Below are 72,089 nucleotides of genomic sequence, written 5' to 3'. Positions count from 1 at the left end.
ACGCTATAGAATACAAATTTTTTAATTTTTCACAAAAAAGTCAGGGTCCATTTAACCCGCTAAATATTGACCGATCTTTATCAAAACAGCCATGCTAATTCTTCTTCATTTAAAAATTCGCTATGTTTGGGCCATAATTGTGGTCTCTGGAGCGACCAGAAAATCAGACAAAAAAAATTTTTGGTCCATTTCATCCCCTAAATATTAACCGATCTTTCCAAAAACAATAGGTGACTTCATTGGTCAGAACCCATCCTATATGCAAAAGTTCGTGAAGATTGGTCCATAACTGTAGCCTGTATCGTGTTTACAAATTATAATGGACAGACGGACGGACACACATGTCTACATCGGCTCAGCTAGTTGAGATATGACGATCGGTATACTTAAAGGTGGGTCTAAGACCAATATTTCGCGGCGTTACAAACTCTTGGGGCTGCACAAAACTATAATACCCTGACAACATAGTTGTGTAGGGTATAAAAAAATGGAAAAATGTGTCCAAAATTCTCAATATACGGACATGGGTCAGTATTAATAATTAATTTTAGTGAGAAGATGTGGTGGTACCTTATGAGGACATAAAATACCAATTTGATTGAAAAACTTGTCAAAAATCTCCATTTTGGGTGTACCATATTGTGAGGGCTACCCTTAAACGTGGTTCAATATTAATAACTTTTGGTACGGAGATGTGCGATACAATGAGAATTTGATTGGAAAACGTGTCCAAAATCCCTTTAAGGCCGTTATATGGGGGCTACCCTTAAACTTGGGTCAATATTCAAATCAAAAATATCAAAATCAAATTTGGGCAATTTGGGCCAATTTTAATAATTATTGTTATGGATATGTGCTATGCAATGAAAATCCAAAATACCAAATTACGGCAAATTCGGTTGGAAAATGTGTCCAAAATCCTCAAAATACCGATTATTGGGGATACACCAAAACGTGGACAGATATATCCCAAAACCAAACAACCTAGGAGTACTAGCAATGTTTGTGCAATATCTTAAATATTGCGATCTCTATCGTGATTACAACAGACAAATACGCACAATTCGGCATAGAATTTTATTCTGATCAAGAATATATAGTTATGGGGCCTCTGGTGAATTTTAAGGTGTTGCAATCTGAATGACAAATTTAATATACACTCCACCTTGTGGTGGAGGGTAAAAAAATAATTTCTTCACTGTAGCAGTGTAGCAAAAGAAAATGCAATAGCTATTCGAATGCAACTGCCATTGAGTTGCAATTGAAATGAAAGGTTTCATTGTGACATTATTCTACTTAATACAGTTTTATGTTGTATTGCCACAAACGTTAATGAAGGATTATATCCGTAGCGGCAGTTGGTTTAAGCAACCGTATTCTAAATTGTAGGAACTTTTAGGTGGAAGAGCATTAAGTGCACAAAAAAACGTAGGGTTTTATGGTTTTACGTTAAGTAAAAATAGGATTTACAGTGGCAGGTATGAACGTTAGAAAACAGATTTGTTGAGATTATTTTATTGCGAAAGCTACTGCAATTCAAAACATGTCTGTATGTTTTGCCTGAAAAATAATGCAAGGGAATAATTTTATAAAAGAAATACTAAGATATTGCCAGAGTTCTTCTGCGTTATATGTTCAAATAAAATATACTAGCCGAATCCTTATTGAGTTAGCAATATTTCAAACTGGATGTTTGTCATTGAAAGGGGTGTTATCTGAATTGATTGGTTTTCTTTTTCTTTGCTTTTTTCAGAGTAGGTTGGGTTTTCCGAGCGCTTCAATCCATTTTTTTATAGTTCTTATGGGTGAACTCGCGGCACATATTAGCTCACTATTTCATCGGATGATGAAAATAGCTCCCCAGGTGGCACCACTGGGAGGTCATTGTCCACAATTGAGATGAAAGAGGGACCAAGATATAAAAGTGAACCAGCTGATGGTTCCCGCAGAAGGGGAAAGTCAAGAATACGATGGAAAGATCAAGTCGAAGACAACATTGCCGAAAATGGTCTTTTAAATTGGAAAAACTGCGCAAAAGACCGACGCTATATGAAACTCTGGACCTATATTAAAAGATTTTGTGTGAGATGATCAAAATATCATTATATGCAGTCCATTCGAAAGTTCGGCTTCACAATAGCCAGCTAAATACATAACTTTTCTCTGAATTGATTACAAATTGACTGCATGTAACGATATATCGATATTTTTGAATATATTTTTTTAAAATAAAGTATATGTATAGGCCCACAGTTGTGTATGAAACTGTGGAGTTGGATGCAGTCCATTTGGAATTGATTCGACCGGTTCCATATATAGCGGAACCGGTCGCTTTTAAATACATAACTTTTCTTTCTGGAATTTCAGACTGTCCATTGATAGATCTCGCTGTAATTGGCTGTAATTCATCCACGTTGATGGTACATTTCCCGATATAGGCTACTATTGTAATACAAGTTTCGAAGATAAGGAAATGTGCTGAGGCAAGTGTTGAAACCAAATATGCTGCCCTGTCAAATAATTGTAAGCGTTGTCAAATATGTTTAATTGCATCTAAAATATTATGTATGTTATACACATCAAACATTTAAGATTGGCTTTGCTTAATTTTAGTTTGCTACAAAGAATAAAAAAAATAAATTGGCATTAAGTTCGGACGAGCCAAACTTGTAATATTTTAAAAATCATGATGTTTAAAAATCATGAGCTTTGATGAAACGCTTTGTAAAAACTGTGATCCTGAAAGAAATTATCCTGTGTGAAACCCGAATATTAAATTGCTGAATGGCACATAACAAGTTCGAAAATTTGACCCCAGATATTCAGTATTTTGGGTATGTGCAACAAATACCCAACCGAAGATGTTGTAGTTTAGTACTTTGAGTTCCCATTTTGTTGCATATACCCTTACAAAAAATATCGGACCGGCTTTGAGGATAGCCCTATATAACGATACACCCCATTATTCGGTATTAAAATGAATTTCTGGCAGGATTTTCAACCTAATTGCCTTCAATTTGGTATTTTGAGTTTCTATTCTCTAACAAAAAATTATCTATCCACTTTTTATGATTATGAAATTATCGGTATCTGACCACTTTTTATGAATCTGAAGAAAATTTATGTGAAATTGAACGATTAAACAATAATTTACTCTAAAATTTGCGTAGATACAAACATATTTTCATAGTGCCACAAACATTTTCTCCAAAGTTTTTTTTTTTTTGTTTTTGCACAAAAGCAAAAGAAAATAACTCTAAAAATTGGGTCAAATTCAATGTGCATAATACTGAGAAAACAACAAACAAATATGCAAGCATACAACCAAATGGTTATAACAAGGAAAAAAAGGGACGGAAGGAAGAGAAGAATTGTGTAAAAAAACACACAACAATTTTAGTGGAGAATGTATGTTGTTGAAATGAAAAAAAAAACAGCATGAGCTACAACTATTTAACATGCGTTGCCACAAATGCATCATGTCCTGCTACATACATTTTTGTGGAAAGGAACTAGGCATAGTATCAACAAATAAAAACGTCGTTAAGTTCCAGCAAGATTCGAATATTTTACCAACACCACCTTGAGAAAACTAAAAAAACGAATACAAATCTTGAGCCCCGAATTTTTCCCTGGCCATAGAACGATTTTATGTGCACGGATTTAATGCAACTATTCTAAATAGGATATGAACAAAGTTTGAATTGGGTACATCCTTGCATTCGGAAGATACAGTACAATCTTTCTGAAAAATAAAGCTCCAATATCTAGATAAACAAATGCTATATCGACGAAAAAATCATTTTTAATTATTATCTATACACAAATCGGTGGAGTGGTTTTTGCGCTCTTTTTGTATTTGAAAACACATAACTTGACAAAAAAATTTTAATTTTTCGGATTTTTCTTTTGATATATGTCCTCTATAATTAGATCTTGGCATATGTAGTCTAAGATATATATATATATATATATTCACTAGACGCGTATTATATATTAGCTCTAAAACATTTTGTTGCCTGTGGGCAACATTGGGCCACAAAGAATTAAGTTTGCCCGGGCCAAACTTTTTCTACCCACCATGAGGTGAGTAGTCAAAATATCTACTGTAATAAAGTAAGTAAAGTTTAATCTCTCCAAAAAAACGAATGAGGGTCATCCTATGTGTTATTCAATGACAACCCAAAATACTGAATAGCAGCCAGTTGGGTTAGAAAACGTTTTCAAAATCCCCAAAATATTGAATATTGGGGGCACCCTTAAATGGGGGGCTATCCAGTAACTTGGGTCAATGTTAATAATTTTTGGTTCCGGTATGTGATTTTCAATAAGAACCCAAAATACCAAATTTCAGCCGATTCGGTAAAACATAAGTTGTCCAAAATCCCAAGAACTGGTATATGACATTTGCAATACCGAACATCCTAGGAGTACTGGTAATGTCTGCGCAAATTTCAGACCTCTATCATAAATAGTGCGATCTCTATAGGGATTTCCACAGTGGACATAGCGTAAACCAACATAGAAATTTATTCTCATTAAGACAATATATACTATATGGGGTCTTCGGTGAATATTTCGAGGAGTGGCAAACGGAATGGCAAATTTAATATAAACTCCACCTTATAGTGTATAAGGGGACTTTTTGGTTGTTATATTTTTTGGCAACAGTAGTTTGAAAAGTTCAGGCACGTTTTGTGTTTTTTCTCCTATCAAACATCTTTAGTTAGGTCTATAATTTAACTATAGACCGTCTTGCAAATTGAACCCGATTTGTATTATCAAAATGTGTTAATGATGACCATCAATTATCGATTTATTACCGTTCGCATCACATCGGGCTCTGTTGTTCAAGAACGTGGTAATTTTTTTCAAAAGGATTTGAAACAAACGATTCAAAATAAAATTTCATGCATTTTTCTAAATCAATATCTTAACTTTCCTTTATCTCTTAAAAATCACAGTTTATATTACAACAGTGTAGAAGAAGTTGTAGGTGTGTGTCTTTATCAAACAAATTATCACATTCTTTGTTTTCGGAAATTTACGCTGCTTTTCTTTAGCAGAAATTTACATAAAAATAAAGTTCCTTTCAATTCTCTATTTTCTTACTTTTTATATTAGCTGCGATACGAAATGAACAAACAACTATTATTTTGATCAGACACCGTTGGCGTTGAAGCTGCATACTCGCTGTAATGGTAGTATGTGTATAAGGAAACACAAACTTTTAAGTCCCGAAAACAATTTGACAAGAAGGATTTTACTCCGGTATAAAATCTATAAGATGTTACAAACCTAAATCAATAACATTGTTACGAAATAACACCTTGTTTGGTTTACTGACTTAAAACCAATCGAAGTTGTGTTTGATAGAAATATTTTTTATGTCAAAGGTCGTCTTGGAAATGAATTATCAGACAAACAATGTTTTCATCTGCCAGACAAACATCAGCATTTTTAAATACGATTGCAAGTTACTTCTGTTGCTGATGTGAAGGATGCTCCTCAACAAAAAGTTGTGCTTCAATACTTTTTTTCGTTTTACATTTCTATTGTTGTTCTTATGCTTGTTACACTGACAACTGTGTTAACTTAGATTGGGGACTGATCCTGGTATTTGTTTTTTGCTGTGTTTACTGCTTTCGTTTTTTACCTATACTGCGATACATTGGTTCGTACTTCCTTGCCCGAAGTTTTAACTTCGTACCAAAAGTGTAAAAGTTTTTCGATTAAAACTGTTATTGTGTAGTATTTGTTCAAGATTTCCATTGAAATGAAGAAGAGCAGACACTGAAAAATATATATTTCAAGGAAATTAAATGAAAAATTTTGCGAAAATCGCACAATGGAAATGCATTAAGGTTTACAATATGCGGCTATATTGCAATTGTTCCCAAAAATGTTTTTTTTTTTTTGTTGGAAACAATTGTACCGCCCGAACCTATTGAAATTGGGAAAATTCGGTTCAGATTTAGATATATCTCTCATATATATATATATATATATATATTCGTCTGATTTTGTGTAAATGGTGCACCTATATATACTTCGATTTGCACGAAAAAGCAACTCTATATTTGATCAGCCCCGTCCGACTTTACTGCTTCCTTATTGGTTTTAATTTTTTCCGTTAATTTATTAACATACAAACATTTTACGACCGTTATTTTAAAAACTTTTAAAAACAATTTGTTTATTCATCAATAAGTATCTTGTCCCTTTTAAACTAAATCACATTTGATTGACTTTGACTCGCCTACTCTTAGAGGATGCTAAATTGGATACCCTGATTTTCGGATTTCTTTATTTATTTTTTGTTTTTCTTCCGCAAATATAGACATTGAGAAAATCATTTTCGGATTGTTGTATATACTGTTTCACAATAATCCACATCTTAAATTTCATTGTTTTTTATACCCTTCACCACACTGTGGTACAGGGTATTATGTCTTTGTGCATATGTTTGTAACAGGCAAAAGGAATCGATATAGACATATGGTTCCTTTTAAGAATATGCATAGAATCACTTTCTGAGTCGATATATGTATGTCCGTCCGTCCGTCCATGTATTTTTGTGAGCAAAGTACAGGTCGCATTTATGATTCGATTTGGATGAAATTTGGTACATGTCACTTATATAGCTCCCATGTACAGTTTTGCGATTTTATATAAATGGTGCACCAAACACCCAATATTAGTTCGATTGAGACAAAATTTTGCAAAGGGTACTGAATTAGATCTAGATTGATTTTGCCAATATTGGTTTAAACCGGTTCAGATTTAGATATAGCTCTCATATATAACTTTGTCCGATTTTAGTTAAATTGTGCACCAAACTCGCAAAATTTGTCCGATTGGGACAAAATTTTGCAAAGAGTATTGAATTAGAAATAGATTGATATATGTCAAGTTTTTGAAATCGGTTCAGATTTAGATATAGCTCCCATATATAGTTTCGTCCGATTTTTTTTTGTAAATTGAGCACCATGCTGCCAATATTTGTCCGATTGAAACAAAATTTTACACAGAATACTGGATTAGGTCCACCAAACTCCCAATATTAGTCCGCATAGCGAATGTAATTGAGGAAAAAATTATGTGTGATAAGGTTTGTTGAAATCGGTTCAGATTTTGATATAGGTCTTATAAGAGGGCTTTTCGGAAAGTTCTTAGCCTGGCACGAAAACCGCGGTATAAAGAGAAAGAAGTTAATTGTTTGGGAAACTTGCATCTCTGTTATGAACACATCATTCTTCAAAAAAAAAAAAAACGCATCCGCCAACGAGACGCATACAACGAGAGCACGCATTTCTATTTCTTCAATTGCAAAAAATGTGGATGCGTCTTTTTTGAAAACCTGTTTCTAAACGAAGTATTTTACAGACCCAAACAAAATTTAACATGCGTTCATAATAGAGATGGACGTTTCCAAAACACTTAACTTTTTCTGTTTATACCGCGTGCTAGGCTAAGAACTGTCCTCGTATTTATTTTGGTTTTGACCTATGTTTGTTCGATTTACACGAAATGTAGCAGAGGGTATTAAATTGAATTTAGAGTGATAACAAAAAACAAATTGTGTGTGCAACGGTTGCTCTATTAGGTCCATCTGTTTATATATAGCTCCCATGCATAATTTTACTCGATTTCATACAAATGGTACGCCAAAGAATCCAAGTCTGCCCGTTTGACATGCAATTTTTTATGTATGGTATGTGTATGGGGTTCAGTTGGTCCAATATTTATCTAGATTGCACATTTTATTTTACCCGATTCCATCTCAATAGTCCTCCAACGATTCTATGTCTTTTCTATCGACAGGATATTGTAGATATTAACATCTCTTGTATGTACCCAAAGTGGTGAGGGGTATCCTATAGTCGGCCCCGTCCGACTTTTGATCTTTTCTTACTGTTTATACCCTTCACCACACTGTGGTACAGGGTATTATGTCTTTGTGAATATGTTTGTAACAGGCAAAAGGAATCGCGATAGACCCTTGGTTCCTTTTATTCCTTATTCTTATTAATATGCATAGAATCACTTTCTGAGTCGATTTATGCATGTCCGTCCATCCGTCTGTCTGTCTGTCCGTCCGTCTGTTGATGTTAAATTGTACACAAAGTACAGGTCGCATTTATAATCCGATTTGGCTGAAATTTGGTACTGCTCATTTATTTGGTTCAAGGACGAACCCTATTGAAATTGGGAAAAATCGGTTCAGATTTAGATATAGCTCCCATATATATTTCTGTCCGATTTACGGACTTTAGTCCATGCAAATCACTCGATTTGCACGAATTTTTGCATAACGTATTGAATTAAATCTAAAATGATATGTGCCAAATTTCGTGAAAATCGCTCCAGATTTAGATATAGCTCCCATATATAGTTTCCCGCCCGATTTTAGGTAAATGGTGCACCAAAGTCCCTGAAAATTGTTTGATTTGTACGAATTTTGGTGTAGCGTACTGAATTAAGTCTAGAAGGACGTGTGCTAAGTTTTGTGAAAATCGGTTCAGATTTAGATATAGCTCCTATATATATATATTTTCGCCCTGAAATTAATCTCTGATAAGTTTCCTTGAAATCGGTTCAGATATAGATATGTCATAGCTTCCATATATAATTTCGACTTATTCATGTTAATTGTACACCAAATAATCAATGAGTGTCTGATTGAGATTAAACCATAAACAGTGCAGCATACCGAATAGCGTGTGTCAAGTATGCTTTAAATCGGTTTACAAAATTTACCATAGGTTGCAGAATGACATGTGTAGGGATTTATGTTAGTAGTCATATAGTCGGCCCAGTCCGACTTTACTACTTTCCTTACTGTTTTTTTTTTTTTTTTTTTAATTTTGTGTTATATTTTTTATTATGTATAGTTAGAATTCAAGTTTGTGTTATATTTTTTATTATGTATTGTTAGAAATCAAGTTAATAGTAAAAATACATCCAATCCCCCAAAAAGACGACAAAAAATCAATAAAATTAAATCACCTGTAGCAATGTAACAAGTTATTTGGGAAAAAATCCACACCTGTATCCTTGAATTCGTTCATATGCCAAAAATCAAATGTTAGTATACCGACAAACTAGCTAAATGAAATATTAAAAAGATACAGAAAATGAATTTCATGGCGAGAAATCCAGCCTTTCGATATGAAAACAGTTCGTCCGTATAAATGTTGCCTTAGGGCGTTGGGTACTTTTATTTATTCATGTTTTTTTTTCTTTCATTTAACCTAGCTACTAGTGCCAATGGTTCTCGAACAAACCAATACTTTCACACATAATAAAATGAATCGGTTCGGTATAGGAAGTCTAGTTGTGGATGCAAAGTAAACATATGTTCATATAACAGCCCTGAAATAAAACCAGATCGAAATGTTTTTTTTTTTTTTTTTGCCAATTTTATTTTACATTGCTTTTAGAGCAAATATAGAAAGTTTGCATTTCGGATTGTTGACTTACATTAAATTCTTCTTCTTTTTTTGTCAGCTACACAAAATATTAAAACCAAAACATAAGCACACTGAGGATTTCAGTTATTATCATTGTAGCCTTGGGTAAGTCAGACAGTTAGTAGAGTAGTTCGTTATTTTATGCGTAGGTATTGGTAATAGATATTAATAATGCGAGGGTATGTTCGTTTATACAACATAATTACTGAGAAAAATATGTTCTCAATGAGTGCATTGGTACTATGTTCAAAGTTTTGATGTGTTGAGCTAACAAATATTCACATTCATATGTTTTCGAAATGGCAATTTTAATGAGCTATTTAATGTTCAAGTATTCTTGTTTAATGATTATTATGCCTCCTCATTATAAGTAGTTGTAAAAAAACTAAATATTTTTCAATTACAACATTTAACATTGCTCCAGATAACATTCAGGTCGGAAAAACGGAACATTTTGAACAATGAATACATATTCTGTATACAAACTCTGATCTACAAAAGCCCACATTACAAAATCACACTTTCTTCAAAATACCGAAAATGGATTGTTACCGTTGTATGCGAGCTACAACAAACGTGAACCGATTGTTGGCGAAAAATGTTCTTCCACCAACTGATAATAATAATTATTACTATATGTATTAATAGTTATTAATAATTTTTTCACATTTTTATGTTACAAAATACTTTTATTATTAACATTTCTAAATCATATTTGAGCCACTGTCTCTCCAGCGTAAATTTACATTTCATTCCTTTTTACATTCGGTTCTTAAAATCAGATACAAAATTTGCATATCATTTCTGTTAATTTGAGAGAATGGTCAAATAAAATAGAAAGAGAATCAGCAAAAATGTGAACACTCCAGAATAATTCCAGTATTCTATTTTTATGAGTATGAGCACATTAATAACCACAGCTTAATGTGTTGTTAAGCTGTTTGTTGTTGTTGCCGTCGGTAGGGCTTAACTGCAAGTGCATTGTGCCAGTTACACTGATGTCTGCATGTACACAACGATGTTTGCGGTCAAACATTAAACAATAATAAATGGATACATTTAAGTTTACTGTATGTTGTACATGCAGACCGAAGTGTACTCTGGTTGAGATGTTAATAACTGGAATTCTGAAGTGAGTTGTAAAATTTTTTTGGAATAACTAAAAGGTTCGTGGTAGTTTAAATCTAAATTCTCTTTCTATTCTGTTTGAACATTCACCAGAGACACTTGTCGATAAGTATAAACTGATCTAACATTTACTGTTGCTTTTTTTTCTTTACATGCTCTGTTGGCATATGTTTAACATATAGCATTTTTTTGTGAAATTCTTTGCTTTAATAAAATTCTTTTTTTTTGATCCTTTCGATAGAAAAGATATAAACATTTTTTTTTATATTTTTTTTTCTGAAAAATTGTTTTTTGAAACTTTACGTACATAAATTGGTGCCGAAACCCGGGAAATCTCGTGAAACTTTAACAAAAATTTCTTTGTGGTACAATACAGTGTGGCAGAATTTAGTGAATCATTGCATAACCAAGTGAACTTGTGGTATCATCTTTTAATAAAACTTGTGAAAAATGAACTCTATGGATCAATTAATTCAATTGCAACGAGATTCATTGTCAACGTTGTTAAAATATCAAACCCGTTTTTTATCCAAAAATATTTCGGAAATCGTAACCCCTGGTTATTTGCATACAATTGGGCAACGGGTTGATGATATATTTAACAACTTTGAAGGGCAACATAATGACATATTGCAAAAGATCCACGATGAAGACATAGATGGCCGCGATGTTCCATACATAAGTGATGAGTGCTACTTCGAATTTTCCGAAATTTATTTTACTTTTAAAGGGAAAATTATGGACGCTCTATCACAACATTCTCTTGCATATTCCCCTTTTTCAAGCACATTTGTTGCACCCAATGGCCGTGCTGATACCACAATTGGAGTCGATACAAAGCTCCCAAAAATTTCTCTTCCAAAGTTTACAGGCGATTACATGGAGTGGATACCCTTCCGTGATATTTATTTGTCGCTTGTCCACAACAATGAATCACTAAACAAAATTCAGAAATTTTATTATCTGAAAGGTACACTCGCTGGCGAAGCCGCGAGTCTTATAAAAACAATTTCAGCCACAGAGGCTAACTATGATTCCGCTTGGAAAACATTGGAATGTAGGTACCACAATAAAAGGATGATCGTGGGTCACTTAATCAGCAAATTGTTTAGTATAGATAAGTCAAATGGAGAATTTCGGACAATAAAAACTTTGCTTGACTCCACAAAGGAGTGTTTATCATCTCTTCAAAACTTGGGAATTGATACAAGTAGTTGGGACCCAATTTTGATTCACCTCATAGCCCAAAAGTTAGACCTTCACACAAGGAAAGATTGGGAAAAGTCTTTAAAATCTTCGACTGAGATTCCAACCCGGTCTGAAATTTTCGAATTTCTCGAACGAACATTCAGAACTCTTGAATCCATTCACGATGATTTTCCATCTTTTAGTAGACAGAAATCACACAAAACTAATAAATATAATTCACCAGTCAAGAAAACTACGGTTCATACTGGTAAATTTTCTAAATCGAATACAAAATGTGCTTATTGTGATAAGCCACATTCACTTTCCAAGTGCTTTAAGTTCTTAGCGTTGTCATTACCTGAGAAAAATGAGTTTGTGCTGAACAAAAGAGCTTGTAGGAATTGCCTTTCAATTGGTCATAGCTCTGATCACTGTTCCTCACCTTTCCGTTGCATCATATGCAAACAATTGCACCATACTGTTCTTCATTCGGACGGACGTCCAGAACAAGTAACTTCGAACAACAACTCTACTTTATCTACGGAATCTAATTCAGTAACATCTAACAATGCCAATACCTTCACATCTGTACTTCTTTATACCATTCGTCTGTACATTCGTACAGATTCCGGATTTTATCCCTTGAGAGCTCTTCTAGATCCAGGATCACAAGGAACTTTAATTTCCGAATCTGTTGTACAGCTCATTGGTCTTAAAAAGCAAGGGTCACACTGCAATGTTATAGGGATTGGTGAGGGTCATGCTAACTTATCGAAATATTCTGTAAATCTTGATCTTTTTTCTCATTCAAAACAACATGTTTTGTCTTGTAGCGCGTTAGTATTGTCCAATTTGTCTGCCTACACACCACAGCCTTCTTCTAAGCATATATCTATGCCCGATTTATCAACAGATAGTTTAGCAGACCCATTTTTCTACAAATCTGATAAAATTGACATAATACTTGGATCTGATATTTGCTCTAGTATTAAGATCCCAACCGAATCCTTTGTGTTTAAGAATCTTTTCTTTCAAAACACATACTTTGGTTGGGTGTTTTCTGGCTCGACAAGCCACAACGTATCAAATAGAATTCACGTTCATACTTCCAACTTGGAAAATATTCTTCGCTCGTTTTGGGAGCAAGAAGAAATTTCTCTCGAAAGAAATTTCTCCGATGAAGAGTCAAGGTGTGAGGCATTTTTTAAAGCAACTACAAAGCATTCTGAATCTGGAAGATACGAAGTACAACTACCATTTAAATCTTTAATACAAAATAATACTCTTCCAGAAACAGATAATAATGTCGTAAATGCTCTCAAAAGACTCAGACAACTTGAAATTTCTTTCTCTAAGCGACCTGATTTTGCCCAAAACTACATATCATTCATGTCAGAATACGAAAATTTAGGACATATGTCTAAAATTGGAACGTATCCAAAAGATATTCGTACTAATTCCTATTTCCTACCACATCATGGGGTCTTCAAAAATGATAGCACAACGACCAAATTGAGAGTTGTTTTCGACGGTAGTAGTCATGCCAAGGACAAGCCCTCATTAAACGAAACGTTATGTTCTGGTCCTGCTCTACAAAATGAATTGCCAACCATAATGTCGCGTTGGAGAAGACATAAATATGCCTTTAGCGCAGACATCGAGAAAATGTTTCGCCAAATCGATATTTTTCCTGAGCAACGTAGGTTTCAACAAATCCTTTGGCGATATAATCCGTTAGATGAAATATCAATATATGAGTTAAACACGGTTACCTATGGTACCACATCAGCTCCATATCTCTCCATACGTGTTCTCCATGAAATAGCTCATGATTTTAGATCTGAATTCCCTGAGCCTTCTCAAATCCTGTTAACAGACTCATACGTTGATGACATTTTATCAGGATCAGATTCCTTGGAACAAACCATTTCCTTATACAAAGGTTTATCTTCACTTTTAAAGAAGGGCGGTTGTTATCTACGTAAGTGGATATCAAATTCTAAAGACGTTTTGGACGTTATTCCTATAGAAGATAGAGACCCTTCCTTAACCTTGGATTTCAATGGTGGGAATACTGTGAAAACCTTAGGAATACAGTGGAATACGTATGATGACTGTTTTTCTTTTCGAATAAACTTATCTGATAGCAAATGTGTCACCAAACGGTCTATTCTTTCCGAATCAGCTAGTCTGTACGATCCTTTGGGTTGGCTGACTCCATCCACATTACTGGCAAAAACTATATTTAAAAGCTTATGGGAACATGGACTTGATTGGGATACTGCAGTACCAAATTTTATAAAAACCAAATGGTTAAAGTATCGCACTTCTTTGCCAACACTTTCCTCCATAAAAATCCCTAGATGGTTACATAGTTCACCTAGTTCAAAAATGCAATTGCACTGTTTTTGTGATGCATCAACAGCAGCATATGCAGCTGTTGTGTATTCTAGAATTGAGTGTGATGATGACGTATTTGTCTCCTTACTACAAGCCAAGTCAAAAGTATCGCCAATAAAAACTGTCACCATTCCCAGGCTAGAGTTGTGTGCTGCTGCACTTTTGGTCAGGTTAACAGAAAAAGTTAAAACATCCTTGAACGACTTTGAAATAGACAGTATTTTTTATTGGAGTGACAGTTCAACCGTCTTGAGTTGGATACGAAAATCTCCTACACATTGGAACGTTTACGTAGGCAACAGAGTTGCTGAAATACAACGTTTGAGTAACCCCCTTGATTGGAGGTACGTTCCGTCAGGTTTGAATCCGGCAGATTGTGCATCTAGAGGCATTTTTCCACAAGATCTAGTTGAAAATGATACTTGGTGGCAAGGACCTACATTTTTGTACCAATCTCCACAAAATTGGCCCAATAATTTAGAAAACTTGTCGACAATGGAAGAACAAAGGAAAACCAAACTGTCTTCCAACATTTCTACTCTCAAAGACTACCCTATAGTTCTGTCTCAATTCTCGAAATTACAGGTCCTTCTAAGGTTTTCTGCGTATCTTATTCGATACATTAAAGTACACAAAAATCCAGATAAAAAACAAACTGGTCCTCTAGTCTATGCGGAAATATTCAATTCATTAATGAATTTTGTAAAAATGGTTCAAGCTATAGATTTTGCTGAAGAAATCAAAACTCTATCCAAAAATGGTATATTAAAAAATCGCCACATTTTAAAACTAATGCCATTTTTGGATAGCAATGGTATTATCAGGGTCGGCGGTCGTCTTGAAAACTCTACATTTCCGTTTGAGTTTAAACACCCTATTTTGCTCACAAAATCTAACCCTTTATCACGGTTAATCGTCCTGGATGCCCATGAAAAAACACTTCATGGTGGTATTACATTGACTATGTCTTATGTTAATAGAAAATATTGGATCATTTCAGGAAACCAGCTAGCCAAATCCTTAATTCATAAGTGTGTCACATGTTTTAAATACGCTGCTAAAACTTCACGGCAAATAATGGGTAATTTGCCAAATGTACGGTTGAATATCACGAGGCCATTCAGACATAGTGGAGTTGACTACGCTGGTCCAATCACATTAAAATCTTCAACTTTACGATCAGCAAAAACATCTAAAGGATACATATGTCTGTTTGTATGTATGGTGACGAAGGCCATACATTTAGAAGCCGTCACTGACCTTACCACTAACGCTTTCCTCGCCGCCTTCCGTCGTTTTATATCCAGGAGAGGAGCTTGCACCGATTTGTACTCCGATTGTGGTACTAATTTTGTAGGGGCTTCGAAAGAATTGCAAGTTCTTTACAATAAGGCACAAAATTCACTACCGGAAGAGCTGCTACAGGCGCTAAGTTTAAATGGAACGGATTGGCACTTTATCCCCCCAGCTTACCCAAATTTTGGTGGCCTCTGGGAAGCTGGAGTTAAGTCCACGAAATACCACCTCAAACGTATAGTGAATGATCGAGTCTTAACATTTGAGGAACTAGCGACACTGCTGTGCCAGATCGAAAGCTGTTTAAATTCAAGACCTCTGGCTCCACTATCCATCGATCCAACCAATTGTGACGCTCTGACGCCAGCTCATTTTCTGGTTGGCGAACCCACGACATGCATCCAAGAACCTTCTTTACTGGATAAAAACACAAATCATCTCACTCGATGGAAATGCGTTGAAAAAATGAAGCAGCATTTTTGGAAGAGATGGCGCAGTGAGTATTTGAATCGGCTACAATCCCGGCCAAAATGGTTAAGTCCGACTACAATGCCTAAAGTCGGTGACTTGGTCTTAATATCCGACGAAAGATGTGGTCCAGGTCAGTGGTTACTCGGTAGAATAAAACAAACACATCCTGGAGCAGATGGTTACGTGAGGGTTGTATCAGTCCAAACAAAAAACAAAATTATCAAACGTCCAATAACCAAAATTTGTCTCCTTCCAGGAAATGAAAACCCAGAAGAAGAAATGCCATATTCGAAACAGAAAGACAACACTATTTCATCATAATCGTCATCTATATTTTCATCTTTACCTAAAACCATGAATTTATCACAACCATAATCTTTGCATCAAAATATGTACAATATCATCATCTCATGACATCCTTTACGAGTTCTCGCCATATATTATTACACATTTGCAGATTTAAACATTGGAGGGGGATGGGGCCTAAACGTATTAAAGCTGTGAGCCGGAGCATAGCTGAGTCTTGAACTCAAATAAAACACTCCCAACGATAGGCCGTCCTTTTGTCCATACTTAAAAAACATTCGTTCTTTGGAGGGGGAGAATGTTGGCGAAAAATGTTCTTCCACCAACTGATAATAATAATTATTACTATATGTATTAATAGTTATTAATAATTTTTTCACATTTTTATGTTACAAAATACTTTTATTATTAACATTTCTAAATCATATTTGAGCCACTGTCTCTCCAGCGTAAATTTACATTTCATTCCTTTTTACATTCGGTTCTTAAAATCAGATACAAAATTTGCATATCATTTCTGTTAATTTGAGAGAATGGTCAAATAAAATAGAAAGAGAATCAGCAAAAATGTGAACACTCCAGAATAATTCCAGTATTCTATTTTTATGAGTATGAGCACATTAATAACCACAGCTTAATGTGTTGTTAAGCTGTTTGTTGTTGTTGCCGTCGGTAGGGCTTAACTGCAAGTGCATTGTGCCAGTTACACTGATGTCTGCATGTACACAACGATGTTTGCGGTCAAACATTAAACAATAATAAATGGATACATTTAAGTTTACTGTATGTTGTACATGCAGACCGAAGTGTACTCTGGTTGAGATGTTAATAACTGGAATTCTGAAGTGAGTTGTAAAATTTTTTTGGAATAACTAAAAGGTTCGTGGTAGTTTAAATCTAAATTCTCTTTCTATTCTGTTTGAACATTCACCAGAGACACTTGTCGATAAGTATAAACTGATCTAACATTTACTGTTGCTTTTTTTTCTTTACATGCTCTGTTGGCATATGTTTAACATATAGCATTTTTTTGTGAAATTCTTTGCTTTAATAAAATTCTTTTTTTTTGATCCTTTCGATAGAAAAGATATAAACATTTTTTTTTATATTTTTTTTTTTCTGAAAAATTGTTTTTGAAACTTTACGTACACCGATATTACGGTTTTAGTTCGAAGATTTGAAACTCAAAATAACAAATTACAGCCTAAATCGACATACATTTTATTCTGATCATGAATACATATAGTCATTTCCGAATTTCCAAAGTCGAAGCATTTTTTAATTGTTTATACCCTTCACCACACTGTGGTACAGGGTATTATGTCTTTGTGCATATGTTTGTAACAGGCAAAAGGAATCAAGATAGACCCATGGTTCCTTTTGAGAATATGCATATAAGCACTTTTTAAGTCGGTTTATGCATGTCCGTCCGTCCGTCTGACCGTCCGTCTGTCCATGTTAAATTGTAAACAAAGTACAGGTCGCATTTATTATCCGAATTGGATGAAATTTGGCATACGTCTCTTATTTGGCCCAAGGACGAACCCTATTGAAATTGGGAAAAATCGGTTCAGATTTATATATAGCTCCCATATAAATTTTCGTCCGATTTAAGGTAAATGGTGCACCAATGTCCCTAAATATCTTTTGATTTGCACGAAATTTGGCACAGCGTACTTAATTAAGCCTAGAATGATGTGTGCTAAGTTTCATAAAAATCGGTTCATATATATGGGAGCTATATATAAATCCCATATATATTTTGTCCGATTTAAGGTAAATGGTGCACCAAAGTCCCTATATATCTTTCGATTTGCACGAAATTTGACACAGCGTACTGAATTAAGCCTAGAATGATGTGTGCTAAGTTTCGTGAAAATCGGTTCAGATTTAGATATAGCTCCCATATAAATTTTCGTCCGATTTAAGGAAAATGGTGTACCAAAGTCTCTGTATACCTTTCGGTTTCCACGAAATATTGTACAGCGTACTGAATAAAGTCTAGAATGATGTGTGTTAAGTTTCGTGAAAATCAAAAATGCGACGTCTGTTAAGATTCATCTGTTGAATTTACCCAAAGTGGTGAAGGGTATCATATAGTCGGCCCCGTCAGACTTTACCACTTTCCTTACTGGTTTTAGATATAGAAATTACTGCAGAAATATAAACCAGTAAGGAAAGTTCACAAGTCAGACCACTTTGCGTACATACAAGAGATTCTAATATATATAATATAGTGTAGATAGAACAGTGATATCATCTTTAGATGACCTTTGAAATGGAATCGGGTGAAATAAAATTTGTGATCTATTATGATAGTTGAACCTATTTATCATTCGATTTGCGCGAAATTTGGCATAGCGTACTTGAGTCTAGAATGATGTCTGCTAAGCTTCGTAAAAATCGTCAGATTTTAACTGTACTGCGTATAGAATGATGTGTGAAATTCGGTTCAGATTTAGATATAGCTGCCATTTATATTTTCCTTCGATTTTATGTAAAGTGTGCACTAAAGACCCAAAGTTGGTACGATTGAAAAAAAAAAACTGGAGTCTGTTAGGAGATATATGTCGAATATACCCAAAGTGGTGAAGGATATCATATAAAAACATCATACATATACTGTTCTAAAATCTATGAAAAATTGCATTTCAATCGCGGAGACTTCGATTCTTCGATGTACCATTTGCATCGAAACCTAGCAAAATTATATTAAGTTGGGGAAAAATCCATTGGCTGTATGGCTGTACTGAAAAAATTTCTCATAAAGTATCGATCAAACAATTTCAGATTTATGCTCGTTGAAAGGGTGACATTTCGCAGTAAAAAATAGTTTGCTGTTCATACCCTTCACCACACTGTGGTATGTTTGTACCAGGCAAAAAGAAACGAGATCACTTTCTGAGTCGATTTATACATGTTCGTCAGTCTGTTCATAATATATTGTAAACAAAGTACAGGTTGCTTTATAATCCGAATTGGATAAAATTTGGTGCAGCTCATTTATTTGGCCCAAGGACGAACCCTACTGAAATTCTGCTATATTTCGTAAAAATGGATTGAGATTTAGATATAGCTCCCATATATATTTTCGTCCGATTTTATGTAAATGGTGCACCAAAGTCTCTTTGTATATTTCGAAGTTCGAAAGTCCCTCTTTATCTTTGGAATTGGCACAGCGTAATCAATTAAGTATAGTATGATGTGTGTTTAGTTTCGTGAAAATCGGTTCCGATTTAGATATAACTACCATATATTGTTTTTTAGATATAACTACCATATAAAAATTAAATAAATAATATTTTTATTTTTTATTTAAAGAATCCTTAATTTTCAAAAAGTAAATAAATAAATAACCTCAATCAACATCCCTTGAGTCATATTATGCTGAGTGCACTCACATATATTAACTTTACTTCACATACGTTGATGTGAACCTCAGTTCGTTGCTGACTTTCTATAAAATTTGGGCTAAACATCAAATCTTGTTGTGTTGTGTGAAAATTCAAGAAATGGAAGGTGTGTGCATTTGTGTGTGTACGAAAGAATATCTTCTCCTAAAAGTATGTCAGCTCTGGTGAGATTTGAATTGAATGGTTTGTCAGTTTTTACAGTACTGTGTAAAACTGGATACAAATAGTCAAAAACAGGAATAAAACAAAAACAACTCCAGACCATGCCATGTTTTTAGAAAATTGAAAGAATGTGCTTTGGGGAACATACAAAACAAAAAAAATCGGTAAAGCTTACCCAAAGTAAAGACACAATGCTGATGATGGCGATGTTATTGCTGATAATACTCAGTCTTGTGGAAAAACTATTGCCTGTAAAAACATTGCATGTCAGAATTGTTCGTTTTCCCAAAGCTATGATACGATTTTAGGAATTCATACACGAAACAGTAAAGGATTTGTTTTCGAAACAAATATCGTTTAAGTGCGTATATTTTTGAGCTTGATTAATAGAATATCAAATTTCACAAAAATTAACCAAATTTGAAATTTCCAAAAAAAAAAAATTAACCAAAATTTGAAAAAAAAAAAACAAATCAATATATAGTCCGATAATAATTCGTTTCGTTATATTGAGAGAAATATTAAGTTACGATTGTGAGTACAACTCCCAAGTATAGGTACATATTAGATTTTCTAATTTAAAAACTAAAAGTCCATTTGGTATGGAAAAATATATACTAATTCAATCAGTTGTGAGTAGCAGCATATTTAACCAGTAAGGAATGTTCAAAAGTAGGACGAGCCGATTATATGACAGCCTTTACCACTTTGGGTACATACAAGGGATGTTAATATCTACAATATTCTGTAGATAGAACAGACATATCATCTTTGGAGGACCATTGATATGGAATCAGGCGAAATTAATTGTGTTATCTAGATAGATATTTGAACCAAAAGAAAAAAATCCAGTAAAATTATGTATTATGTATGTATATATAAACATATGGACGTAATTTAGCAACCGGTGAATACACTACTTGTTTTTTATTACTCTATATTCAGTTTATAACCCTCTGCCAAATTTCGTGTAAACCAAACAAACATAGGCCCTTCTATGCACAATTTACATAAAACTATATATGGGAGCTATATTTAAATCTGAACCGATTTTAACAAAACTTCGTAGACACAGTCTGGACCTCATTTAGTACTCTCTGCAAAATTTTGTCCCAATCGGACAAATATTATTTACATACAATCGGACGAAACTGTATATGGGAGCTATATCTAAATCTGAACCAATTTTCTCCAATTTCAATAGGGCTCGTCCTTGGGCCAAATAAGAGAACTGTGCCAAATTTCATCCAAATCGGTTCATAAATGCGATCTGTACTTTTTTCACAAAAATACATGGACGGACGGACAGACAGAAGGAGGGACAGACGGACATGCGTAAATCGACTCAGAAAGTGATTCTATGTATTATGATTCTATGTGGTGTAGGGTATGAAAATGTTAGTCGGTATTGCCGACAGATATATATATATATATATATATACGCAGCTTGTGGTTTGCTGAGGTCTTCGAAATTTCTCACAGGTTATATTTAAATGTTTTTTGAAAAATTGTCCCTGGGTATTTTCAAGTAATGGAGATAGTTTATTGGTAACTTCTCGTGAATAGTACTGGTACAAATTGTGGCCAATTCATTTCAACCGAATTGACTGTAGTTTGTCTTTTTTTTGGTTCCCATTGATCCACCTTTTAAGGTAGCCCATATGTAAGAAAAAAGTAGCTGTAACTTTCATAATTATTTCTGCATCGAAGTGAGTGCTTATTTTTTAATATTAAAAAAACTCCTACTACCGATTTTTGATGGCATTTTGTTATTTTTCATCCAATTTAACTGAAGTTTTATAATTTTTTTTTTTCAACTATCGTTTCGCATTTACGATGTAAGGCTATATATATATATATGTATAATACAATATCTATATCTGTATCGTACATGACCCATGGATGAAGGGTGAATTTTACATTTCCACACAAATATATTGAATACGGTAAGGAAATAACAAAATTCGGACAATGTCGCCTATACAAGATATGCTCCGAAATTTCTTATTATAATCTACAGTAATATTTTAAACCGATTTCGATACCATACAGTATTCAAAGCTCAAATCAATTCAATATTCGGAATTACGTGTAAATTAAACAAACATATTATTTGGTACACCATTTACATTAAATAGGACGAAAATATATGTGGAAGCTATATGTAAATCTGAACCGATTTGGACAAAACCTAAAATAACTTTTTGAGGTTCGTCTCAAATGGTCTCTTAGTCTCAAAAAGTTATTTTATGTTGAGGAGATTGGGACAGCTTCTGCACTTATTGTTTAAAGCTCTATATCTCCGTACTTATTTAACAGATATAAAAGCTGGTTATTGTCCTCTGATACTTAAGTTTAAAAACTAGTACCAAAAACATATGATAAACCAGTGAGCGGAGCAGTATAGTCGGACGGGGCCGACCATACGATACCCTACACAACTACACCGGAACTCTAACCTTCTGCGGATATTTATTTCGAACCTGGGCAATATTTCGTTATGGTTGCAACCTCTTGCCCGATTAGAGGTCAACAGCACATCTCCCTTACACTGAAATATTTTCCGAATATTACTAATATTCAGTACAGATCTTGTATTTCTTTTTATTGTGGCCTACAGATCGACTCGAAAAAAAATTAAGTTTTCGGTCCAATTCATCCCAAAATTATTATCTGATCATCACCAAAAATTATAGGAGTTGTCCTTGACTATAACTAGAACTTCATGGATAATTTTAAAGCAATCTGTGCTATATTTCCGTCCTCTAGTGTGGTAATGGGTTACTAAATAATATCTGAGTACGTAAGCACCTATAAATATTTAAGTGTAACGCCCACATCCGAGTACATACGACAATATAATTGGTATCAATTTAAAGGGCAACCAATCCTCTTGGATATATTGTCAACTTCTCGGGTATATGTCTTATAGAAGTAAGTATATACGCCATAAAATAAAAATTTTGTCATTTTTCACACAAAAGTCAGGGTCCATTTGGCCCGCTAAATAATGACCGATCTTTATCAAAACAGGCATGTTTATTCTTTGGTCCGATCCCCTTCTCAATATAAAATTTCACGATGTTCGGACCATAATTGCGGCCTCTAGAGCGACCAGAAAAACGGACAAAAATTAAGTATTTGGTCCATTTCATCCCCTAAATATTAACTGATCTTTACCAAAAACAATAGGGGTCTTCATTGGCCCGAATCCGTCCTACATGCAAAATTTCGTGAAGATTGGTCCATAACTGTGGCCTGTATCGTGTTTACAAATTATAATGGGCAGACGGACGGACACACATGTCTAGATCGACTCAGCTAGTCGAGATACGACGATTGGTATACTTAAAGGACCAATATTTCGCGGCGTTACAAACTTTTGGGGCTGCCCAAAGCTATAATACCCTGACAACATAGTTGTGTAGGGTATAATTAATACTAGTTAAATATTTTTACAGTTTTGTTAAAAACTGTAGTTAAAGTTCAATTCGCCCAAGGTGTTCCTACCCGCGGTAGTTTCGGCGTTTGATGGGCCACATTCTTCATAGCTATCAGTCTGTTTGGAATTCAGATCCTCTAAATGTTCTATTTTGTTTTAATATGCGTCTTAATGTTTGACTTTTACGACCACACACTCTATCGGAAATAACCTTTTTTAGCGCATTTTCATCAATACTTTGCTCTTATAAATGCAATTTTGAACCATATTAAATGATTATTTTTAAAGGCAAACTTAAAAACATTTAAAAGAAATAATATAGCACCTTCTGTATATATTTTTATGTATGTAGTGCCACTCACTTTTATACTATTATTCTTGTTCCGTTTACATTACTTCTTCGTCTGATACAAGTCTTTTAGAAAATATATGCAGTGGCAATTGTGTCGATTTCGTATGTTGGTCCAAAGAAGATAGCAAAAACAGAGTTATGTTTGCAACATAGAAAATTTCATATTGGAACAAGAATTTGCAATACTTCCTAGGGCTAATATCAATGTATGTATGTGCAAAAATTCAATGTGCTCGCCACTTCAATTTGAGGGTATATTTAAAATTTCCATTGACAAGGAAAATAATACCAACAATACGTATTACCTCTCAAAGAAAATCAAATCAAAATTTTTTCCACGGCGAACAAAAGTAAAAGCAAAAATTAAAAATAAAAAACAACAATTGCATAAAAACAAAAGGAATCCCCAAAAAGAGTCATACCAAAATATATACCATATTAAAATTTGTATATGTATTGTAAAAGGAAAAAGTGGATGTGGCATAAAAGCCTTTTACATAGCATTAATACAACATGTAACTACACCCATCAAAAATTCCACAAGTGCGGACAGACAACGGAAATGCTTACAAACAAATTTGGCTTTTGCATCATCATCGTTGTCGTCATCATCATTGGCAGCATCAGCATTCAGCCTACAATATGAACAAATGCTCCTCCAACAACACAAACAACAGACAACGTTGAAGGGTTTGAAGCAACAGCATCATTGTTGTCATAGTCATCAGTGTACCAAAAAAACAAATACAAACAAACATCAGCATAACACATACAACGTTGTGAAGACTATCGACACTGAATATGTCGCTTCGATAGCGACCTTGTGTGCATATGCATGTACGAGTATGAATCTAAACGCAACCAGAGAGTCTAGAGTCAGCGACAGTCGTTTGCCGTGTGTTTCTTATTGACAACGAGAAATCCCGACGGCTGACGTTCGCGTCTAGCGGCTTGACGCTAGAATAGATTAAATTCATTTTTGCTCAGCGTCATACTCGAATTTTCTCTCTTGCTCTCAATGAGTTGCTATATTTTAGGTAGGTGCTGTTAAAAGAACAAGTATTTTAAAAGATCGTGTACGTTTTTTAACGATTTAATAAAAAAAGGAAGAAAAATTGATCGAAGGAATAAAAAATACGAAATTTTGTATAACTTGGAATCTCCGGATTACAAAAACACAATCAAAACGGAAGAAATTTGGAAGTGCATTGCAGAAACTTTCAATATTAGAGGTAAATAATTAAATGTTTGTATTTTTTACATGGACATTCGCAATTCAAATGCAATTCCTGGAGAATATCAAGAGCTCTAGAAGGTAAGCTGTTAATTGTATGTACTTTATTTTATATACCATCAACAATGAATTTTCTACGATTAGAACTATTGGCAATCTCACAAATGATGTTGGGACTGAACCGGAGTATATTGTAATCCTGGACGAAGATTCTTCGCCAGCAGCTTCGACAGTACGTCATCCAATAGTACGACCACCAAGCAGATTTCGAAATGACGTAGTGGAAAATGGAATCTGCGAAGTTTGGGAAGCAGTTTGTTCTTATAAGCGGGTTTTTCTTATATGAATGTATTTTATTTAACAAAAGGTTTTCATTTATGGGCGAAACATTTTCTTATATCCGTGTTTTTCTTATATAAGATTTTCTTATATCCGTGGTCTACTGTAACTACATTAAATGACATACCAATTACATTTGACGAGCACAATGAAATCTGATATTCTTTAAACTTGTAAAACAATGAATAGAATCATTTATAAATATTTATTGTTATCTTTTTTCTTAAATTTGTCTTCTTTTTTGATATTAAATATTAGTGTGTAGTAGTTATTACCTGTATCCTAGCAGCAACACGCTCGCCGTTGTAGCGATTTGGTATAAACCAACCCTTCGTTGAACCGGTGACCAGGACTACACCAAGTAAAAAAAATAAAATTAATGCACATATTAAGAGTTTTGCTCGTGTCGAAATAACCATCGCCATGATGCCCCGTTGCCTGTTTCAATGCGATTTCAAATGTAATACAATATATATTGTAAATTATAATGTCACGCGAATTCCCGCAAATTTTTAATTAGGTGTATATATTTCAGTTTCTATTGACAGCAGTTATCAGACATTTGTATGGAAAATAATTTGATGATTATTTTTATTTGGTATTTTTTCTGAAACAAGAGAAAAATAATATTTATTAATTAAATAAATAAGTTTTTTTTCTTATTTAATGGAAAAATATTCTCAAATGTCAATATTTAAAAAAGTATATATATATATAATGTCCTTAAAAATATTGTTACATTAACTTTATAAGAACTCAAATTTGCTGATGTGTGTTAAGTTTCCTGGAAATCGGTCCATGTTTAGACATAGCTCCCATATATATTTTCGTCCGATTTAATCTAAATAGTGTACCAAAGTCCCTATATATCTATCGATTTGCACAAAATTTGGCATAGCGTACCAAAGTCGCTATATACCTCTCGATTTGCAAAAAATTTGGCATAGCGTACTATTTTTGAGATAAACTGGGTACATCTCTCTTTTGACTGAGATGTACCCATATCATTCAATTGGCAGATCTACAAATTTATCACATTTGGATGAGTATTACTCTGAAGCTGTGCATACTACAAACACAAAATTTATATAACAAACTACTCACATTCGCGACTACAATAATCTTATAATCGGTTTTTAGAAATATTAGAGCTAGAAGTAAAATAAAAAATACTCAAAATGTCAGCCACATTTAAAGGTAGATGTAAATTGGCAATATTGCCAATTTATTCCTTCATATAAAAATTAATTTAAAAACATCTACATAATCTAAACACCATGATGAATCAAATGATATCAAAATCATAATGTCATCATATTTATTTTTTTAATTTTATACAACAAATTTAAGAACAAATATTTGGGTTATTCTTCATTTTACCCGAATTTCACCGAAAAATTGGCATATAAAAAAATAATCACTTCTTGTGTATAAATATACACTTGTGGATTGTAGTAAAACCATTCCGATAAATCGTGGTTCTATAAATAGGAATAAATCTTAAAATAAAACTATATTAAAACCAGTGAGCGGAGCAATATAGTCGGACGGGGCCGACCATATGATACCCTACACAACTTCCACGAAAAACTAACTTTCTGTGGTGTTATATTCTGACCTTGGGCAATATTTCGCGATATTTGAACCATCTGGACCAACTAGAGGCCGACAATTACTACTAATGTTCAGTACAGTCCTTCTAATTACTTGTCCAGATTCCCATCCCTTGTATTCTCATTGGATACAAATACAAAAAATTAAGTTTTCGGTCCACTTCATCACAATATAATTATCTGATCGTAACCGAAAATTATAGGCGTTGTCCTTGACTATAACTGGAACTTCATGGAACATTTTAAAGCGATTAGCGCTATATTTCCGCCCACTAGTGTGGTAAAGGGTTACTAAATAATATCTGAATACATAAGCACCTGTAAATGTTTAAGTATAACTCCCACATCTGAGTACATACGACCATATAATTAGTATCAATTTAAAGGCCAACCACTGCCCTTGGATATACCAACAACTTTTCGGGTCTATGTCCTTCAGGTGTGAATCTATACGCTATAGAATACAAATTTGTCACACAAAAGTCAGGGTCCATTTGACCCGCTAAATATTGACCGATCTTTATCAAAACAGGCATGCTTATTCTTTGGGCCGATCCCCTTCTCTATGTTGGGTCATAATAGCGGCCTCTAGAGCGACTAGAAAAAACGATAAAAATTAAGTATTTGGTCCATTTCATTCCCTAGATATTAACCGATCTTTACTAAGAACAACAGGGGTCTTCATTGGGCAGAACCCATCCTACATGCAAAATTTCGTGAAGATTGGTCCATAACTGTGGCCTGTATCGTGTTTACAAAATATAATGGACAGACGGACGTACACACATGTCTAGACCGACTCAGCTAGTCGAGATATGATCGGTATACTTAAAGGTGGGTCTAGGACCAATATTTCGCGGCGTTACAAACTCTTGGGGCTGCACAAAGCTATAATACCCTGACAACATAGTTGTGTAGGGTATAAAAATAAAACTATATAAAAAACTATAAACTTATAAAAAAAGAGATGAAATTAACAAATATAAGGGAAAAATTAAAAAAAAAACATGTGATACTTAAAACTACATTTTTCTGTTTTAAAAAAAAAAAATACTAATAATAAATCTTAAGGATACAGATTGCGAATGTGTTCAAATGAAAGATAAGAGAATTTATTAATTAATTTTTCCGTCATAAGAATAATTTTATCTTTACTAACGGTAACATATATTGTGAATGTGAGCGATAAGGTAAATTACCTAAGATTTTCAAAACATTATTCTGAGTAATTTGCGAACGATTGATATGTGTGTTTGGGTTTAAAATTCTGCGAAATATCCACCTCAGAATATAACAAGTAAAAAAGAAAGACGGCCGAACTTATTATAATTCATCTTATGATACCCAAGAATATGTGAACGAAATATATTGAAATTCTCAAAACATCAAATAGTGGGGCTATCCTTATATGGGGCTATAATAAAGCGGAGATCAATATTGATACTTTTGGTAGAGAGATTTGACACCGTTATATGGGGAATACCATGAAACTTCAATATTAACAATTCTTGGTACGGATATGTGTAATTAAATGGGAACCCAAAATTACAGCCAGTTTGATTGGAAAATGTATCCAAAATACCGATTATTGGGTGTACCGTTATATGAGGGCTACCATCACCTGAACTGATATATGACATTTGCAATACCAAACATCGGAATGCCAAATGTTTACACTACACCTATAATGGCGGATATAAATCAGTATAATATAAATACATATAAAAGTCAGATTTACTTCTCTTGGCTTTACTTCTTCTTCCCGTATTTATTGCTTTATTGCTGTTTGGGTTATAAACAAACTCTTGGGGCTGCACAAAGCTATAATACCCTGACAACATAGTTGTGTAGGGTATAAAAATAAAACTATATAAAAAACTATAAACTTATAAAAAAAGAGATGAAATTAACAAATATAAGGGAAAAATTAAAAAAAAAAACATGTGATACTTAAAACTACATTTTTCTGTTTTAAAAAAAAAAAATAATAATAATAAATCTTAAGGATACAGATTGCGAATGTGTTCAAATGAAAGATAAGAGAATTTATTAATTAATTTTTCCGTCATAAGAATAATTTTATCTTTACTAACGGTAACATATATTGTGAATGTGAGCGATAAGGTAAATTACCTAAGATTTTCAAAACATTATTCTGAGTAATTTGCGAACGATTGATATGTGTGTTTGGGTTTAAAATTCTGCGAAATATCCACCTCAGAATATAACAAGTAAAAAAGAAAGACGGCCGAACTTATTATAATTCATCTTATGATACCCAAGAATATGTGAACGAAATATATTGAAATTCTCAAAACATCAAATAGTGGGGCTATCCTTATATGGGGCTATAATAAAGCGGAGATCAATATTGATACTTTTGGTAGAGAGATTTGACACCGTTATATGGGGAATACCATGAAACTTCAATATTAACAATTCTTGGTACGGATATGTGTAATTAAATGGGAACCCAAAATTACAGCCAGTTTGATTGGAAAATGTATCCAAAATACCGATTATTGGGTGTACCGTTATATGAGGGCTAGACCATCACCTGAACTGATATATGACATTTGCAATACCAAACATCGGAATGCCAAATGTTTACACTACACCTATAATGGCGGATATAAATCAGTATAATATAAATACATATAAAAGTCAGATTTACTTCTCTTGGCTTTACTTCTTCTTCCCGTATTTATTGCTTTATTGCTGTTTGGGTTATAAAAGTGGCATCGGGACAAAAACACTATATATATATTTTCGTCCGATTTAATGTAAATGATGTACCAAAGTCCCTATATATATATATATTTCAATTTGCACGAAATTTGACATAGCGTACTACTAAGTCTAGAATGATGTGTTTCGAGAAGTTTCGTGAAAATCGGTTCAAATTTAGATATAGCTCCCATATATATATATATATATATATATTCTACCGATTTTGAGATAATTTTGAACTAATTCTAGGAGAAAAATGCTTTTAAAGTTTGAGAATCACTATATCTTCTAGACTTTTTAAAATATGTTAAATGAAAATTCCTAAATTAGTGTAGTTTGGAATGAAAAAAGAACAAGATTCAATTTTGTTCTGTAGCTACGTAAATAATTTTGGCTAGCTTTTCGCAGTGCCATTATAAATTTTTAATTTTTTTACTGTAAGAGCGCAGGACGAATTCATTGATCGCTAAGATGTGTATTTCCCGAAGATGTGACAGTTACATTAAATCTGCACATACCTAATATTTTTTTTAATCAAGGATAAATATCGATATTTTGCAATAAGAAAACAAAAAATAATAAAATAATAAACAAACTAATAGCCGAAGTGACTAAAAAAACCTCCTAGTCATGTTTATTTCTAAGGTTAATAAAAAATGAACAAATCACCTACTAAGTAAATAGGCTTGTACTGATTCCACCTTCCATTATATTGCAATTAAATTTTAATCACCTGCCAGACAAACCAAACCCTTTTCATCTTTCAGAAACAACTGTGGAGAAGACAATACGGTGGAATATTAAAAAAGGCTACTCGAAAAAAAAAAACGAAAAAAAAATATATATATATAATTTTATCATGACCCCTAGCTTTTGCATCTACACAAGGAAAAGTGTAAAATAAAATTTCTATACCCATAGTCTACGGGAAATGGAGAGTTAAAGGTAGGGTTGAAAACGTCAATTTAAAACCTCCATCAGCCCTAAAGTGTGTGTAACTTCTTGCTGTGTCATAAATTCACCATTATACAGTAGTTGTTGTAGTGATTGTTGTTTTGTGTATCTCTTTAACCGACTTCCGCTCAATGCATAAACATGAAAGGATGAAAAGTAAACCTCACATCATATCGCAGAGTAGGAACCCAAACAATGGCGGAAGTGGTCTATTAGGTTATATAACATAACAACACTAAATAGATGTAGTCAGTATAGCGAAATATATATATATATATATATAATTATTCTAATTTCATGTAACACCAAGATGAAAAGGGACAACATCGAGTAGGTCGAGATTTTTTGAATTATCTGAATTTTCTACAATTTAATGGTGGTATGCACATGTTTCGACCGAAACATTGAATTGGCAATGCCACTAATCCCGCCTAATTTTACACATTTTTTATAGTAATAGCCAAATTACTCAATTACCGTCATGCCATTCTGGGTACTTGCTAGATAAAAAGCTTCTTCACACAATATTTTCGACGTAGGCCATATTGGGGAAAATTTGATATTTTCCGCATTTATGATCCGAATCAGATGAAATTTTGCATACCTCTCTTATTTGACAAAAAGACTAACCCTATTGAAATCTGAGGAAATCAGCTTTAGATATAGCTCCCATATATATGTGTGTCCGATTTTCAGTAAATAGTGCACCTAGGTTCGTCTGATTGAGACAAATTTATGCAGAACATACTGAATTATGCACAGATTGGTGTATGCGAATTTTTGTTGAAGATGGAATCGATTTAAATATAGCTCCCGTATATATTTTTTCTGTTATTATATAAAGGGTACACCATAGATCGTGTTCGATTTCCACGACATTTCGTTTAGCACATTGAATTGAGATAAGAATATTAAGTTTCATGAAAATCGGTTCAGATTGCGATATAGCTCCCATATATTTTCGTCCGATTTAATGGTAGAAGTGATTCGACGGCAGAAGTGACCCTCAGACTTTAAATGTGTTTTTCTGGAAATAGTGTTTTTACAAATGACGTACACGATTTTTCAAAAGGTAATAACTATGAACAATCGGTCAAGATCTTCCTTGCTTTCTAACTAGGTTTGTGGTCGAAAATATAAATGTTTTGGGCGATATTACGATATCTAATTTATACCACAGGCAGACATTTGCTATTTTAATTGCCGTTCGAATTTTTGGAATCGGACGTTAATTACAAAAAACAACAACAACAAAATTATTTTACTTTTCTTATTCTTTAAGACTTCAAATGGCAAGGCTTCAACAAGTAAGGAAAGTAGTAAAGTCGGACTGGGCCGACTATATGATACCCTTCACCACTTTGGGTATATTCTATATCTATATATGTACCGATTTCAGGCAAACTTGCCAGAGACTAATTTATATTACTTCAATACGTTGTGTCAATCTAAATTTAATTCAGTACTATATACCAAAATGCACCAATTACATAAAATCGGACGAAAATATATATGGGGACTATATCTAAATCTGAACCGATTTTCACGAAACTTAGCACACATCATTCTAGCCTTAATTCAATACGCTGTTTCAAATTTCGTGCAAATAGAAAGGTATAAGGGGACTTTGGTACACAATTTACCTTAAACCGGACGAAACTATATATGGGAGCTATATCTAAATCTGCACCGATTTTCACGAAACTTTGCACACATCATTCTAGACTCAATTTAGTACGCGATGCCTAATTTCGTGCAAATCGAAAGATGTATAGGGATTTTGGTACATAATTTACCTTAAGGGGACCCCCCCCCCATTCTCGGGGTCAAAATTTTTGTTGACATAATTCGAATCTACACTGATTAAGGAATGTCTCTACAAAATTTCAAGTGAAAATCTCAAGAACTCTTGAAGATATATCCGATTTATTGTGTCCGCATCAAGTGACGGCTGAAGGGCTTCTCAAACTTTAAACGCGTTTTTCTCTAAACATTTTTTTGTGAATGGCGGGCATGATAACTCAAAAACTAATAATCCAATCGGTTCCAAATTTTGCAACGTTTCTCTGGGAGTGTATAGCTCTCGTATGAACTAGGATAAAGCCAATCGGTGAAGATCTTCCTTATTTTTAACTTGGTTTTTGGTCAAAAATCGGCGATTTTCCAAAAATATTTTTTCAAAGGTCATATAATGATGATCACCATTTTGTTAATTTTAGAGCGAAGTCAATAATATAGTTCATACGAGAGCCAGACATGTACTCTTTCTAACACCGTTGGAATTTTCGGATTCCGATGTTCCAGTGAGGAGTTATCATGCCCGCCATCAAAAATAAGAACTTTTCTTTAATTACAAAAACCAACAACAAAACAATAACAAAATTTTGTTGTAAATTATTTTTCTTCTCTTTTAAATCTTCAATTGTATATGTGTAAAGTTACAAACCTTAACAAGCATTGGTATTGATTTACCAGCCCATTGAAAATCTTGAAAAAATAAAATCGAGAATGGGGGGGGGGGGGTTCCCTTAAATCAGACGAATATATATATATGGGAGCTATATTTAAATCTGAACCGATTTTCACGAAACTTGGCAGAAATCATTCTAGACCTTATTCATTAAGCTGTGTCAAATTTCGTGCAAATCGATAGATATATAAAGACTTTGGTCAACCCTTTACATATTTACCTTAAATCGGACGAAACTATATATGGGAGCTATATCTAAATCTGAACCGATTTTCACGAAACGTTGCACACATCATTCTCGACTTTATTCATTACGCTGTGCCAAATTTCGTGCAAATTGAAGGACATATAGGGACTTTGGTACACAATTTACTTTAAATCGGACGGAAATACATATGGGAGCTATATCTAAATCTGAACCGATTTTCCCAATTTCAATAGGGTTCGTCCTTGGGCCAAACAAATGAGTTATGCCAAATTTGTACTTTGTTTACAATACTTTGTTTACAATTTAACATGGACAGACGTACGGACATGCATAAATCGACTCAGAAAGTATTTCTATGCATATTCTCTAAAGGAACCATGGGTCTATCTCGATTATTTTTGCCTGTTACAAACATATGCACAAATACATAATACCCTGTACCACAGTGTGGTGAAGGGTATAATTAAAGTGTGTACTAAAGGGCTCATATAATGATGATCTTACACAATTGTAAAACATTCAGAAAAAGGTCATGTTGATCATTGTAATTTCGTGATTCTAAAGTCGTTTATATATATATATATATATATATATTAGCTTAATAATTGCCTCACGTTGATGAACATATTATTCCAAACATACATGGAGTAGCAAAAGTTTGAAAATGTAATTTATTTATCCAAATGCTAACAGTGACAGCGAAAACATAATTTTCACATTAAAAAAAAATAATTTTAACTACAACAAAAACATGCATGGCGATACCAATCACATTTTTTACTGACAATAACAAAAACTTTTAGATAGATTTGATTGGAATACATGCAAATTGAATTAAACTATTCCACTCATTGCAACACACTTCATTAAAAAACAAACAATTGTTCAATTGTTTTAAATCAATTAAGGCTTCCGACTTTGGTAACAAAACATGAACCATCTAAAGTAATCAATTGAATTAAGTGATTTGGTTTCCCTTCACCACGGCATGGCATTAGAAATGAATGACATTGAAGTCGATCAATACCCGTTTATGTTCTAGTATACCAACAAGGTTTAAAGGGTTTACACAATATTTTCCACAAAAAATGGATTTTTGAATCGTTATGCATATATGGGCAATAATGCCAATATTTTAATATTCCATTTTCAAAACAAACACAAATTGACAATGAAACCCCAGAATTCTTATGCGTGCAGAAGCTTTAATTTAGGGCTTAAGAAAAAATCTGAAAACTGCACTGTTTTTTATATTGCCTTAAATCTACCTTGCTTCATGAAATGTGAATGCGGAGATACTCGTGAAAGGTTGTACCTTTTCGCCAAATGGTCCTTACCCGCCGTTCTAGTAAACGAATTTTTACGAAAAAGATTTAATGTTGTGTGCAAAATAATATCGAATGGACGTTATAATAAAAAATAAATAAATAGGTTGTTCAGAAATAGTTTGAGATAATATTGTATGTGATAATAATACTTATGGGACAGGGATGCCCCGGGTCCTTAAGTGACTGTTGTAAATGCCGAAGACGTTAGTTACCTGCCTAAAATGATATTCATGATGAATGGCATTTATATCGATATTTTATCCTGATATGGTTATTTTTAAGAATATATAATAATTTTATGCTTCTTATACCCTCATACAATTTGATACGCAAAAATGTGCCTCATCGAAATATTGGTTTCAGTCAATATTGAGTCGATTTACAAATGTCCGTCCGGTGCGCACAAATGACCAACATTTACAATATTTATAAATCCACTTCTAGACGAATGTAATGTTCGATTTGAACCACACTTTGCATAACCTATTATCTTTACGAAGCTTAGATCAAGTCCGAACATTTTTGGTCAAATATTCCGATTTGAAGCAAACTTTTCACAACCCATTATTTTTACGAAGCCTAGATTAAATACGAAGATGGGTTCCTTCTGGTAACAACCCGATTTCAGGCGAATGGAATGTTTGATTAGAAACAAACTTTGCACAACCTTCTATCTTTAGAAAGCGTAAATGAAGTCTAAATATAGGACCGATTGGGCCACTCCTACTGGATCAAAAATTTCAATATTTATAAATCCAATATTATGCGTTTCCATTATATTTACATAATAATCCTCCACAAAGAGACAATATTTTATAAACTTCTAAATTTTATTAATTGAATCAAATTTAATAACCTCATCGAAATATTGGGTGTAAACCTCATGTTTCTTTGGATCGATTTATAAATGTCCTTCCGTCTGTCTGACTGGCTGTTGCGCACGGTAGTTCCCGATTCTATTCAAATTTTACAATCAATGAAACCCATCGTTCCACTCATTCTGTTCAATATGTTCAATACTGATAAATCCAACATTAGGCGAATGGAATTTGATCCTAACTCGTCACATCGTAGTATTATATATATATATATACCAAATATCGGTCCACTCCATCTGGTAGATCAACCACAATGGTTCAAAAGTTTGAAAATTTGTCAATCCACACTTCGTGATTTAAAAAAAAGTGCAGCTAATGTGGTATACCAGATTTTCACTCTCAATTGATATCGTATATAATTTATTATTTTTAATGAATGCGAATTAGCTCGAGATTTATGTCTGTTAAGATTTTTAACGGATACGTTGAGAGGATCTTTAATTTTTATACCCTACACAACTATGTTGTCAGGGTATTATAGCTTTATGCAGCCCCAAAAGTTTGTAACGCCGCGAAATATTGGTCCTAGACCCACCTTTAAGTATACCGATCGTCATATCTCGACTAGCTGAGTCGATCTAGACATGTGTGTCCGTCCGTCCGTCCGTCTGTCCATTATAATTTGTAAACACGATACAGGCCACATTTATAGACCAATCTTCAAGAAATTTTGCATGTAGGATGGGTTCGGCCCAATGAAACCCCCTATTGTTTTTGGGAAAGATCGGTTAATATTTAGGGGATGAAATAGACCAAATACTAAATTTTGGTCGGTTTTTCTGGTTGCTCCAGAGGCCGCAATAATGGCCCGAACTTCGTGAAATGGAGAAGGGGATCGGGCCAAAGAATAAGCATGCCTGTTTTTATAAAGATCGGTCAATATTTAGCGAGTCAAATGGACCCTAACTTTTGTGTGAAAAATGACAAAATTTGTATTCTACAGCATATATATTTACAACTGAATGACATAGACCCGAGAAGTTGATATTATATCGAAAAGGAGTGGTTGACATTTAAATTAAGATCAATTATATTGTTGTATGTGCTCGGATGTGGGAGTTACACCTAAATATTTACAGGTATCTCCGTATTCGTATATTATTTAGTAACCCATTATCACTCTAGAGAGCAGAACTTTAGCGCTGATCGCTTTGAAATGTTCCATAAGGTTCCAGGTATGGTCAAGCACAACTCCTATAATCTTCGGTGATGATCAGATAATTATTTTGAAATGAAGTGGACCGAAAACTTAATTTTTTGTGATATTTTCGAGTCGATCTATAGACCACAAATGAAAGCCGAACATCACAACACAACCCACGGTGAAGGGAATCTGGACAATACCTGTACGGAATACTCGTAATATTCGGAAAATATGTCAGGTGCTGTTTACCTCTAATCGGGAAAGAGGGTGCAAATATCACGAAATATTGCCCAGGCTTGGAAAAAACATCCGCAGAAAATTTGAGTTCCGTGGTAGTTGTGTAGGGTATCGCATTGTCGGCCCCGTCCAATTATACTGCTCCGCTCACTGGTTATTATATAATAATGCCTACACATGGCAATATTTAATTTTTGTATGGAGAAGTTGTTCAAACTCATAGACTTTGTTTTTCTTCCTTGTGATTCATGGTAGGCTCTGGTAGAGGACAAATGTTTCAAATAGTAATGAGATTTTGTCTTGTGCTGGCTCTTTTTTTCATGCAGACTCAAGTATACCACATTACCTGCACTTGTGTTTATTGCATAAACGTATAGTTTTTTTCCTAAATTGGTAAATATGTGGTGCAATCGCTCATTTTATTTGATTTTTAGTACTTACTAATTATTTTAATGCTTTAATAATAAAGATTAAAATACATCTGTAAAACAAAAAAAAATATTTTTTAACTTCAACCGACAAAAAGTCAATTTCATGAAAAATTTAATTTTTGCTACTGATTCTCAATCTGAGTTAAATAAATTAAACAGATCATTACTATCATATTTTATTATTATATATATATATATATATATATATGGGCAATATTGCCAATTTTTTAACATAGCTGAAGCGGAGGTTCACCCCTTTATAACTCGGGAACTACTTAAGTATATGAAAAAAGTGAATAGTTTTGGATTAATTGATCTGTCGTTGCAAACTGTTCAAGATATTGACCTCCAAACTTTATTTTGGTGGAAGCTGTGTCTACTTTAATGTAAAAAAATGTGTAAAAACAGGTTGAGGCAAACAAGTTTTTTTGTGTTCTCTATCGATTTGTGACTAAGCCACTCATTGCACGGCCTTCGTGTCAAAATAAAACTAGAAGCCAACAAAATGGGGACTACACCCCCCTTGTATCATTTTTCAAAATTTTAATTGCATCTACCTTTAAATGATGCTGACATTTTGAAGCTCGATTTTGAGTGTTTTTTTTAATTTTACTTCTAGCTTTAATACGCCAACAGGAATTTATAAAAATCGATTATAAGATTATTGTAGTCGCGAATCCGCATAATTTGATATGTATTTTGTGTATGTAGTATGCACAGCTTCAGAGTAATACTCATCCGAAGGTGCGAATTTTGTGCGATCAAATTTCTAAAAAACCTATTTTTCGGGCCAAATTTTTAGATCTGTCAACTGAATGATATGGGTACCCGCAATCAATAAGGTTTTTTACGTTTCGGATGATATAAAATCTTTTTCGTGAAAATCCATCTACTAGAACGGCGGGAACTGACCTTCCAAAAACACGAAATTTGGCAAAAAATGTTTTTGAAAATATCGCGGATTTATTTGCGTTTTCTGTGTATCATTTCCGCTTCAATAAATGACCTCATACGGATTTTGATCTTTTTCGAAAAGAGAACTTTAAAAACTTCAGCCGAAAGAGAGATGTACGCAATTTATCTCAAAAATAGATTGTGCTGGCACATCCATGGTTCGTAATGGACCACATTGAAATCGGTATAGATCGATGTATTTTTTTAGGGTGCACGCCGAAATCGGATGCGCGTTAATGGCATATGGAGTTTTCGGAAATTATTCGCGTTTTACTGTTTTTTGGGTACTTCAATGTAACGTGCGGCACATCTTAGCCGTCAAATGAAATTTCGCAAAATATATATGGATTGGAAGATAAACATCAGTACTTCCTGGAAACCGCATGCGCATCAAATATTTTTCCTCAATATATTGTTTTGCTGTCGCTGTGATTTAGAAACCGCTAAACGGACTTGTGTGATTTTGATATCATTTGATTCATCATGGTGTTTAGATTATGTAGATATTTTTAAATTAATTTTTAGGTGTGTGTATGTCATTAATATAATGAAAATATTGACGTAATCTCCTATATTTTTATTATTTTTCTCATATTTCGCGAAGATGTACAACTTTTTCGCGATTATTATAATATATTCATATTCTTATTTTACGGAGGAAGATATATATCAACGTTTTTGGTCAATATAATAAACGGCGTAATTTTAAGATTGTTTTCTTATGCCCAAAATTAAAACCTCGATAACTTTTGCGCGCATCAACCAAAAATTTGATCGCGAACGGTTTCGGAGTCAGAACATTTTTCTCTATATGTGTACCAAAAATCATTGATGTGCCACAAAAACAAAAGAGCTGATTTTTTGAAAATGGAATATTAAAAAATTGGCAATATTGCCCATATATATATTTTTTTTTTGTGAGAAAAGCAAACTATACCACCAACCTATACCACATATATATATATATATATATATATATTAATTGCCTATTAATTCTGAATACCTTCTTAAAGAATGGGTTTATGTCATAAATTTTCCAGCAACACATTTTCCAAGAACCCAAATGTATTATCATATTTTATTGACTAACCCTTAACATAAATGAGAACATTACCCGTATATTGTTATGCTTGCCGAATATGAGAGTATTATTTTAGTACAAGTCCTTTGTATGTTATAAAAAAATGAGATTAAATTAGCATTAATGAAATTATAGAGTTTTCACAACTTTTCAATTTTATTTTTTTCTTCGTTCAAACTTTTTTACTTCATACTGCCATTTTGTTCTCACTTTCTAATGCACCCACACCCATGTCTATGTCTATTTCGTAGACTAACTTATACGTAGAGGTCTTATTTTCTTTCGTGCCTTCTTTTTGTATCTGTATACATATAATACTGAAATTTTCTTCGCCTAAAGATATTCAGGATTATTTTAAATGTCGTTGCCACAACTGTTGTTATTGTTGTTGCTGATGATGACGACGATGTTTTTTTTTTATTATTTTCATAAGAATGGTTAATGGTTTTATTACATTATAATCTGATTCAAAGGACATAGAAAAGTGTTGGAAGTGAGTGGTTAACAAAATATGGGGAAGAAGACGAAGAAAACGAAAAAGGAAACAAAAAGATATTTAAATAATGATGTATGGCTGTAAAAGTTAATTGTTAAAGTCATTAAATGAAATGTTTGTATGTATGTCTATAAAAATATACATTTATAATTTTAAGGATGTATATAATAAATTTAAACTTATTTTTTTAACAGAATATAAACCTTAATTCAAATGCTATATTATTAATTTTTTTTTAAATGATAGTATTTCAAAAATAAATTTATAAAATAAAACCAGTGAGCGGAGCAGTATAGTCGGACGGGGCCTATACCCTACACAACTACCACGGAACTCTAACTTTCTGTGGAATTTTGTTCCGAGCGTGGGCAATATTTCGTGATAGTTGCACCCTCTTGCCCGATTAGAGGTCAACAGCACCTTTTCCTTACACTGACATATTTTCCGAATTTTACTACTATTCAGTATAGTCCTTCTAATTACTTGTTCAGATTCCCTTCTACGTGGCTTGTGTTGTGATATTCCTCTTATAATTGTAGCCTATAGATCGACTTGAAAAAACACAAAAAAGTAAGTATTCGGTCCACTTCATCCCAAAATTTGTATCTGATCATCAACGATAATTATAGGCGTTATCCTTGACCACACCTGGATCCTCGTGGAAAATTTCAAAGCGATCAGCGCTTTTTTCCGCCCTCTAGTGTGGTAATGGATTACAAAATAATATATGAATACGTAAGCACCTCTAAATATTTAAGTGTAACTCCCACATCCAAGTACATACGACAATATAATTGGTATCAAGTTAAAGGTCAACCACCACTCTTGGATATACTATCAACTTCTCGGGTGTATGTCCTTCAGGAGTAAATATATACGCTATAGAATACAAATTTTGTAATTTTTCACACAAAAGTCAGGGTCCATTTGACCCGCTAAATATTGACCGATCTTTATCAAAGTATTTGGTCCATTTCATCCCCTAAATATTAAGCAATCTTTACCAAAAACAATAGGGGTCTTCATTGGCCAGAACCCATCCTACATGCAAAATTTGGTGAAGATTGGTCCATAACTGTGGCCTGTATCGTGTTTACATATTATAATGGACAGACGGACGGACACACATGTCTAGATCGACTCAGATAGTCGAGATATGACGATCGGTATAATTAAAGGTGGGTCTAGGACGCGGCGTTAAAAACTCTTGGGGCTGCACAAAGCTATAATACCCTGACAACATAGTTGTGTAGGGTATAAACATGAATGAATCACATAATTAAAGGTGAAGTGTGTATTTAGAAAACAAGCATCATACGATTTTGTGTCTGACATTTCACATTCAACAGGTATACATTTACTTCAATATATTTTAACTTATCAAACTATTTACTGAAAATATAAATTAAGTATATTTTAAATTGGTGTGACCTTTTTTCAAGCGAAAATAATTGATTTGGCATTTTAGGTTGATATTGGATGGTATTTAATTACATTATGTGATAGTAGTTTATGGTCTGAAAAAAAAATAAATAGAAAAACTGAAAATCTTGCAGGTCATTTATATGGGGGGCTATTTCAAAATATTAATTTTTATTTAATAATTTTTATGTTTTATGTTTCCTATACGATAATAGCCAATTATGTGCAATTTTAGTTTCGTAGATTCCGTTCAGGAATCTTTGATGTTAAAGATGCACCTCGCACAGATAGGCCGGTCGTCGAAAATTTTGATAAAATCGAAGAAATGATCGAAGTTGACCAGCATGTTAGTTGTCGTAACATCGCCCAGGAGCAAAAAAAATCGACCACAACTGTTTTAAACCATTTACACTACAAACAAAATATATAATGGATGTGTTTTCCCCAGCGTAATATTCTAAGCTTGTAAATTTAATTTGAAGCGAATTGAATAACCGACTTTATCAACATAAAATGCGAAATCTCTTTGATATATGAACGAATAATTAAACCTGTGTGAAATTTCGAAGACCTCAGCAAACCATAGGCTGAGTGTATATATCTGTTGGCAACACCGACTGACATTTTCATACCCTTTTCGTACAGGGTAATAAGTCTGTGTGCATATGTTGGCAACAGGCAAAATGAATCCAGATAGACCCATGATTCCTTTTGAAAATATGCATAGAATCACTGTCTGAGTCGATTTATGCATGTCCGTCCATCCATGTATTTTTGTGAACAAAGTACAGATCGCATTTATGATCCGATTTAAATGAAATTTAGCACATATCAAGGACGTACCCTATTGAAATTGGACACAAAACGGCTCAGCTCTCATACAGAGTTTTGTTCGATTTTATGTAAATGGTGCATGGAGTGATAGTGGAAAAACTCGGATCAGATTTATATATAACGCTCTCGTATGTAGTTTCGTCTAATTTTTTGTAAATGTTGCACCCAATATTGGTTCGATTGAGATAAAATTTTGCACAGAGTACTGAAACAGGTCCTGATTGATGATTCGTCCGATTTTATAAACGTGGCACACCGAGAAGTCTATGTTTGTTCCATATTCATTAGCAGCGGGTATGGAATTTAGTCTACAATAATTTTTGTTGAATTTGAAATCGGTATATACTTCAGTCCTATTTTATGTAAGTGGTGCACCATCGATCCTGTTCTATTTGCACGATATTTTGTTGTTGTAATCGGTTCAGATGTAGATATAGCTCACTCATATATTTTTGTCCGACTTTATGCAAATGGAAGAGCCTACGTCTTTTTCACTTTATATGAAATATTGCATAGCGTATTGGATTGAAGACTGATCAGATCAGATACATCCCATTATTCCAATATATATTTTCATACAATTTCATTTAAATGGTGCACCAAATAACTAAAGTTTGTCCGCTTAGGCCGTATTAGTGCACAACGTACCAAATGGAACCTAGAATAACGTCTATAGGATTTTGAGTCGAGATAAATTTTGGATAACGCACTGTGTTGCCCCATATCAAATGGTGGATGCCAAGGATGCTTAAATGCGTATTATATTTATAGCTCTCATACATATTTTGCTCGATTTTATACAAATAATTGACATTCAATTTTTCATAAATTTCGGATTGGTATGTGTATAGGTTGTTTTAATTTAGTTCAATTATGAATGTTCTTCACACAGTTTATTTCGTCCAATTCCATTTCAATGGCCCTCCAAAAGATGCTATATCTATTGCATCTAAAGTGGTGAAGGGTATCATATAGTCGACCCCGTCCGAATTTTGGTACATCCCATTATTCGATAATTTACGGGCTTTGGGAATGTTTTCTTTACAGAAATGATTTCAATTTAATATTTTGGAATGCCATTCGAGAGAAAATCTCCCTACCAAAAATGATCGTACTGGTACATATTCCGGTGTGGTCCGTTTGGGCACGTTTTTCAACCATACTGCCTCTAATATGGGGTTCACATGAGAAGCCAAATCTTTCCACAAAAAAAAAAATATTAACACCACTCCAGGGTTAGTGGCACCCAGTTATCTGTATTTCAAAGGTAGTGTTGGCGGGTTATTTGGGATACCATTTGTATTTTGTTTTTGCAAAATAGTCAGGCTTAATCCCAGTTTGTTGTTTTTATAAAAAACAACTATTTATTAGTGGGGAATGTATGGCATTGTCCGCCGAGGGGTCAGGCAGGGAAGACTATAGTTTCGGATCTCGCCACTGATCCTCATCAGTTCCCTTAGTTTTTTGTTGGGATATTCTCCCCAGAAGCTATTAATAGCTTCTTTACAAAAAACCTTTCAAACCCAAATGTCTCCTGTGACAATTCGAAGTTCTTACGTTACCAGCGATACGACCCCAATGAGAAGTTCGTTTCGTTGGCGCCTGACTTCGTGGTCAACAAGGCATTTACAGACAACTACAATACATTTCCCGCTGCTGTGTCGTCGTTATGTGCATTCGTCACAAAGTGACGACACATAGCAGTGGGAAATGTATTGTAGTTGTCTGTAAATGCCTTGTTGACCACGAAGTCAGGCGCCAACGAAACGAACTTCTCATTGGGGTCGTATCGCTGGTAACGTAAGAACTTCGAATTGTCACAGGAGACATTTGGGTTTGAAAGGTTTTTTGTAAAGAAGCTATTAATAGCTTCTGGGGAGAATATCCCAACAAAAACTAAGGGAACTGATGAGGATCAGTGGCGAGATCCGAAACTATAGTATTCCCTGCCTTACCCCTCGGCGGACAATGCCATACATTCCCCACTAATAAATAGTTGTTTTTTATAAAAACAACAAACTGGGATTAAGCCTGTATTTCAAAGGTTTTCGCCGCATTCCGTTTTCTTATAGAGTAGAACTCTAGTATGTGTTCCACTTTTTAACCCTGATTGTCTGTAAATTGTTGTAAAAAAGTGCGGCCCGTCCAAACTTAACGACGTTTTTACTTGTTGGGAGTTAGATTTGATACGTGGAATCAAATCAAATTAGAAAAAAAATTGTTAAAAAAAAACTTACCCAAAAGCTATAAAATACCAAATATTAGGAGATACCCTAAAAATTTGACCAATTTGGATAATTTTTAATATGAAGATTTAATACCTAGAAGGACATGGCTAAATCGACATAGAATTTTATTTAAGAACCAGTAAGCAAAGTAGTAAAGTCGGACTGGGCCGACTATATGATCCCCTTCACCACTTTGGGTATATTTTACATATGTATCCGAAAAGACGTCGCTGTACTGTTTAAAATTTAATCTCAATCAGACACCCATTGAATATTTGGCGTACAATTAACATACATAAGTCGAAATTATATATGGAAGTTAAGTTATATCTATATCTGAACCGATTTCAAGCAAACCTGCCAGAGATCCATACCATAGTCAATCGAACTATGGTATGGATCTTTAGTGTACAATTTGCTTAAAACCATCACATCATTCTAGACTTAATTTAGTACGCTATGCCAATATTCTTGCTAATCAAAAGATTTGCAGGGACTTTGGTGCACCATTTACCTAAAATCGGGCGAAACTATATATGGAAGCTATATCTAAATATGAACCGATTATCCGATTATCAGATCTAATTCAGTAGGCAACAAATTTCGTGCAAATCGCACACACCATTTACATAAAAACGGACGAACCTACATATGGGCGCTATATCAAAATCTGAACCGATTTTCACTAACACATTCAGGCCTAATTCAGTAGGCTATACCAAATTTCGTGCAAATCAAAAGATATATATGGACTTTATTACACCATTTATCTAAAATCGGGCGATACTATATATAGGAGCTTCATCTAAATCAGAACCGATTTTCACGAAACTTGGCACAAGTCATTCTAGACTTAATTCAATACGCTATGCCAAAATTCGTGCAAATCAAATCATTTTCAGGCACTTTGGTGCACCATTTACCTAAAATCGGCCGCAACTATATATGGGAGCTATATCTAAATCTGAACCAATTTTCACGAAACTTAGCACACATCATTCTAGACCTAATTCAGTAGGCTATACCAAATTTCGTGCAAATCGAAAGATATGTAGGGACTTTGGTACACCATTTACCCAAAATCGGGCGATACTATATATGGGAGCTATATCTAAATCTGAACCGATTTTCTCGAAACTTGGCACAAGATATTCTAGACTTAATTCAATACGCTATGCCAAAATTCGTGCAAATCAAATAATTTTCAGGGACTTTGGTGCACCATTTACTAAAATCGGCCGAAACTATATACGGTAGCTATATCTAAATCTGAACCGATTTTCACGAAACTTGGCATACATCATTCTAGACCTAATTCAGTAGGCTATACCAAATTTCGTGCAAATCGAAAGATATATAGGGACTTTGGTACACCATTTACCTCAAATCGTTGAAACTATATATGGGAGCTATATCTAAATCTGAACCGATTTTTCCCAATTTCAATAGGGTTCGTCCTTGGGCCAAATAAGTGAGCTGTGCCAAATTTCATCCAAATCGGATCATAAATGCGACCTGTACTTTGTTTACAATTTAACATCAACAGACGGACATGCATAAATCGACTCAGAAAGTGATCCTATGCATATTCTCAAAAGGAACCATGGGTCTATCTCGATTCCTTTTGCCTGTTACAAACATATGCACAAAGACATAATACCCCGTACCACAGTGTGGTGAAGGGTATAAAAAGAATATTTTAATCGAGAATACGTATACTTTATATGGTTTTGAAGTTAAAAAATGTCCATATCGATGCTAAATGTTCCGTATTTTGATTATATCATTGTATTGTAGCAACCAGAAAACCAGACAAAAATAAAGTCGATGATCCATTTGATGTGGCATGTACTTCGATTAAAAATTACAATAGACAGGCGGACAAAAGCATACACATAACTAGATCGACATAATTATTTCCGATAAATTGCAGTGCAGATGTAGACATGTCCGTCTGACTGTGGTAATCACATTTACCTCTAAACTAATTGAGAAACATGGCCAAAATATTGAATAGATCTATCTTCTGTCTCCTTGTCTTCTGTCTGTAATTAGACATAGACATGGTAACTATATTTTGATGATCCAACCGAAGTGAATATATTTTGTTTAGAAACATTTTTGCAAAAAATTGGTTGCTCCATGTTTTGGTAATAATATTTCATAAACTGTTTACAGATACTCACTGGAAGCTATATCTCGAAAATGGTATCAATGGTATTAAAATCCTTACCACATTTTCAACTTTAAAACAGAAAAACTCAATTGTTTTTTTTTTTATAAATATAAACTAGAATAAGTAATGACCTAACTAATTGGAACCAATTAAATATGTTTATTTATGTGACATCAACAACAAGGTAAACACGTGAACAATCGGCCCAAAAGGAAGCCAGCCATAAAAAACGTTTGTTATAATCAAAAAATAAAACAAAAATATATATATATATATAAATTATATTTTGGTCTATGACAAACCTCAGACTCAGGCAGACAGCTAAAATGACGACAACAACAAACAGATTAAACCTGGGGCAAATGGTTACCTGCATTAAACGACGAAACAAGCACAGGAAGGTTAGGAAAACTTTTCTCTGTATAAAATAAAAAATTATGTCTTTGTTTGGTTTCAAATGAGTATCATTAAATGAATGGCTTTTTCATATGTGCACATATACATACATATGCACGCACATGGGTGTGTGTGTGTGTGTGAATATACACACTATACCCATGTAAAATGTTGAACCCTTTTTATTACACTGACATTTTGAATGTATGTATGTAATATTTGTCATTAGAAGTTGCTATTTCGTTATTAACCCCATCCTCTTCTCACACACCGCTACATAGCAGCAGGCTGCCGCGTAAAAATATTTGATATATTCATGCATGTATATTTCTACATCTGAAAGTTTTGTTAAATTAATACTGACATATGAATGATTGTGACTAAATAAATAAAATTCGGTCGGTTTGTTTGCTCATACGTTTTTTTGTTTTGGTTTTGCTGATATTTCCATTGTATGTCAGATATGAAAAGTTAATGCAACATTAAACTTTCTTTCAGCCATTTGTATTTTTGATGATGGTTTATGCTTTGTTTGCTTCACATAAAAAACCGACAATAACAAAACACTTGCTGGATATATGTCATAAGTCCAAAAGCAAACAAACAAACCAAATATAAAAGGGGATTTGAAGACAAGAATTCTTAAATTTATATCGAATCAAAGTATACACCGATGCTATCTTACAAACTAAAATAATACATAATATTGCAACAAAATCGGTAGTATGGAAAGGCTCAAAGTCAGAAAGTGGCAAATGGTTAATAATTTTATTCGTTAGTGAAAGGATATACATAATAATATGTTTTAAATTGAGTTAATAATTTGCAACTGAAAATCATTATCAAGACAGCTAATTGGACAGAGGGCAGACGGACGGACAGGCACTAACGAACAATAAATAAATATTAAACAATATCACAATTGGTATACAGACATCATTCATTACGCTATGCCAAAATTCGTGCAAATCAAATGATTTCCAGGGACTTTAGTGAACTATTTACCTAAAATCGGGCGAAGCTATATATGGGAGCTATATCTATGTCTAGATCGACTCAGCTAGTCGAGATATGACGATCGGTATACATAAAGGTGAGTCTAGGACCAATATTTCGCGGTGTTACAAACTTTTGGGACTGCACAAAGCTATAATACCCTGACAACATAGTTGTGTAGGGTATAATAATAAGGAAGTTCTTCACCGATTGGATTTATCCTAGTTCATACGAGAGCTATACACTCCCAGAGAAACGTGTCAAAATTTGTAACCGATTGGATTATTAGTTTTTGAGCTGTCGTGCCCGCCATCCGTAAAAACACTGATTCGAGGAAAATGCGTTTAAAGTTTGTGAATACCTCTTGCCGTTACTTGATGCTGACACAATAAATCGGCTATATCTTCAAGAGTTCTTCAGAATTTCACTTGAAATTTTTAATTAGCGTAGATTCGAATTAAATCAGAACATTTGTTGACACCTAGAATGGGGGGTCCTCTTAAGAAGTTTAGGCAGTCTGTTATAGCTTGAACCATCACCTGTAGGATCGCAGCTATATAAAAGGACATCTATTTTCGGTAGTTGGTGTTCTTAAAAACTCCTTCAAACAGAGTTAGATGAAATTTAAAATTTTCGGCCCTCAATGCCCTCATATAGCCGTACTTTCGGTATTTTAGTTATTTGGGGGAGTTGCGGTGGGTTTTTAAACCAAATTGGCTGTTATTTGCTACTTTGTTAGGTAACAAATGTCCCTAACAAAGAAATATAACATAACGATAACCACATATTTCATTATTTTGGGGTGACCGGCCACGTTTAGCCTTCGAATTAGCTGTTACCAAATATGTTGGATTCTCGTTGGGAAACTAGCTATATTGAACCACTTTTTCAGACAGCCCCCTATATATTAAAATTTTTGATATCAATTAATGATGTCTTCAAACATGCAGTACAATTCTACTTTTTTCGTATATACCCTATAAAATGATCCCGGCAATTATTCATGACATTAGTATAAGTTCGGGCGGAATTTTTAATACCCTTTACCATGTGAATGACATTCAAGATACCTATAATTTAATTTGGTTGCATTGTTTGATCTTGAGATAGTAATAATAATAAATAACATTTGAGAATATTTCCTTTATATATGATGTAAAAAAAAAATAATTTATATAAAAAAACACTTACCATTTAATTTTTATTTCCCAGGGACATGGTATCCATATATAATTGGCTGCAGTTTACTGATGATATGTAACAATATATATATATATATATTCGAATTTTAATAATATTATTTAAAACACATAACAAAACATTGATTTTTATATGTAATTGACTTGTTATAACAATAGAAAGATATTTCATATACATTTATTTTTTTTCTCACAATATAAGAGCTTATTACTGTTCGTGATATTAATATTTTCTGCTTATTCAAAAGCTTTCAAACAAGTATTAATATTTTCTGATTAGTCAACACTTTTCAGTAAAATATTTCATTAAATCCTTTAAAATGGCATTTTCTTTGTTATCTATTGTACATTTTTCCGATTTGTTGTTGCCTTTAAATCACAGTTAATTAATAAATTGTTAAATATGCAAATGCATGTTTTTAATACCGATCGCCAATTTTTTAATTATTTGTTAATTTTGTGATACGATATTTGATATGGATTATTTTTTTTTTTTTATTGATTTCGTGTAGACATTTTGTATTTTCCTTCCTTTAACTGCTGCTGATATTATCCTCAGATACTTTCATTTCAATTTTTGGTTTCCGGTATCTTTCTGGCAAAATAATTTCAATTTATTTTCAATGAATATTTTTGCGATATTTTATTTTTCTTTATTATCACTTAGTGTTGATATTTATAACACCTAGATTTTATCAAATGTTAGCCTACACCCCTGGACATATTTAATTGTATACAAAATATTTAAATTTATATTTATAAAAAATCTTGATACCAGATGATAACATCGTGCCCGCTCTATCATGTCCTATACTATTTTTAAGGGTATGCAAGAGAAACATCTAAAATATATGTATGCGTAATACAGATTTGGGTAATCTCGTTCCTAAATTAGTTCATTCATTTAGTTCCAATGTTGCTTTTAGTTCAATCGTTTATAGGTACAATTCAGTTAATTCAGGTAAATGGAATAGTAGATCAAGATGAATCAGATGAGAACAAAGAAGTAAAAATGTAGTTAAGTTCTGCCGGGATGAATTTTTATACCCTCCACCATGTGGTTTGCGATCAAAATTCCTTAAATCGATCGAGACCTTTATAAGGGAGAAAAGGTTGTTCATGATCTGAAAAAATAATATTCGAAATTACGACACTCAAGTTGGGGTAGAAATAACGAAAAAAGTGGACATTTGTAAGCGGGCTATTTTAAAATATTAACCTATATGTAGAATTTTCTGTATATATACTTTTCAGTCATCAAATCCAATTATACTAATTTGCAGCCACATAGGTGGGAAAATAGCAGCCAATATGAGATCTATACCAAACCGTAAACCGATATTAATATTTATGGGTAGAAAGAATTGGCACCCCATGTGAATCTGAAAAACCATATTCGTACCTATTAGGTTAAAAATCTTTCCAAAACTCCGCAAAATATCTATACTAAATTGCAGCCACATAGGTGGGAAAATAGCAGCCAATATGAGATCTAACAAAACGTAAACCGATATTGATATTTATGGGTAGAAAGAATTGGCACCCCATGTGAATCTAAAAAATCATATGCGTACCAATTAGGTTAAAAATCTTTCCAAAACTCCCCAAAATATCGTATAATATACATGAAGCGCTCCTATAGGAAGAAGAATACCAGCATCTCTTACATAGGAAGAAGAATACCTTCAGCTCTTCCACAGGACGAAGAATACCTGCAGCTCTGCTATAGGAGAAGAATACCTCCAGCCCTCCTATAGGAAGAAGAATGCCTGAGGCTCTTTCAAAGAAAGCATAATATCTGCTGCTCTTTTAAATGAACAAGAATACCTGCAACTCGTCCACAGGAAGAGGAATACCTACAGCTCTCCTATTATATGAGAGGCCACCCGGAAACATGGGCCATATTGAAATTTTTGTGTTATGGATCATCCATCTTCTCAAAATATCAAAATTTTGAATATGCTATCCTAAATAGTGGACCAATTGTTTATTGGGAAAATTTTCTACACAGTGAAGAACTAAATTACTAAATTCCAACTGATTAGGTTTAAAATCGTGCCCAAAAGTTTTACAATACCGAATATTGGAGTGTGCCTTATATAGGGACTAACCCGTAACTTGGCAATTATTTGCTAAATGAAAGTCCATAACATCAAATTTGAAACAATTACTTTCAAAAACGTTCCCAAAAGCCGCAAAATATAGAATATTGAGGGGTACCGTTAGATGGAGGGATACTCCGAAACATGGGACAATCTACTCAGTGAGAACTCATAACAGCAAATTTCAGCCAATTAGGTTAAAACTCACGCCTTAAAAATCTCAAAATATCGAATATTGAGAGTGCACCGTTATACAGGGACTATGCTAAAAACCGAACTTATATATGGCATTTTGAATGCAAAACATCCTAGGGCTCTTTTACTCAATGTATACGCAAAATTTCAATGTTCTATCTTAAATATGCGGGCTATAACTTGATATTAACAGACAGGCAGACATGACAAATCTTAAATTTGCGGCTCTATCTTCATTTCAACCGACAGCCAAAAAAAAAAAAACGGTATTTCTGATCAAGAATATGCATACTTTAAGAGGCCTCAGATAAATATATTCGAACCTTCTGGTGGAGGGTATAGAATCGAACGACTGTATGAAACTTGCTGAACTAAGGAGCTGATCCTAGTATCTATCGTTCCGTTTATAGTTAATTGAATAGTTAATTTTAATTTGTTCGTCCCCTTGTGTAAAATGGCAGATACTTTAGCGGGTTAGCCTAATTTATGAGAATTTGACATATCTGCAGTTGAATTGACAATTTAAAACGACTATCCAATCATTTGCCCGCATAATGTCTTAGACGAAAATATTAACGCTTCGTGTAAACCATAATCAAAAAAATATTTTGAGAGTTACAAATCACAGGCACTTAAAAAAACACTTTCAAAACACACATTTCCCGGTCACATCGATTTAATGCTTTTTTATGACTTTTTTTTTGTATATACTAGTATGTATTTAAATGAATATTTATTTAGGTTGTTTCAATTATCATTCACACAACTTCAAAACACAAATTTTCCGGCCACAACGATTTAATGCATTTTTTAATATTTTTTCTTTTGTATATACGAGTATGTATGTATTTAAATAAATATTTATTTAATTTGTTTGATTTATCATTTGTATTAGTTTTTATTATTATTTTATTTATTCATATTTATAGTTTATTACTATTTTATTTTTTATTATTTTTTTTTTTAACTCTTGCTATGTATATATTTAGACCTCTTTTGTAAATAATAGCTATTGGTTTAATTTATTTGGAACGACCACGTTAATCAAGAGAAACATTTTGAATTTCTGCATAAACCATCACTGTATACTTCGCATAAATTCATTTACACTTCATTTGTTGATTTTTTGTTTTTTTTCGGATAGATCAACTACCCACTGGACACTTTAAATGTAAATAAAATAGCACAAAGTTGTACGAACGCAACAATTTGTTTGTTCAACCGACAACAATCTTTCATTAAATTTGCAGGAAGGAAGGTGTAGTACCACGATTACAATGACAATGACGACGACGACGATGATGATGAGCTTAGTGAAAAGCACCAGACAAATAAGCCCCCATAGTTCAAAATCCGGACGGCAAATGAATGCGTGTCAAGTAGGATGTTTAATTAAATAGAAAACAAAACATGCGATACAATCAGGCTAGAACGACGGCAACAAAAGCAAACACATCAAATTTCTGGCATACCAACACCAATCAACCAACCACCGCCACTAGGACCGAAATTTCATTTGCACTTAAAAAACGGAATGTATTCACCGTGTTGCAGGACAATGTTTTGAATGAGTTTCAGGTAAACATTCAATTTTGTATTCGTGTTTTGGTATTTTTAAAGAGATTTTTTTGTCACAGGTCTCTTTTAAATTTTACATTCGTTTTTAAGAACTTATTCACTGATTTCATAACTCCGCATAAGGTTTTTTTCTTATTTTTTTTAATCCATGCACTCGACGACGCTTCAAACAAATGACTTATTGAGTAGTGATGTATATGTTCCGCTAGAACTGTGAATCTTTGTAATTTTTAAATAAAATTCGCGCGCGTTTTACAACCATCGACCATAGTGAAACGAACGACCCGAAATAACATGCGACTCACGTGTAGCTCCTTCTTCCTCCCGGTTTTATATCGTTTTTGTTTTTCAGTGGTTCTTGCTGTTGTTGTCTTAATTATGCTTCAGATCTTGCAACATTGCCACAGTAATCATAAATTTAAATTGACTTTATGATTGAACGCATAAACAGCCATAATGTATCCACATCAAGTAGTTTAAAGTTGAACACACAACATTTTTATATCCTTTCTGGTAGGCAATGTAGAGCATATTTGCATAAATCCGAAGAAAATCTGTTTATACAACTATACAACTGCATTTCATTGATATTGATATTATAACTTATATTCTTACGAATTCTGTATTTCTATTTTTGTATTTTCGTTTCAGTTAATAAGCTAAACGATTTGTTTTTGTATTTTTCTTTCAGTTCTACAATCATAAACTACTCCATCAACGAAATATCCAAACAAATCGAGTGATATTATACGGCCTTGGAGCATCTTAACCGGTTGCGATTTGAAACGCGACTGAGGTAAATGTACTCGTCGTCACATTCGGTTGGGTCACTTGTCGTGCCAGAGAAACGGGGGGTTAAAAAAAGGTGTAAAAAAAGAGAGCATACGTACGAACTGAATATAACGGTGTTATTTTTGGGGGCTGAAATGCGAACGACCCAAAAAAAAAAATCACCATAGTTTTAAAACTCTCAACATTGTGATATATGTACATGGCAAATGGAGCCTTCCTCTCTCTCTCTCTTTCTCTCTCTCTCTCCCACACACACGAACACACAAAACGCAAAATACCATTACATTTATCTGAAATTCCAAAGCATTTCTGGACACATTCTTAACCGCAACGCTTCACTCAAAGTAATATTTGCGGCGAGCTACCCATTTTATATTCAGCAAATGCTTTCCATTGATTGTATGATAGAAATAAAAATTTCTCGTTTCTCAAAAAATACTATTTATTTCGCTATTGTCTCTCTAATCTCTGAAAAATTTGTGGTGGTAGTACTCTTAAATTTGCTGTTAAGAGAAGTAATCCCGCTAAAGATATTAGAAAATAAGTAATATTGCTAAAGGTGTGAAGGTTATATTATTGATATGAAATAATAATAATATTATCTGTCCAAACAGATGGATAAATGTCGCACGCTCCACAACATTTATAAATATACCTAAAACTAGAACATTTACATACGTTTATAATATTTTGTGTGTGTGTGTGTTTGTTTTTTAATAATTCATTGCAAATTCAGCAATAATTTATTAGAAAAGGATATAGAACGATTTGTTATAATTAAAACGAATATACTCTTTAAGTTTTACCATGAATATGTATATATATACCTTCTCTCACAACTCTGACTCTCTCAGAGATTGAGCTTGTTAAACACACCAACGACATCTGTATGTTTGTGTCGCCATTATAACATGTAACTACCCCTAAATACATAACCTCTATTAATCGTTTCTACTTTGTCATAGGTCAGGTATACTTCGTATATTCAAAACTTCGTACTTTTAGTGGTTGATACTCTCTTAGTTCTTTTTTTTTTTTTTTTTTTTTTTTAAGAGAGCATTTCGAAAATGTAATTCAGAAATTAAGCACTATGAGGAAATATGGCGCTCTTATGTGTGGCGTATGTGTATCACACCAACTTTGGAAAATATTTTGTGAAGCTGAAAAAAAGCTTTTTGCTGCTTCATTTCGACGAGTTTTCATCAGAACAAATAACAAAGTTCTGTTATTGGAAATGACTATCTTAAAAATGTAAATCTTTTTTCCTTTTCCCTTTTTTTTTGAGTATAAACCTACACATAAAGCTTTCTACCTTTAACTTGAATACATGGACATTTCAGCATAAGGGTCGCTTTTTAGGTGAGATAAGATCGAGTTTTTTTTTATAAAAAATACTGAGATATTTTAAATTTGAAATTTGTATTTATAGCTATTAAGGTTTTTCATTAGTATTGGTCGAACGTGTTTGGTGTTTTCTAACACACCGGTATTTGAATGAAATAAAGTATTTTTGAATATTTTAACATGGCATAAACGCGTGTAAATTAATGAATACAATTCATTTTTTTATATGTGAACAGGAACATCCTAATTTAAAATTAATGAAATGCAATATTTACACAAATTCAAATCGGACGGGGGCTGACCAATATGTACAATATCCTGTAGATAGAACAGGACAATTGAAATGGAATCAGACGAAATAAAATTTGTGGTCTACATATATATTTGATCTAATAACAAAACATACACATATCATCTTCCTGTCAGTCGGGCATACTGGGATTCTTTGGTATAGCATTTTAATGAAATGGAGCAAAATTATGTATGAGTGCTATAAATATATACCCAATTGGCCAACCGTAGCATACCATTTAGATAAAATTTAATGGAAATATGTATGGAAGCTATATCTAAACCTGAAACGATTTCAATAAATTTCAATATAAACCCAATGCTCTCAGCATTATTTCATGTAAAGCGAACAAACATAGGCTCCTCGTTGCATCATTTGCATGAAATCGGACAAGACTATATATGGGAGCTATATCGAAATCAGAACCGATTTTATCGAAACTTCACAGACATAAAACTGGACTAAATTCAGTACACTGTGCAAAATTTTATCACAATCGGACAAATATTGGAAGTTAGACACCATGGGACGCCACACATCGTTAGACGAGAGAAAATTAGTTCTTCGCAATGCTGAACAATGACAATCTCAAAGGAAAATATCGGAAATATTCAATATTACTCGATATGCTGTCCAACAAATTTATATTGAGATTGAAACTCATGAATCGAATTTGCAACAAACCAAAAACCAGCGAGAAAAAAACTATTCAATATAATAGAAGAAAAGTGGTTGCATGATATTCATTGTAGAGTTGCATTGAAAAAGCCGATCATAAAGCCCAACAACCGGAAAATAGGAAAATATTATTTGCATTTTGAAATTCTATTGGTTTTGCCGATGAAAACTAATGGACGAAGTTAAAAAAATACCTGCACACTAGCACATAATTCCTACCGTAAAAAACGGAGGAGGGTCTGTAATGGTATGGTGCTGTATTAGCGCTGCCGGAGTTGGAAATCTTGTTTTTATTGAAAGAATTATGGATACGATTTATTATTTAAATATTTTAAAAGGCAATTTGAAATGCAGTGCTGAAAAATAGGGATTGGGGACACATTTAAATTTTATGAAGATAGTGACCAAACACAAACACAAGTCCCACATTGTTAGAAAATGGATGCTCCCAATCCCCGGATTTGAAACCTATAGAGAACTTATGGAGTATTTTGGAGAAAAACTACTAGAAGACATAACATCTCAAGCATACCAAGTCTGAAATTGTAGCACATTTTACACAGAAAGCATTGCAATCATTATTTGTATACTCCTAAGGATATTATATATATATATATATATATATATATATAATAAGTTATGTATACATTCCTGATCTGAATGAAATTCGATGTCGATTTATGCGTTCCGTCTCTCTGTCTGTTGACATAAGATAGAACTCTAAAATTGTGCACAGACCTTGCTAGTACTCCTAGGATATTTGGTATTGCGAACGGGATATATTGGTGAACGTTTCGGCGAAGCTCCCATATAACGGTACCAGCCCAATATTCAGTTTTGTGGGAAATTTAGACACGTTTTTTAACCGAATTAAAGATGCACCACCTGTGCGAGGTGCATCTTTAACATCAACGGAATCTACGAAACCAAACATGCACATTATTGGCTGTTACAGTATCGGAACCATAAACACCATTCACAATTTTAGCCGCTTAACTTGATTTTCTCCTTTGTCAAAGAAAAACAGTAAAATGTACCGAATTTTATCTGCATTTACTTCCATTTTTAACACCCTGTAACTCACAACTGAATGTACCCTGTAATTTTCCTAGAGTATGGGGGCTACTCCAGGTACACCCAATATTTGGTGTTATGGGTGGAGGGAACAAACCATCGGCCAAGCCGAACTTTGTTTTATATTGAAATCACATAAATATTGTTTATTTTTTTACCCTCCACCATATTAACCGAAAGTTCAGGGTATATTAATTTTGTCATTCCGTTTGTAACTCACCGAAATATTCATTTCCGTTCCTATAAAGTATATATATTCTTGATCAGGGTAAAATTCTAAGACGAACTAGCCATGCCCGTCCGTCCGTTGTAATCACGCTATCTTCCGAAGGAATTGAGATGGGGTGCTGAAATTTTGCATAGGGTTGTCTTTTGTCTGCAGGCAGGTCAAGTTCGAAGATGGGATATATCTGTCCACGTTTAGGCATAGCTCCCATATAAGGGTAACCCCCAATTTTCGGTATTTTGGGGTTCTTGAGCGCGTTTTTCAATCGAATTCGCTGAAATTTGGTACATTGGGTTCCTTTTGGGTACTAAAAGTCTCCACAAAAAATTATAAATATAGGTCCACTTTTTCTGGTAGCCCCCATATAACGGTACCTCCTAATTTTCAGTATTTTGGGGGTTTTGGTCGTATTTTTCCACGGAATTGGCCGTAATTTAGTACGTTAAATTCTTAATAGGTTCCAAATCACTCCACAAAAAATTATGAATATAGGTCCATTTATTCTGGTAGCCCCCAATTTTCGGTATTTGGGGGTTCTTGAGCGCGTTTTTCAACTGAATTCGCTGAAATTTGGTATATTGGGTTCTTATTGGGTACAAAATATCTCCACTAAAAATTATAAATATAAGTCCATTTTTTCTGCTAGCTCCCATATAAGGGTACCCTTAAATTTCAGTATTTTGGGGTTCTTGAGCGCGTTTTTCAACTGAATTCTCTGAAATTTGGTATATTGGGTTCCTTTTTGGTACCAAATATCTCCACTAAAAATTATAAATATAAGTCAATTTTTTCTGGTAGCCCCCCATATAAAGGTACCCCCAAATTTTGGCATTTGGAGGGTCTTGACCGCGTTTTTCAACCGAAATCACTGAAATTTGGTATTTTGTAGCCGTATATGGAAACAAATCTCCCTACCAAAAAATATTAATAGTCAACCCCATTTAGGCGTAGTCTATATGGGGATAATTATATTAATATAATTATCTGATTTTTCCGCGTTTTGGGTTTGGTTCTAACACTCTGTTGTAATCATTTCACCTGCGAAGGATATCGAGATAAAAAACTAGAAAGTACGGTTCGATAATGAACTATATGTGAACTATAGCCCCCATTTAGGCTTAGCTGTAGCCCCTGTGTGGGAGGTACCAGAAGGCATGGACCGATATTCCTCAAATTCGGACTTGAACTAAGTTTGGAAGACATAATAAGATGGGATGAAATCTAATTTTTCTGAAACGGTATATCGATTTGTATATATGTCGGTATAGGGACATTTTTTTGGTATGTTCCCTATATTTTCATCTCAAGTACCTGCCAGTATATCTATGGTGGAGGGTATCCAAAGTTCGGCCCGGCCGAACTTAACGCTTTTTCACTTGTTAATAATAATTTTTAATTTTACATATTTTGAATGCTATCCTGAGGGTGGAGGAACAAACCATCGGCTAAGCCGAACTTTGTGTTATATTGAATACACATAAATATTGTTTATTTTATTACATTCATTTTAATTTATGATGCTCATGTTCACATAAAATTTAATTCATTGATTGCCATGCTACTATGGCCTTTCTTATTTTATTTAAATTAATTTGGGACAGTTTTTTTTTTCTTTTTTTTTGTGCAAATACCTAAATTCAGTCAAATTGGCTCAATTCCTCACTTCATACCAAATGTCTTTTTATCCTTACTCCATTTGTAATAATAGACTGCATAATATTTTAAATTGCATATTTTTTATATAAAAAATTACCCATTTTCAGAAAGAAAGTAATTTGTTTAGATAATAAAAAATCGCATAACAAGAATTCTCATTCACCCCTATTAGAGAAAATGTGAACTCACAATATTTAAAACATTTTAGAAAATATTTTGTGTATAATAAATAAATAAATAAATGTTCTCGTTTTAATTTAATTTAAATTAAGCACAACTCGAATTTGATTTGAGGAAAACAAATTTCTTTAGTCAAAACATTTAAATTCCATTAAATATGCTCCCGGTGAGCTTAACGAAGTCATCTATTGTTTGGTTCATCAAAGCCGTTGTCAATACACATATTAGAAATCTGATTACTTACCTCCATGTTGCCACCTAGTTTTGGACCAGCCTGAGCTAAATACAAAGTAGACGAGGATGCAAATACCAGTTCTAATGGATCCCGTACAATCGGCGTCGTTTCCTTCTCTTCGCAATTGTAGTAGAAAACTACTTTGTCGCTCATAACTTTAAATGCTAATTTGATCCATTTCTTTGGTTCGTATGGCAAGTGATAGGTAACCAAACGTTTACTAATTGGACTTGTATTGGCATCGGTATAGAGTAATGATACATTCCATGAATCCTTGATAACTGGAGAAAAGTGCACACCAAATTGCACAACCGTATCTAGAGGATCCACAACACTGAAGAGATAGCCACCCTTTGGTGAGGTGGTCTGAAATGTCGTCTGCACGGCAAAGGCATTTAATTTTTCGGGTAAAATCATGCGGTATGGTGATTTAATATCGGCTATTTGTAGAATTTTATAAGCTGGAAAACCATCCTCGGCATAATCAAATTCGATGCCATTTAAGTTTTCATTAATCATGGCCAGCAAATCGTATTCGGCAATGGCATCTATAAATAAATTAAACATTTATAAAAAAAACCGAAGAAATCATATTTATAGGCGTTTTAATATTAAACGCACAGCCCAAAAGTATGCAAAGATTTCATATATATTTGCAATACAATTGACAAGGCTATAAATAAGTTCTAGCTATAATATTTTATTAATTTGTTAGAAGACGTAAGCAAATAAAACAAACCCTCACAATCTTCTTCTTCGCTGTATTTTGAAGCTACAGAGAGTATATAGAGATAGATAATGAAAACATATTTCACATATAATATATTATTTTTTGAAATTTATTTTATACAAACGACTTACCTTTAATAGCTTGGCCAGTCAGTTCAATGGTCTGTGTTCTTCCCAAAGTAAACACAATTAATAGTAGTAACAACATGTTCCTGCAAGAACTGAAATGAAATGGGAAGAAAATGAAATAAACTAATATTATTTATTTTAAAATAATTATGTAACAATATTAAATAACGATTGAATGCGGAGTATAGATTAAATTATAATTCCCTTAGGCATTGGTATTTTGCCAAATTTATTTATTGTCCACCAAACCCCTTATTCTAAAACAACTTAGAAAAACTTTACGATGGTTATATACTCACAGAGAACGTAAATTATAAAAACACAGTTTATCTTCATGAGTTGTTGGGTTTTCACATGAAATTTTATATGGACATTATTGAATTAGTGCAGGTTCGAAGTTCGGCCCGGCCGAACGTCTTATACCCTCCACTATGAGGATAACAATCAAAATATCTAAAACAAGCAAGTGCCCGCTACTTCGTATGCGGAAAGGGAATACAAAAAACAAAAACAATAATACTTCATATGGAAATCGTGAAATTTGTTGTACTATAGATCAGAATTCCACCTCTATTCCTACATCTAATATCAATATTATTACCATTTATCACTCTTCATACACATAAGCACTATTTTCCGACATCTCTAAATTTATTACCAGTTAGTACCAAAAACCCTTTGGTGCTTCTTTCTAACTCTCGGTCAGTGACCCACATTCTAAATTTTAGGTTTCCAGCTATCAGTATTTATGAAGTAACCTTATTTCCATAAAAGTCTAAATTGTACCAAATTTAGTACTTTTCATACTCATAAGTAAGAATAATTTAAACTACATCAATCCTACACTCTAACAGTGATCTAAATTCCATCAAAGTACAAATTGCACTAAATTTAGTTTCTTTTTTACCCATAAGTACGAATTTCCAAAACCACCTCAGCCATGCCTAAAGTCCACGTATAAAGATTCCATCTCTATCTGTTCACCAAAATCCAAATTGTACTGAGTTTCTAAAACTGCCTCACTTCCACATTGCAACAGTAATTTTAATCAATCACAGCCCTATCCGTTCACATAGACTCAAAGTTTTCCATATTTTGTACCATTTAGTTCTTCTCGTATCCATAAGTAGGAAATTCCAATACTACTTTAACACACCAACAGTAATTTAAATTTCCAGCTCTATCCGTTCACACATAATCAAGTTGTAACAAATATAGTACTATTTAGTACACATAAGTACTATGCTTCCATATCTCAATTCTATATTCCAACAGCAATAATTATTCAAAAATCTCAATTCAAAATTTCAGGTTTTCAACTCTATCCTTTCAAGCAAAATCTAAATTGTACTAAAGTTAGTACCATAAAGTACTTTTCGTACTAATAGGTACGAATTTTCTAAATTACTTCAATCCTACACTCCAACAGTCATTTTAGTTCACAATTTGAAGACTCCAGCTCATTATGTTCACCTAAATCCAACTTGCACCAAATTTAGTACCATTTAGTACTTTTCGTAAACATAAGTACAATTTTTTAAAGCTACCTCAATCCTGTCCTCCGATAGTAGTCCAAATTCGTATTTTCAGGATTCCATCTCTTTACGCTCAACTAAATGCAAATAGTACCATTTAGTACGTTTTATACACATAAGTAGGAATATCTTAAACCATTTCCATACATCAACACCGTCCCAACCTATATTCCATATAAATTTTCAAGCTATAGCTATATATGTTCAATATTTATACAATTTGAAATAAATTTAGTAAAGTTTAGTACTTTTAGTACACTTATAGGTCGAATTTCTAAAAATGCATGGAATCACTTTCTGAGTCGATTTATGCATGTCCGTCCTCTGTCCTACTGTTGGTGTTAAATTGTAAACAAAGTACAGGTCGCATTTATAATCCGATTTGGATGAAATTTGGCACAGCTCTTTTGCTTGGCCCAAGGACGACCCTATTGAAATTCGGAAAAATCGGTTCAGATTTAAATATAGCTCCCATATATATTTTCGTCCGATTTAAGGTAAATTGTGCACCAAAGACCCTGTCGATTTGCACGAAATTTAGTATAACGTACCGAATTGAGACTAGAACTATGTACCGAATTGAGCCTAGAACTATGTCAGCCAAGTTTCGTGAAAATCGGTCCAGATTTTTATATAGCTCCCATATATAGTTTCGTCCGATTTCATGTAAATGGTGCACCAAAGGCCCTATATATATATATCTTTCGATTTGCACCAAATTTGGCATAACGTACTGAATTGAAGCTAGAATCATGTGTGCTAAAAATCGGTTCAGATTTAGATACAGCTCCCATATATAGTTTCGCCCGATTTTAAGTAAATGGTGCACCAAAATCCCGGAAAATCATTAGATTTGCAATAATTTTCTCATAGCATACTGAATTAAGTCTAGAAAACTATTAGATTTGCACGAATTTTGGCATAGCGTACTAAATTAAGTTTAGAATGACGTGTGCTAAGTTTCGTGAAAATCGGTTCAGATTTAGATATAGCTCCCATATATAGTTTCGCCCGATTTTTGGTAAATGTTACATCAAAGTCCCTGCAAATATTTTGATTTGCACGAATTTTGGCATAGCGTACTAAATTAAGTCTAGAATGACGTGTGCTAAGTTTCGTGAAAGTCGGTTCAGATTCAGATATAGCTCCCATATATAGTTTCGTCCGATTTCAAGTAAATGGTAAACCAATCTCCCTGAATTTGCACGAATTTTCGCATAGTGTTCTGAATTAAGTCTAGAATGATGTCTGCTCTGCTTCATGAAAATCGGTGCAGATTTAGATATAGCTCTCATATATAGTTTCCCCCGATTTTAGGTAAATAGTGCACCAAAGTCCCTGAAAATCCTTCAATTTGCACTAATTTCGGCATAGCGTACTCAATTGCGTCTAGAATGACGTGTGCTAAGTTTCCTTAAAATCGCTTCAGATTTAGATATAGCTGCCATATATATATATATAATTTCGTCCCATTTTATGTAAATGCCGCACCAAAGCCCCCTTTATCTTTCGATTTTTGTATAGCGTACTGAATTAAGTATAGAATGAAATGTGCAAAGGTTCTTTAAAATCGGTTCAGATTTACATACACCTCCTATATAAAGATCCATAGTTAAGCCGATTGACACAACGTACTGAAGTTAATATAAATTAATCTCTGGCAAGTTTCCTTGAAATCGGTTCAGATATAGATATATCATAGCTTCCATATATAATTTCGACTTATTCATGTTTATTGTACACAAAATAATCAATGGGTGTTTGATTGAGATAAAATTTTATACAGTGCAGCGTACCGAATAGATTGTGTCAAGTTTTCTTTAAATTGATTTACAAAATTTAGCATAGGTTGCAGAATGACATGTGTAGGGATTTATGTTAGTCGGTTTAGAGATAGATAAAGATCGCAATGTTCCTTCGAAAAGGCGACGTCTTTTAGGATACATATGTAGAATATGCCCAAAGTGGTAAAGGGTATCATATAGTCGGCCCAATCCGACTTTACTACTTTCCTTACTGGTTTTGTTTGAGTCCATGTATTACATATACATCTATTGGTTTCACTTTTATCAGGAAGAACTTAATAAAAAACATAACTTTGTTGGGCTTAATAAGATCAATCAAGAGTGCTTCGAGTCAATATCACAGAATGTTAGCTTTGCCATGAAACCAGGGTATTTAAAATGGATTTTACCCTGATAAAATGTAAAGTGTTTAATGGAATGAGATGGATTATTTATGCCATTCATAAAATATTTCGATTTTTGGATGGAGAAAGTAGATATATTTAAAAAACGATTGTTTATATGAACAATAAAAACAAAATCTCATTTCCAAACCCCATCATCCAGAACTTTTAATATAATAAATAAAACCCCAAATTTGGGGACTTATTTCATTTTCTGTTTGGGGACTTATTTCATACCGCCTTAATGTACACCGATTGCTACTGTTCAGTATATATATATATATATATATATATATAGGATGGGAAGAATGTCGATTTTCGTTGACCCAAAATCTTAATAGGAATGAAATTTTACCTAATTTGCGAAATGATGGAGTTCCATTTTATGACGTGTTACCTGAATTTTATTTTAATCGCCTTATGTTTAAACACCACATATAATTCAATCCGATACCATGGTCTATATATATATATATATTTTAATAAGTACGATTTCTGATATGATATTTTCCCTTCTATTACTGTCATTTAAACTACTGTCCATAAAAAATAGCCAATATGGAATATTGACGTTTATAAAATGAAACAATTGCTTCTATGTTTTAATGATATCAGTTCTAGACTATGAATGTGTAATCCCTGTACACGTGTAAATAAAATTGTGGCTTATTATGTGCATTATAACCACAATGGCCAAACTAAAACCGTCATTATTGACTGAAATACTGCAACTGAGTACAATATACATAGAATCTCTTACCCCTATTTAGAAAAGAGGTATTAACAACTACCGCAAATATATACATGTATGAGCCACTCCATAAAACGAAAAGTTGAGAAACTAAATCTCTTATATAATAGTTATTCAAATATATAATTTAGAATGGATAATAGCGATAGTATATATTATCCAGCATAGTTATTATAAAAACGTACATTAAAGATTTTCCAAAAATTAGAGTTAATCGGTATGTGCATTGAATGGCTCATATATATACGTAGCCTTTTTATTCGAACCCCATCAAGGAATGAAATTGCACTGGTAAAGTTTTCAACGAGAAGGGTGACCAAAAACAAATTTCATACTGACAAGGAATAAGTGTCAAACCGAAACAAACACTTGACTTATACGAATGTAATATACACATGCTGGTGAACATTGATACATTCAGCGTGGGGTAATATAAACCTTTCGAATACCCAGCAAACTAATCACATATGTGCCAAATTTCAGCAAATTTTCCTAAAATCGTAAAAGTCAAAAATGAGGGCTGATTTTGACGTCGTATGTGGATCATGTGTATAATATCAAAAAAGAAAAAAGAAAACTACAATATAGAGGGCGAAGTTATATGAGGCCATCACCAACGTACACAAGATTGTCATTGAGAAAAATTATTTTTGTATGCCTACGTCCCTACAGAATATACCTAAAGCGGGATCAATATTGATAGGTTGGGGAAAAAGGAATCAACTATTTTTTCGGCAGATGGCTGTAATGATATATTTCTTGTGAAGTATCGATCAAACAATTTCAGATTTATGCTCGTTGGAAGGGTGACATTTCGCAGTAAAACAAATTATTTAGATGTTTTATGTTTGGTGCATTCACTTGTGAGATACAAGGTGTTACAAATGGAAGTGAAGAAAGAGAAAATTCGGTACATTTTATAGTTTTTCCTTGACAAAGGCAAAAATGCACGTCAAGCGGCTAAAATTGTGAATGGTGATTACGGTTCCGATACTGTAACATCCAATTATGTGCAATTTGGGTTTCGCAGATTCCGTTCAAGAATTTTTGATGTTATAGATGCACCTCGCACAGGTAGGCCGGTCGTTGAAAATGTCGATAAAATCGGTGAAATTTAAATGACAAGAAATCATACTACAAAACTGTGCTTATTTGGCCCAAATCGAACATTCCAAAGCATAGGGGGCACCATTATATAGGAGTTACCCGAAAATTGTCCCACACAAAAAATACCCTACAATAAGAACTCTAAGCGCCAAAGTACAGCCCATTCGGTCGAAAAATAACCGTATTTTTAAAACATAAAACCTTAAAATACTGAAAATTGGGGGTACCGTTATGTGGGGTACATGACCTGCCTGCAGACAAAAGACGACCTATATTAACCGAAATTTCTCATAAAAGTAGCTGTCATGAGAAATGATTCACAATAAGTTCCCATTTAATATTCGGTATGTTGAAGTTCCTTCGCCAAGTTTTGCAACGTGAGTGTCTGTTATTAGCAGCAGGGCTGTGGCATAGGAGTTGCGATGGATTTTACTTAGGATTTGAGTCAAGATAAAGTTCAGGGGTAGTTGTGTAGATATCTCCGATTACTTTACATTCTTCAACATGGGACAATTATCACGTTGAACATTTCATATTGATCTCGGTTATCTCTGCAGAAAGAAAAGTGCTGTGGTAATTGTGTAGGCTTTCATATGGTTGATCCCGCGCAAAGGTATCATTTTGATTATTGCTTTTGTGCAGTTTTAATTGAAACAATTTACAAACGACTCTTAAACCTGTTATGTGTTTATATTTTTCATTTAAGCTGCATTTCCCCATTAAAAACCAGTAAGCGGAGCAGTATAGTCGGACGGGGCCGACCATATGATACCCTACACAACTTCCAAGGAACTCAAATTTTCTGCGGATGTATATTCCGAGCCTGGACAATATTTCGTGATCTTTGCACCCTCTTGCCCGATTAGAGGTAAAGAGCACCTCTTCCTCACACTGTCATATTTTCCGAATATTACGAGTATTCAGTACAGCTATTGTCCAGATTCCCTTCACCGTTTTTGAGTTGTGATGTTCGGCTTTCATTTGTGGTCTATAGATCGACTCGAAAATAACACAAAAAAAAAGTTTTCGGTCCACTTCATTCCAAAATTATTATCTGATCGTCTCCGAAAATTATAGGCGTTGTCCTTGACCATAACTTGAACCTTATGGAACATTTCAAATCGATCAACGCTATAGTTCCGCTCTCAAGAGTGATAATGGGTTACTAAATAATATACGAATACGGAGATACCTGCAAATATTTAGGTGTAACTCCCACATCCGAGCACATACAACAATATAATTGGAATTTATTTAAAGGTTAACCACTCCTCTTGGATATAATATAAACTTCTCAGGTCTATGTCCTTCAGTGGTAAATATATACGCTATAGAATACAAATTTAGTCATTTTTCACACAAAAGTCAGGGTCCATTTGACCCGCTAATTATTGACCGATCTTTATGAAAACAGGCATGCTTATTCATGGAAAATTTCACGATGTTCGGGCCATTATTGCGGCTTCTGGAGTGACCAGAAAACCGACAAAAATTTAGTATTTGGTCCATCCATCATCCCCTAAATATTAACCGATTATTCCAAAAAACAATAGGGGTCTTCGTTGGGTCTTTGTATCGTGTTTACAAATTATAATGGACAGACGGACGGACACACATGTTATGTGTTTATAGTTTACATTTATTCTGCATTTCCCGAAGTTCTCTATTCCACTAAAAAATCTAATTACTTCCTATGAAACATAACATTTATGAAAAAATAACATACAATTCCCCAAAGTAAATGCTGGTCGAACATAGTGTTATTCAAATATTTGTTGTTGTTGCAGTTTCCCTTTTTCCGCTTTTAGACAAGCGGTTTGTGTTTTGGAGTTAAGGTTTACACAGAAGCCACACAATAAATACAATTTGTGGTTGCACAAATCTGTAGGAAGGTGTGGACAACACCACCGACTCTAGTGGCGATGTATATAATACTGACAAATCCCCATTATTTTTACATTGTTTAATATTTTTGGAATGGGTTGTAGTTATTATTATTTTGCAAAAATTTATAAGGATTGACTTCAGCTGTTGTTGTGGTGACTATGATACTCGCTCACAATCATATTTCATATGGCAACAGTTTAATAAAAAAAAAAACGAGCCAAAAAATAGAAGGTTGTATGATTTCGTTTATCAATGTTGTAATATTTGTGTATGTTCCCGTGCTCAAAGTGAAGCAAATGTTTAAAATTTGTAAAGAGAGAATCGAAAACATTTTCCATTAGTTGAAGATTCTTGCAGAGAGAAAAGATCACTTTTTACAAAAATCTAAAATAAAATGCATGCAATCCGAATACAGATTTTAAATAATTTGGAGTGTTTACTCAAATTGATGTACGCTTTGAGGTTATTGGTTTTGTATAGTCCAATGAAGTATTAGTATAACAAGAGTTATATATCAACTAGTTGAGCAATGGGTAAATTATAATCCGGTCGTAATTGACCCTTTGTGGTCCAATATTACCTTTCAGGCAACAACATTTTTTAGACCTTCTATTCATCTAGTAAATGTATATTTGTATACCCTCTAACATAAGGAGGAGAATATGTTTAATTTGTCATTCCATTTGCAACAACTCGAAATATTCATTGGAGACCCCATAAAGTATAACTATTCTTGATCAGAATAAAATACTATGTCGATTTATGTGTGTCCATATGTCTTTCTGTCTGTCCGCCTGTCTCTCTCTCTAAAATAATGTCTCTCTGTCTATAACGATAGAGATAGGAACATAGGTGCCCAAAATTGAAATGCGTTAGTATGTGTGAGAGAAAACAGAACAGTACTGAACAAAATTGTGTGTACACTTTTGTGGTCGGAAAAACTTATAGATGAATTTAATTTTTGTTATTATATAGATTAAAAGCATTATTAAAAATGTTTTTATATGAATTACAAATTGTATATGTTACAAAAATCAAATAATGTTTATAAAGTAGCATATACCGAGATAATAATTAAATTATGAAATATTTAATTCTTGAAATAAAAAAAGCAAATGTTCTGTTGTTTTTAAAAGCTTTAGAACACAGAAAACATTGCGCCTTCCCAAACGCATTTTGAATAATAAAATAAAAATATACTGAAATACTTTTATCCCTAAGTGTGATTTCGTTGATTTTCTAGTTATGCGGACACGACGCCGTGCGCGCACCCCAGCATGTGTTCATTCGTTGGCTGTCAAACAACGACTGAATGAAAGAGCATAACAATGCGTGTGAGTAGGCAGCTACTTTAAACTTTAAAGTATACTTTAAAGTTTAAAGTATACTGATGGGCTTCATTGAGATAGGAATATTTACGATAGAGCTCTAAAAGTTTGGACAAACAATGATATATCGGTCCACGTTTTGGAGTAGTCCTCATATAACGGTACCCCCCAATATTCGGTATTTTGGGGATTTTAGGCGTGTATATTTGGTTCTCATAGATTAACATATAATATATCCGTACAAAAAATAATAATAATAATAATAATATCGACCAAGTTTCAGGGTAGCCCCATATATAGGTACACCCAAGTATTCGGTATACTAGGGATTTTGGAAACGTTTTTTCTTCCGAATTGACTTAGTTTGGTATTTTGGATTCTCATTGTGTGGTACGTCTCTGTACCAAAAATTATTAATATTTACCCAAGAATCTCGGTAGCACTCATATAAAGGTTCCTCCTAATATTTTGGACACGCTTTCCTATCGAATCGGCTGCAATTTGGCATTTTTGTTTTCATTGCATAGCACATCTCCGTACTAAAAATTATTAATATTGACCAAAGATTCAGGGTAGCCCTAATATAACGTTTCCCTCCAATATTCGGTATTTTGGCCGCGATTTCCAACTAAATTGGGTTCTTAGCGCCTAATTTCTCACGTCTTTTTCTGTTTATTCAAGGTCCTATCATAGCATGAGTTTTCTCCTATAGCCCCCATTAATTTCATATGTTTTGAATTTCATTATCATGGCGTAGGGTATAAAAAGTCGGGACGAACTTAAGATCGTTTTAATGAAAGGCGAAACATATGCAAAGAAAAATCTAAAAATCTAATCAAACTTTGGGTCGGTCATGTTATGCGTTTTTCAATATATAGATCCAAAAATAGTCACTTCGTCAATTAATCTATTTGGGCTATTTTAAAACAGCTTTCAAATGCCGAAAAAGGATCAGTACCGTTATATGGGAGCTAAACAAAAACGCAAATTTTGATAGTTATTGTTAGGAAGATTTGACACACCATGAGAATTGGAGCCAATTAGGTTCCAATAAGTGTAAAAAACACAAAAAACAAACCGAATAATGTCATGTGGGGATTGTATGGGGGCGAACCGGAAACATGTGACGCTTTTGAAAAATACCCCTATATTAAATATTGCAGGCTCTGTGGAGATTTCTATAAAATTTGTGTAAGAATTTAAATTTGCTATTTCGGAAATAAAGAACATTCATTAACCATTCACTGATATATATTTATATGTAGGCTCAATATGGCCTGACATTGAAATGATGCGTAAAAATGATAATTACAAATGTACTAAAAAAAATAAATAAATTAAATAAACATACATATGTCGTCGCATACAAAATTCAACACAGCTATTTGAATGAAAGATAATTATTCAGTCATTATTCTATAAAGTAACCAATCCCCTCAAAATTTCTCACCATCAATTTTTTTTTTTTTTTTTTTTTTGATGTGAAACTTTGAGATAATTTGTCATGGCTCATTGACAAAATTATTTACATTAGATATTTGTATATCCCCCACATAAGGTGAAGTATATACCATATTTTTCAAAATGTCTATGCCGTTTTTTGTAACGGAACGTATTCAACCCAATTGGCTCTAATTGGAATTTTCTGGTTCTCAATTTCGGTTTACGTTTTGGTATAGTTCTCATATGACATTGGTAAGGGTATGGAGAATTTTTGGTAATTAAGAATTTTCGGCCCGGCTAAACTTAACGACTTTTTAATGTGTTTTCTTTTACTTCCCTTTGGAATATAGGACATTCATAAAGCATATTCCTCACCAGGTTTTTTTTCGGTAGACCTGGATTTCGAGATACTTGAGAATTCCATTCAAGCGAAATTCCTGATAATGTGTCTATGTCAATTTTTAACGTTTCGTCTGCTTCTGTAATGGTTCTTGTTTTTTGATCCACAGAATACCCCACGTTTGTCCAATAGACTCGTCCGATATCAAAAGACACGAATCTTAGCATGTGGTATCGACTTGTGACAAGTTTTCTTTAACTCTTTGAGCCCCAAAATTCCGAACCTTTATATGGGTGCTGCAAAAAAAAAAAAAAAATACACTTATGGGGAAATATCCTACAAACGCAGACCTGTTGCTGCTCTCCTTGGTTTTATTTTGTGTACATTTGTATTTTTTCTTCTGGGTTTTTTCTGCATTAGGTTTGCTTTAAATGATAAACTTTCGAATACATCTGAAATTGGATGGAGTCAATAAAAGAAACTACTACAATGGGATAAACCTTCGAATTGCATTTTTACCCCATTTTACGTAATAAACATCTGGCCTTGATTGTATCCATTGAAATTAGAATACGACATAACCAGGAAAACATTTGAATGCAATTGTTCAGCAGAACAGACATTGATTGGAAAGAAAAGAAGTTTTTGATATTATATTTGTTGTTACTTTGCAAATCAATTGAATGAAATTGCATTGTTTTCATGTCATTGACATGATTTAGAGATCAGCAGACACTATTTGAAATATTTACGACAGATATAATAAATATTTATTTTGTTCTCTAATATGCTATAAGGAACAGCGTGACCATAGTAAATTCCTGCCCAAAAATTAGTATTCAAAATACCATATTAGACTCTGTTTGGAAAATTCGGTTAGGACTTTCAACATGCCCAAATGGGCCGGACCTTTATATGTTAACTAACCTCATAATGTTAACTAAGCCTATCCGTCTACCCATTTTAGTATTTCCGCACAAAGGGTCATCATTCTGAAAAGTTTATAAATCTCATATGAAACGAACAGAGTATATATTTTCATAAATATATTGTACATCGTAATATTACCAAACAAAATATCTGATCCCCACAACGAGTCAAACATTTGAAATATTTTTTTAGTCTCCGAATGGATCCAAATTGATGTAGCCCCAAAAAAATTATATTTTTGGAAATAGGATATTAAAATTTGTAAATATATTTGGCCGAACTATATTTTTTCTCTGCGTGTACTGGTTGATATGTTGTTATAACCGTATCTTACAGTACACAATTAATGTGTCTCTATCACTCTCGCTCTCTCTCTCAGTCGTAATAAACA

General features: G+C 33.5%; 1 protein-coding gene across 1 annotated transcript; it reads right to left on the bottom strand.

Annotated features, from left to right (window-relative positions):
• Positions 1–59,340: 59,340 nt before the first annotated feature.
• Positions 59,341–60,276, bottom strand: LOC133331199 (collagen alpha-1(XVIII) chain-like; the record flags this gene model as incomplete). The annotated part of the gene is made up of 2 exons (XM_061539601.1): positions 60,193–60,276; positions 59,341–59,879 (listed from the first exon to the last, which is right to left on the bottom strand). Coding segments are annotated over exons 1-2 (615 nt in total), but the record flags the coding sequence as incomplete, so codon positions are not given.
• Between the last annotated feature and the right edge of the window lie 11,813 nt (positions 60,277–72,089).

The sequence above is a fragment of the Musca vetustissima genome, unplaced genomic scaffold (assembly GCF_032173495.1).
Source record: "Musca vetustissima isolate MV318-11 ecotype Yass unplaced genomic scaffold, APGP_CSIRO_Mvet_v1 utg17580, whole genome shotgun sequence".
Lineage (NCBI taxonomy): Eukaryota > Metazoa > Arthropoda > Insecta > Diptera > Muscidae > Musca > Musca vetustissima.
Note: the sequence above shows the minus strand (reverse complement) of the source record. Positions and strands in the feature narration are given on the sequence as shown.